We start from the raw sequence: 72089 nt of genomic DNA on the forward strand, positions 1-72089 counted from the left end.
CGGCCTCTTAAGGATCCCTGAGAAACTCCAGCCGGAGTGTTAATCAGCCCATTTATTTGTGGAGTCCAAATCTATTGTGGGGCCACACAGACTTTCTTGTGAAATTCCTCATGCTTAAAGTAGATAACAGTTTTTTCTCTGTCTTTCAGTGCAGACAGGGTAATTATGTTGCCAAACATCATTAACCCACCTTGCAGGAGCCACCTCCTCTCCCTTTACCTCAGGCTACGTACTCTGAAGTCAAACCTAAATAATATAATAATGAGTGCAATTACAATATCCATGTCAAAGCAGGCACCATTAATACTATATGTATGTGTGTCTGTATGCATTATATGGAATAATACAGCCTGCATTACCAAAAGTATCAAATAAAATAAACATAAACAAGTAGGAGCACGTTTGACCAAAGCTACCTGCATGACTGCGCTACAGTGCAACAGCCTCCACTTTTCCAGGGCGGCTTTCTACATGGAACCCGACCATGGCATCCTCACTGCCAATTCGTCCAATACCGACAATTGGTCTGATGCCAACCCACTGAGGCACCCTTTAGCGTCTGTATGAGACGCACCGGGCTATCAATCTCCAGCGAGAAAGTCTACAAAGGTAGGGTGGCAGGGGCGGATGGACAGGTCAAACAAACACAGGACTTTCACCCGGACGACCGCTAAAAAGCCAAGTAAATTGACCAAGTAAGTTTCTTTTGAAAAGAGACTATGCATGTCATGAGCGGAAACTGACGCCCTCCCTGAGTCCAAAACTGAGAGGGTTACCTAGAGCCTCACAGTTTGACGCGTAGGGCTTCTGACCAAGCGACAGTATTTGATGGATTGAGAGTGAGAATATGTTGACCCACCAGCGGGGATCTGCTCCCATTAAGCCACATGTGAGGTCAAGTAATAACGTTGGGCGATAAGGCCTGGCAGTCGGTGTTCCAGCTTGTCGCAAATATGTTGGATGGGGTTAAAATCAAGGTGTTGTGCAGGCTGGTCAAGTTCTTGCACACCAATATGGGAAAAGCAAAAGAGAATTGGAACTTCCCTAAACAGTCGCCTCAAAGTTAGAGGTACACTGTAGTCTAAAATAGTGGTTCCCAAAGATTTGTATCCAATACACCCCAACAGCCTTATCAGATACCCTGGTAGGTACCCTGCCATTAAACCCATCTCATAGATGGAATTATTCAACAATATACCACTGCAGAGAAAACATAGCGGCTTTGGTGGATCCGTGATTGCATACCTGAATCCATACACAACGTGTTGAATCGTGGGATCCATTTTTTAGCTCAGCTACCAACAATCTTTCCCTGATAAATGCAGAAGTACAGCGTGGGATACAAGTATCCCTATTTTGGAGTCCAGTGTCTAAAATATTATTGTAGGCTGTAGCATAAAGAATTTCTCTTAATTGGAATAAATTTGTCTGTATACAGTCAAATACAGTAATATTGTATTGCCTCTTACATGCTGGGATTGGCTCAGTCCCTCAACACCCTGCCTAGAAAATATAGGGATTGGTGGCATCATGTGATCAGATGGAATAATAATTCACCCATTGTGGCCATTTAAATTCATTGGAACAAATTGTTGAGTGTTAAAAACAGAGAGAGTTGACAGAATGCTCCAGAGGGATTCAATGATTGGCCAGTTGGGAATGTAAATTTACAAAATGTAATCGAATGCACTCAGATCATTTAATTCAAAGGTCCGATTCCAGTATCATTCCACTGTCATTGATTATTACTGTAATAAATCATACACCATAATGACAAACATTGAATGTATTATGTATTTTCTATAGCAACCAACATACAAGCAACGTCTGAATTGACAGTTGGTCATGATGAAAGCGGTTGTAGGTCATAGAATCACAACATCATGTCGCTTATTCATCTGAACCTGACTGAGTTACCATGACAACACCAGGAATATTCCTGGGTTAAATAGGTCACTTTCTAGGTTTGTTTATCCTTCTGAACAAAAAATTTCAATTTGGTAGTAATTGCCATGTCATTGGTATGATTGGTGTAAAAAACTCTATTTTAATAGGTCTTTCATGGCATTCAGTGCCGTACTGTCAGCAGGTCTCTCATTTGAGTGTTCACCTGAACACAAACAAAAATGAGTTTGTGCATATGCTGGGACTCTTCTCTTGTACAAGGACTGAATTAGTTATAGGAAAGATAGGGTTTTAATAGAAAATCATAATACAAGAGGCAGGGGCACAGGGAGTTAGCCGAGGTTAATTTCATTCCTTCCTCGCTCTCTGGCAGCAAAACGCTATCTCTGCTCGCACATTTAAAAGGAGGAGTAATTGAATCATTTGTGTAGTAAAGGCATTTGAAGGCCGCAAATTTCAAAACCAAAGAGCAGAAGGTAGGAACTTCTCCGCGACACAGGGTTTCAATAAGTTGCATTTTCAGGGGATGTCAGGAGTAACGATGACTTTTTTGTTTTGTTTTTAAGAGCATGCAGGTTTGCATGCAACGTACAAGCAACGTCTGAATTGACAGGTGGTCATGATGAAAGCGGTTGTAGGTCACAGAATCACAACATCATCAGATGATAAGAGAAAGTCTCTCTGAGGCCTTTTGCAGTCAGGACCAACCCGAGTGGCACCCCAGCAAAGATCAAAGCTGATCGTTCAAGTCTTGCTGCTCATCAACGGTTTTGAGAGACCCTGAATAACGGTTAACGGTTAAAAGGTAACAACTACTTAACTAATGAAATGGAAATGGACTTCAACTTGTATGGCACTTTTCTGGCCTTCCGACCGCGCTTTAACACTACATGTCATCATTCACCAGCCAAGGATAGAACCGCTGATCCTCTGATTGAAGGGCAACCCTGCTCTACCTCTAAGCAGCTTCTTTTCTTTGAGAAAATGACCTATACCTGTCAAATAAATGTTGTGGAGTAAAAGGTACAATATTTGCCTCTGAAATGTAGTGGGGACGAAGAACAAGGTAGCACTGAATGGAAGAATTGCACCTAAAGTGCCCCCCCCCCCCCCGCTATTTCACTGCTTGACAATAGTGCCGCAAAAAAGACAAAGCAGACAATAACAATTCAGTACGCTTTTTTTCTTTTTTCTTTCCTAAAGAGCACTTGTCCTAGACAGTGAACAAGTTTGTCTCAATGTCGGCAATATGAGACAACAGCAAAACAAGTGAAACTGCTGGAGTGCGATTCATCTGTAAAAGGAGGGAAAAGAAAGCGAAGTTAAGGAGACAGACTGCGGACCATTTGTTGCAGTTTATTTCTGTCAAGAAACAGTCCACCAAAAATCAGTGAGATCAGAGGAAAAGCTCAAGTTCTGAGAGTGAAAACAAAGAGGGCACTGCATAAAGTAATGATTCAAAAAATAAAAGAGTTTGGCTTCAACAAAACAAAAACGAGGCATGTGAAATACTACCTTCATACATTCATGTATTCTTCATTACACTTATCAAAGAGGAAATAGGGCCAGCCTCTCAGTGTGGGGTTGCTTGATACCTCCTTCCATGTGTGTGTGTGTGTGATAATAATTGGCATAGAATAATGAAAGAAAACATGTCAGAAAGCGTGAAAAGTAGTGATGAGAAAAAGAAAAAACACGTGTTCCAAAGAATCTGTGAAGTTGGATTGTAATTTATAGCTTCCAAATATGAAAAGTAATGTCATGACTGAGTTTGAGTGGGAGAGGAATAATGAGTCGCAGGAGTATATGATGAGGAGTGTCACAGATGCACTGTTAAGTTTTATTAATCATCTGCATTGTAAAAAAAAATAACAGTATAGATCTACAGTATCTGGGGTTGTGCTGGCTTTTTGCCTTTTTGATCGGAAGCAAACCTGATTGCTTACCTCAAACTGCGCTCTAAGGGGATTTTACAGAAAGGTTAGGACCCATTTTCAACATCACCTCGAGCAAGTAAACAAACCCACATCTCTGCCTGGCGTTCTTCTGCACATCTAAATTCGGTGGCTTTGGAGGGAAAGCTGACGAACATCTGTCACAATTGAATTATTATTTGTGTATCAAAAGAGCCGGCGCCTCCATTCCGAGCCGCGGCATCTTCCCGTCAGCCGTCGCCGCTCGCTCTGCTTTTTTTTCTCCACAAAATCTCCAACGTGTTTTGACAGTTCCGGAGAATGTGCCTACTGATAGCAGACGGTGGTGGTGTCACGCACTCAACGAGCCGACACTGAGGACTCATCAAAGGGTCATAGCTTCACTTGCGCGGTGTGACAAACCCAACGCGGGCTTGTGACAGTGTGTCAGACGTTTACGAAGCCGCTCTCCAAGAACGGGCCACGAGGCAGAAGGTGGTGCGACCCGACGACCCCTTTTTTTTAGATATCTGGGAACGTTTTCCGGACGATTGTGGTTTGAGGGTACGGAGCATTTTATTGCATCCTGTGCAGTTGTGCTAATGGCTAGTTTCATGTTCAGGCCCGAGGTTTTTTAAAGCGTGCTGCTTCCTGGGGGGTGGTATGGGAGAGCCATGAGGGTCAGATACTGAGTGAAAGTGAAATGGTCGTGTGCACACCATGGGTCATGGAGGTCATCACGATGTTTCAAAATCATTAAAGCGCCTGATGGCCGCAATTTGTGTTAAAAATTGTATTCCTTCTCTCAATCACGAATCTTTTTAGATTCAGTGATGTACACCTACGAGGTTATACTACCTGCAGTCTCAGTCGTGAAAAAAATGTAAAAACATAAATCTGCTTAGAAATCACTAAATAAATTGTGTTTCCTAGAACGCCAGACCTAACTTGAGAATCATTACTTTTTTAAGCTTTAAGCTATCCAGTGAAACATCCATGGGCACATCGCAAACACAAACTGCTAATAGCTAATTTGGCACATTTATAATGGTGCCAATTTTCCAAAATGTAAACAAATAAAGGCTGGAAACAAACAGGAATCAAGAAGCACAAAAGAAAAGTCCTCTCTTTGCATATGAAAAAGCCAAACAGCATTACTATAGCCCCGTTACCCGTGCAAAGGCGTTTTCCAGCCAGGTTTGAATTCGAGCGAGCTTAATGACAGTAGAACAGTAGATGGTGCGATCTTTGTGATATCGATACCATCTTGTGATATCATCTAAAGTGCTCTCGGGCGCCCAATGTGAATACATTACCCTGTAGACATATCAATTGTGGTGGGGTGGAATGAGAAAATGGTGGTTTTTTTGTCCGCATTGCTGCCAGCTATGTGCAGGCAAGCTCCCCTGAATTGGTTACCCTGGCCCATCTAAAAGGCAGATGTGAGAAAACACTGAACTCAACAAACTTGCTGCCACAGACTGACAAGCAATTAGGCATTCGAAAACCAACTTTTTTTTTTAAGGTGCACTTTTCAGTGAAAAGAAATGCACATTCAGATCAAAAACTGACATCACAGTGGGGTAAAAAATCCTAAAAAGTGACAAGCCTACAGAAATGTATATTTTTTCTGATGAGGATCAAATCCAACTGTTCTGCTGTGACATCACGCGCTTGGTTTGTTAGATACATCCAAATCCAGACATTCAGGGAAACATGCGGTTGTCTTGCGGCAAGCTAATTACCGCCTTGTGTTGAGGAAACGTAATCATTTAGTGATGTCTCGACACCGCTCTGCAACATGATGATGCCTTAAAAATTCATTGCTCACTGGGAAGGCTTGGGAGTGCCCGGGTCTCGGGTGGTAACTGGGAGAATGACAAATCCTGCATTTGAAGGAGGAGGCTGCATTCTGGCTACAGTTTGTGAGCGGCGCGGGACTGCCCTCCGATGGAGGGTTGGTGAACTGCTGCTAATATGCATCAGACAACGCTACCACAGAAAGTGTCACTTCAAAAGGCCAATATTATTTCCAGTAAAATACATTTAGCTGTAGAGTGGCTCCATTTTCCAGAGTCGCCATATTTTTTAAAAGATGAAAGCTATCTTATGAAGGCACATTACAAAGGGCTACATTGAAATGGACTATTTTGCCCTGGGCCCCGCCTCCCCATTGAGTTCTACCAATCAATTGCTTTAGGACATGCAAGGTTCAGGTTATGGATTACCTTCTACCATACACATAAAACAGTAGGCCTACATTTCCCTCTGAAACGTAGTGGAGCAGAATGATAAAAAGTACCATGAAATGGAAATACTCAAATAAAGTACAAGCAGGGATGGAAAGAGAACTAGAATGTCATACTCAAGTAAAAGTACTGTTACTTTCAATAATTACCAAGTATCAAAGGAAATCATGTTTATTTGTCACATACACAATCATACACAGTACAATGTGTAGTGAAATTATTTTCTGACTATCTCTAGAATGCAACTGACAAATAAAAAAAATAGAATAGAACACTATAGTATTTATAAAATATTTATAAAATAGTAACAATAAAACAATGTTTCAGAGAAATGTAACGATGACACGATGGTACAGTTGTAAAAAGGTGTATTCAGATAAAAGTAGTTCAGTTAAAATGTACTCTGAGTTTACACTGAAATGCATTAATGTCAAGGTATACACTAGTGGAACAACATCACACCACGGAGCCCTATGTATAACCAACAATAAGTTCATTTTCTGTAGACTGCACTTGCGTCATACAACGTATTATTAATTATAAATATACAACCGCCTTTTACAGTCAGTGTAGCCCCACTATAATTAACTAGAGAAGACACTCAGATAATCAAACAATAAAGGACAGACAGTAAATAAAAAGAGTTGGACACTGCAGCGGGTGAGACAAGCATTATTAAGAAATTAAATAGCCACAGACTTCTTATGGACTCAACACCAGAATAAAATAGCACAAAGGCAGAGAACACAGAAATGAATGTAATAACAATATAAATGCCACAGTGGCTGCAGCCACAATCACACATAAGCAAAGAAGAGACTGCACAGTTTTAACACAATGCTTGTCATGCACACACGACGTGGTTGCTATTCTCATCTGTGGAGCATTCAGTAAGTTAGTTATACTCACCTGCCTGAACGTCATCCTTCAGGCGAGTCTTGTGCGCCGTAAAGTCGTCCACCATCTGCTCCAGGTTCAGCATATCTGCTTGTTCTCAAAAAACGTAATATGGCTAGATCACTCAGCCTATGTATCCGACACGTTCTCACTCGCAACTCATCACGTACGTCAGGACCCCTCGGCGTCACTTTTTAAACACACCTGGTGACGATTTGGTAGTGAAAACACGCTGCACTGTCCAGCTCAACGTCTTAACGAGGTCACGTCAAGGATTATTGACGCAAAGGGCCACCAAACAGCAAAGAGACACAAAACGACCAAAAGGGGTCACAAGACAATCACAGAGACACAAAACAACAAAGATACAAAGAAAAAAACAGAGAGAGAGAGAAACCACCACAGAGAGACACAAAACAACTGCAAAGAGACAGAAAAACAACCGCAAAGAGACAGAAAAACAACCGCAAAGAGACACAAAAACAACCGCAAAGAGACAGAAAACAAACACAGAGAGACACAAAACAACTTCACCACGGAAGGTACACGTTTCTCAGTGATCGCAGACGTCACTGCTGGAGGATCCACCATAAGCATTTTAGCATGTTAGCTTAATCTGCTCATGTGACTAGTAATTAATCGAAGCAGATGCACCCTTTTTTTTTTTTTACTATGCCGAGGTATAATAATACTGAGCATAGCGAAACCCCATAATGACAACATCCTCATTTCATTGCATCATTGTACTTTTTTTTTGTACTGTTCACTCACTGCTTGTCCCGGCCTGGGATGCTGTTCCCCCTCACAGCCCCTTACGCTCGGCCAGTAAACATTTACAAACATGTATGTTTTCCAGGAGTGTGAGCTGTGTGCAGTGTCCCCGCTCTGTTGCTCTACCCTCCTGCAGTCTCGCAACACACCTGCAGCTTCTTCTCTGCACGGTGCAGCTGCTGATGTCTTTTGTTCCACTCTCACACGGCTTATCGGGACTTTTATATGTGTTTTACTCTGTTATGAATGCAGCTTCAAATGTAGCAAAGTGCAATACAAAGTACTGAAAGGTGATGTCAGAGAAATTATTGAGAAATTGTCCTCTGATCGGAAGAGTTGGCAGGTTCGATCAACGGCTCATCCAGTCAGCATGTCACCAACTGTCCTTGGGCAAGATACTGAAACCCAAATTGCTCTTGAAGGCTGTGTGAGTGTGTGACAATTTAGAACCGAATATTGGAACCTGTTGGGCAAGTGGCAGCCTCAGCCATCAGTGTATGTTTGTGTCACTGGGTGAATGTTGAGATGTAGTGTTTCCCAAAAATAGAAATTGAACTGGATGATGGATTAATTCCACCTGGAAGAGACTGCATCAATTCCTGCTTTGTTTGACAGTTTCAGTCACATCATCACCCAGGAGAAAATATATCCATTGATTGATTCAGACTGAGACACCGACGCTGTGTGCAACCAAATCTCTCATCTGTGGCGCAGTGACATGGCTGTAGCAGTGGCAGGTGGAGCACGGGACCTTTTTATCCGTCACATCCCATTTGTCTGCCGATTCATCTTTTTTTGTTGATACGATCATCCCGTCTCGTAATTCATTATTTGTCTCCACAGTATGACGTGATTACAATAAATAGGATTCTGATAAAACCCTATGAGGACTTTACTTTTGAATGAGCACCCTGAAGGACAATCCGAGCTTGTCACGCACACTGAAGTATTCCTCATTCCGCTCGCTAACTCAACACTCGGCTGGAGAAATTTTATTTCACGTGGAAAAGGTAATTAATCATTTGTTGGGTACTCTCGGAGACCTCCCTCTCAAAAAAAAAAAAACACCTTGACATTTTTGTACTTACACCTTTTCTCCCCAGTGCAAATGCACTCAGCAGCTATAGATAAACTGAGGGGTCACATTGCATCAGCACAGATATAACAAGGCTGTATGTTAACCCATTCAATCCCCACCAGTCACAACTATAGCAGGCAACAGATTTACTTTCTAAGTGAGCAGTGTCACCTGTTAGTTACATGACCACAGCTGTTGATTTATTATTTTGAAGAAAAAATATTCCCTGGAGAATAAAGAAAGATTGTCGGAAGTGGTGGAAAGTAACTTTTACATTATTTACAATGTTGTTCTTAAGCAAAATTTTGAACTTTGTACTTTCTGTTCGGGTTTCTTTATACTTCTACTTTATTACAATTCAGAAGGGAATTTTGTACTCTTTACTACATTTTTTGACAGCTATGAAAACCAGTTATATTTCAGATCAAGATGTTACTCAAGCGTAAACGAATGCAATGTATCGTTGAAGTTTTAAGCTTGAAAATATGAAAAAATATGGGTCCTTTGTCACATTTTAGGTGTTGGAGTTGTTAGCATTCAATGTTTGGGAACCCCGTTAGAAAATACTTTAATAAATAATAACAAATAATTTACAAATGAAATGACAAAATAACCATAATATTTGTTTCGGTGGAAGACTTGGTGTCAATATTACACAAACCTCTACACAATCCGTGTAAAACACAATGTGGAGCCGTGCTAGCATAGCTATGGGAGCCTGCACTGAGGGACAGCAGTGCTAACATCAGCATGCAAAAACTCCAAAAGTCAGAAGGAGTTATCCTCTGGGGACCATAAATGTCGGTTCAAACTTTTATGCCAATTCAGCTGTTAGATGTTGAGTCTGGACCAAAGTGGTGGACCGACCGAGTACTGACATCCATGGAGCCGCACATTTAATGTGGTTAAAAATGTTCATCTGGTCATTTCAATGGTCCTTATTTTGTTTTTTATTTAAAAAGGTATTTGAAACCAAGATTGTAATCTTTTTTTATATTATATATACACACATAAATCCTTCTGCAAAGGAGTATAATTTATGTATGTAAAAGTCTGATATTTAAATGGTTATGTGAATATTTGTGTTTCTTTAAAAGGCACTGACTTTGTTTTGTGAGGTCGGTGACTGCAGTTTGGAATGGATGAAGTCATTATTGATGATGCCGCCTTTTTACTGCAACTGTGGAGTTTTTGGCAACATGTGGCAGAATGTCAGAGCAGAAAATAATTCAGGACTCCTATTGGATCCAAGTAACATTGCTTATAGTTATTAGCATCAACAGGGTTAACCCAGAAGTCTGGATTACTGATCTTGTTTTTCCAGCTGTTCCACATCCCACAGCACCTCAAATAAAAAAAAGACACAAAAACCATCAATGCTGCTTATTGAATGTCAATACGTGACCCCCCCAGCCGCACTCTCCCCTAGGCACAGACAATTACCTGCCTGATTGTGAACACGGAGGCGGCGGCTACACAAAGGAAAAATCACATGTATTCAAACGGGGCCTGCTCGTTCAGCATGCAGAATTACGCGTGCCGTAATTAATTTGCCATTAAGACCGGATTGATGTCGTCGTCGCGATGCAGACAACCAAGCCATAATTGCCTCTGGCGTTGCGTTTCGCAGCTTTGTCTCATGACTGAAACAGATGCTAATTTAGCAGAGCGGCTTCAGGTTGACAGGTGTGTGAAGTAGCTGTGTGTGTGTGTGTGTGTGTGTGTGTGTGTGTGTATGGATCGTTCCGCCGAGTTGGGTTGCATGTACAGTAAAGTGTACCGCAGAAAGGGAATACATCATAATATACAACAGCATCTTCATGGGGGGGGGGGGGGTATTGTCCTTTTTGGTGGAGCATCTTGTAATCCTAATGAATGGAACAGGCAGTAATTGGTATGTGAGGAGAAAGGGACTTAATAGCTCTATGAAAACAAACCCATTCTGCTGAATTATTAAGCTGTTTGACAAAATGATTTGCTTTTGGACCACTTAGTTTTTCCTGTTCTCCAATTCATTAGGGCTAATTGTCACCCTCCTACATTTTCTGAAAAGCACTTCATAAAACTCAAACAGACAAAACTGATACTCTGAAAGATGTTTATTCTTTTAACAATAAACCCCGTTATGAATTCAACGGCAACGTCTTCAAGAGAAACTATACAAAAAAAATCTCACACACACACACACACACACACACACACACACACACACACACACACACACACACACACACACACACACACACACACACACACACACACACACACACACACACACACACACACACACACACACACACACACACACACACACACACACACACACCTTTGTCGTGATGTTCCAAACAGACGAGAGGTGTCCTGTCGTTCCGGTTCAAGTTCAGGTCATTCAAGACATTGATGTCATTTTATGCAGTGGCCGTTAATATCAACAGCTGCACAGCTGGTGTGATTCACCGCCAGATTTTGTCTGCTGCTGGTGAGTTCAGAGTCCACTTCTCAGGGCTCCCGCCATCCAGGAATACGTCCTCACATCTTCCTCGCCCGTTTCTTGGGCCTTTGATTGAAGACGGGCGAGGTGCCCATCAAGGAGTCTGGCGAATGCGACGCGTAGCTGGCGTCTGACGCCGCACCCCCGGGAGAGGGTGCCATGGCTCCTCCCGACTCGCTCATGGTGGACATGGGCCCCCCCTCCTCGAACACATCTCCGCCCAAGACGGCGTGGTGGTGGTGGTGGTGGTGGTGGTGGTGGTGGCCGGCGCCCTGGCCCTCCTCGACATCCTGCGGCTCCATTTTTACCTGTGGCCACAGTGGGGAGTTGTTGGTCCCACCTCCACCTTATCAGAGAGGAGCACCAATTTAGCAAAAAGATAAATAATCCAGTGCATTTAAAAAGAGTAGTTAATCAATTAATCAAATGTTAATCGGGCTCATAGAAAACTCCCCCGCACATCAAATCAAGCATAAGCATTCCATCATCGACTTTAACTTCAAGGTGTTGACCTGGCAATTGTTGGGGATGAGGTGCCATTTTTTAAAATTCCCAGTAGAATACCTTACTGCAGGCATGTCCAAAGTCCGGCCCGCGGGCCAATCACGGCCCGAGGTCAGATTTTATACGGCCCGCGCCTTCTGTCTTAAAATGCATTATTTATGGCCCGCCAGCACAGTCAAAACGGAATGAATAAATCATACAAATTCAACATGCAATTCCTCTTTTCACCTCATGGTGGCAGCACCACTCTGTAACTGTGGCTTTTTTTAATTGTCTCTGACCCTTCAACTGTCATGGCTACAGCAAGTAAAATAAGGAAAGTCGATACCGAGAGCCGCAGCTTTCATAATTTTTCACCGAAAACAGAAACAACTGTGTCTGCCTAATTTGTCATGAGACTGTTGCCTTGTTTAAGTGATATAATGTCTTTACATTATACACTTTATAAATAAAGACACTACGAGACAAAACATGCTAATGCTTCAACAAGCTATCAGAGAGCAACCGTGCTAGAAAAGCGAAGCAACTCCAAGATAACTTGGCCACACAGCAGCGGTCTTTTTCGCGGGCCCACGAGTCAAATGCATACCTGCAAACTTGTCGCTTTTCAGCGAAATTAGCCGTTTTGAATGAAAATATATCATCCACGTGATCCGTAGATGTTTTCTCTTTAGGGGGGGGTCATCTGGCCAGCCAGCGTTTCTCAGATTGGATTGAGACGAGGAAAAAAGGTGATGACGTGATCTTCGCAATAAAACATCTTTGATGTGTCGAGTCTTGGCCAATCAGCGTTAAGATGTCTACACCGTCTTTCCCTCCGTTACAGTTCAGACTTGCTCGGTTAAGGATAACGTCCACTGCATGCGGAACTTTGTTTGTTAACATTCGTCATTAAAGCGATTTAGGAGGAAAAAAACGTAACGCGATGAAACATTCCCGGTTCAGTTCACGCGGTCACTCGTTAACGTTAAACCGGAACACCGGCGGATCTGCTGGCAGGTTGTTTTTAACTCAAAGTAGAATGAGGATGATTTCGTGGTGACAATAACTTTTAAGACCACGATGATGAGGCCCAGATACTGATGAGATGATGAGGTCAAAGAGCTTCAGGGAGAGGAGGCTGTTTGTGTAGCGCACCTTGATGCAGGGCTGAGATGTGAAGGAGCTGGGCCTGGATAAAGGTGGAGCTGGGCCTGGATAAAGGTGGAGCTGGGCCTGGATAAAGGTGGAGGTCTACTCTAAACAGACGTGAGTACAGCTTCCTGCTGTCGCAGTGTTTTAGAAATATTGATAAGGCAGGGTATGCTAAATGCTGCCTCTGCTCCAAGGAGATGAACTACAGTAACAAGGGCTCACGTGCCCTCTCATCACACTGCCAGACACTGTTCACTGTGATGACCACAGCCAGGGTACTTCCGGTCCCAACAGGGCCCTGAAGTAATGATAGAGAGGGTTAAGGTGCCTGTATCTTCATTTCAGCAGGTTGCTAATGCAGAGGTGTGTATAGATCACAGCTATTACTTTACTCTTCATTTTAATTTAAATAATTGAACAGGATTGAATGCATATTAATTGCAAATAGAAGATAGGCCACAATTCTCACAGCTTTACAGTAACAGTAGAAGTTAATACAGTGACGGGGTTCAATGAAAACTAATCACTTTATTTGTACAGGCGATGGTTCTCGCTACTCTTGCTATCTTTGTTTTTAAATGACAAACTTTTGAAAATGAGACCTCGTTCTCAATGGATTTTGTCTACATAAAAGGTTAATAATAATAATATTGATTGAAAAAAACTATCCAGCTGTTCAACCAGAGAATATTAATAACTGAATAATAAATTAGTTTTTTGCTTAAAGTAAATGTCTTATCCCTTAATTTTCTTCTCAGAGTACACCAGAATGCTACATTTTAAAGATCATATTTAAAATAAAATTATCCCTGCTGTGTCATTGAAAATATAATTATTAAATAATAGTGTGTATGTATAGGCAACTTGTATTGTTTAAAATAATGTCAGCAGGGACTGTTGGCCCTTGGGCATCTTCACATTATCAAATCTGGCCCTCTTTGAAAAAAGTTTGGACACCCCTGGGTTACTGCATCAGTTACAAGGAAGAACAACATCAGAGAAATGGAAAGCATAAATCTCTGCTACAAGCGGATTTCCATTTATCGAGCATGTTTGAACTGCCACTATGGGATCATTCTCATACAGTGAACGGTCTGAATTGGTTTTTACTGCAGCAGAATTGGTTAAATCCAACGCATCAATGGTGACAGCATGTTTTTTATTTAACAGCCAATGATGCACGTAGCTAGAACTATACCGATGCATCGAGGCCACGAAGATAATGGAGATATCACAACGCACTGCAAGAACTATGTTAGGTCAGCATGGGCCGCCTGCGTTTTCTGTTCCAGATTGTTGAAAGTGAATACAACGTCCAGCATGATGCGCAAAGGCCCAGTCATTGTCTCCTTTATAGCATCACACATCTAGCAAACCATTTCCAGTACAAACCTTCCGCTCTCTGTCACGGTGAATGGAACATACATACATATGGCGAAAGAACAGGAGAGGTTCACATTCAACAATGAAACAAGGTTGACCTTCCCTCCCTCGCTGGATATGTCCTGATCACGGTACAATAGTCGTTAAGCACAGTGGGAGAAAATCCAACACTGAACTACAAAACATATCCCGTGGATATCTACAGCAAGACTCCCCGTGTCGACTATAAATCCAGCTTCAGACTACAGTTGGTAAATTAGCCAACTGCAGAATATCTGCATCTATAAAAACGATATAAGTACTGTTTAATCAGGACCATGTACACTCTACACATTTTTGTGAAATCAGCCTCATAATGTAAGCAGCCTTATTACAAGCAGTGCAAGACAGCTCATTAGGAAGCTGCCAAGTGGTATTAAGAAGGCTGGGGGCTCAGATAAAGGAAAATAAATGGACATCAACTATGGAAAACACACTTAACATTCTGAGCTGTAGCACAGATAGAGAATGATCATTTAAAATATTACACAGACTGCATTGTACACCACTGCTGAGGGGCAGGCTTGGCCTAGGTTCTCCTACATGTAGTAAATGTAACTCTGAAGTTGGTACTTCTATACACATCTTTTGGAAATGTGCAAAGATACAAACATTCTGGAGAGAAGTGAAGGACGAAGTGATTCTTTGATCGGATATGACCTGGAGCTTTCACCTCCTCAATGTATTTTGGCAGCTAAATAGAGCAGTGCAAGGAGCAGCAGCAACGCTAAACTGATTGGAATACTATTGTATATAGCACGAAAGACTATTCTTAAATTCTGGATTTCTAAAGATACCCCTTCCACGGACGATTGGTAGAAGGGGTAGAAGGTCAAGATATGGAAACCGGTCTTAGACATGGTGGAACCCTCCGGGCTGGACTTTGCCCTGCCAGACTAAAAAACACTTGTACCGATGCTGACTTGACCTGATGATATAACCAAGATGTACTTATGTCAGACTGGGGATGTGCGAATGTGTTATTATTTGCTGTGGTTGTCTTTTTTGTTGTTGTTTTCTCCCTTTTTCTTTCTCCTTTCCCTCTGTATTGTATCCTTAATGTTCTGGAGTTCTGTTTTGTTAAGCTGTAAAATCAAAATAAATATATATATATAAAAATAAAAAAAAGAAGGCTGGGGGCTCCTCCACATCAGTGCCAATCAGTACCTCCGGGGGCTGAGAAATGAAGCCACCATGAAAGTGCCAAAATACTGAAAAGTGAGTCAATCCTTATAGACCCCCTTGTCAAAACGTTTACAGCCTGGTACAACTGAATCTTTATACAAGTCACCCGTTGAAATTATATTACGGCTTAAAGTTATGCATAATTAAAGACGTGGCCCCTTTGAGTGACAGGTCTACAGTATGCACATTTTGATTAAAACCATTTTTTGTTCACCTTTTTAGTATCCCATTAAACTACAGCAGCACCTTGCCAACCAATCTAGCTAGCTGGTCGCTTAGCATTTGTTATGCTAGCGGTACTTGGGCCGTTGGGCCTCGCTCCTCCACGACTACACGCTCTTATCCAAATACGGTCACTGCTGGCTCCAAAAACCAAGATGGCGACAGCCAAAATGTCAATCTCGGGGCTTGGAAGCGGCAGTTTTCAAACCGACAGGTGACGTTTGTAAAGAATGTCTATGGTCTCACCTGAGGTGTGAGGAGAATGGTCACCATCCAGACCCGAAGCCAGCCTCTCACCGTGGGCCCCGAGGACCCCCATGGGCAGAGCTTGGTCCCCAGAGGCCAAGTCAGCCTCAGGCTCCTCGCTAACGGGGAAGGAGATGTCACTCATGGGCTCCTCCTTGATCCTTGGGGGCTTGGAGTCCTCCAGAGCCTTCTCTGGGTTCACCAGTCGTTCATATTCCTCCGACAGATCTTTGCTCACCTGGAGGAGGAAAATCTTTTATTATTCCAATTTCACTGGTGAAAGCTCGTACATAAAAGACATGCAAGAGCTGAGCCTACATTATCTAGTATTTTAATTCATCAATATGAGACATGATCCACCACGTTGTGAAAACTATATTCGGTGATTTGCCAAAAGTTAAAAGACACAAAGAATCAGCTCTACTTTCTGCTCTCAGAACTCATCAATTGTATATCTTTAGAAGTCATGTTGGCACCGGAGAAAGTGAATCTCTCAGTTTGTATTCTGTCTCACTTCCAAGCAGCTTGCACACAAGTGGTCCATTGTTCTCACTCGTACAAAGTTCTTTATGCTTTCTGAGATGACTCAGCATTGTTGTGGCGAAGCCCTGGCAGCTTACACCACCGTTACAAACGTCTTTTAAGCACTGTGCCAAACGGAATTATTTTCAATATTATTTCATCTGCTGACTGTTTCTCCAATTAATTGTTTAGTCTACAAAATGTCCATAGTTTTCCAGAGCCTATAATGACATTTCCTAGTGTTATCCCCCAGGACGTTGGTTAATGGTGGTGATCTATATTTCCGCTGAGGCGGGACATCCCCTCTATGAATTGCTGCCAAGAACCCTTTCTTCAAATGTCTTGTATGTGCATCCCAAAGTCCCAAATCCACCAGATATTCAATTTACAATCAAAATAAGTGAGAAAAATAGCAAATCCTCACATTGAAGAAGCTGGAACAAGAAAATGTTTTTTGCATGATAACAATTAATTATTAAACTTGCTGAGGATTCATTTTCTGTAAATGGAATATTTGTACCCTGCATAGTAATATGCTTTGTGATGCATTGCAACTTTCAGAAAATTGCAAAAAGAAATACCATAAATAAATGTGTGGGCACATAAAATCCTTTGTCGTGGTATATGTCATTTTATATCATATCTATATTTACTGACATATGACACATTTTCTGGAAGATCAAATGGCATAAATTAGCAGTTTTATTCAATCCAGTGGATTAAATACCTGAAACCTCGTCACATTTATGCATAAAAAACAGTGCTGCTCATTGGTTTGCAACATTGGCCACAATGACATAATACAACCACATATTAAAAATGATTAGCACTGTATAAAAAGTGAGGCAAGATCATGGATGGTTAACTCATTCATATCGTCTTACAGGGTAGATTGTCAAATGGCACAACCCCATTAACGGTTATGACCCATTCCCAACCTCACCTGCAGCATGTAGCTGTGATAGTCCTTGATCCGCACTTGCCAGAAGCGCTGCAGGGCCAGCACGCTGCCAATGCCAACCTCGTGGAACACTTGCTCCACCACGTCTGGGAAGGAACTCGCTGCTAGCCGAGCCTCGCGGTCCACCGCCACGCGCAGCATGCGGGAGAGGCGCAGGTAATGCTCATTAACCAGGTCGGTCAGGGTCTCCAGCACGCTCTCCTGGGCCGACTCAAAGCCAGCGTGGGCCAAGATGGTGGCCACAGACTGGTAGAGGAGCGGCCTGCAGGAGGGCCAACTCAGCTCCGTGACGGGCTCACCTTTACCCCTTATGATGGAAAGAGCCAGAAGAGATAAATGATGACTGGTTGATAAATTGTCTGAGATCATATGTGTGAAATGCAATATTTATCTTCGCTCAGCCACACAGTCGGTCAGATGAACTCACTTATAGAAGTCACTCTCAGGGTCACTGTGGCGGAGCAGGAAGGGCTGCCGCGGGGCTTTGCTGTCCACGGGTAGCAAGTCATCTGGCATAACAGGTGGGGTGGGAGGACGCAGGGGCAGATTGGCATCAGCCTCCTCCAGCTTGCTGCCAGCCTCAGAGGACGCCGAGCTCTGACCCTGAACCTGGGCCGCCGACAGGAGGCCACGGAGGCGACGGGCATGCTGACACAGCTGCACTGTGTGGATGGTGAGGCTGCAGGGCTCCGAGGGGATGTCCAACATGGTGGTGGGCCGCGGGCGCTGGGCCGAGGGCTGGTGCAGGGGAGGGTCCTGCATTTCCACCGAGCGGAACTCGCGCTGGAGCAAGTCAAAGGAGCTGCGACTGGGAGGAGCCCCCGCCGGCCCAGGGATCTCGCCCCAGTAACGCATCATGGTGGGTGATCAAAGCCGGAAAGACACGGGCCGGATTCAAACTCGGATTAAATCTGGGAATTGGAAAGGTGGAGAGGAAGTTGGAGTGACCATCACAATTAAGGATGAAGTTGGTAAAAACAACAGCACATTATTAATAAGAAAAAAAAGGAAAACTATACATTTGACACCACCTTCAATCAACTTAAAATAAGATTACATCTCTGTTTGGCTTTTCAAAATAGTTTAAATGCTGACGTTTTTGCTGATCCAGAGTGGCAACTAAGTTAAACTTTAACTGCCATGGGACGATCACGCCAAATATAATTCAAAAGCTGCGGAATGAATAACTGATTGTGTGGAGGCAAACGTGCACGACTCTGTTTTAAGTCCGGTTACAACAATGTACTTGTCTTCTGATTATATCGACACATCTAACCAATCACAAAAAAAAGACTAGCAATTATAGCCATGCCTTTATGATCAAAAAACACACTAGGAATAGCAAGTAACGGTGATGTAATGTTAAATACTGAAAAAAAGTATCGGAAAACGCAATAAAGTGGACTTAATGTATGCCGAATACAAAAGTAAATTGCATTAATTAACGCAAGCTCTGGAGTTGAGATTTAACACGTATGTTTCTTTGCCGAAAAGCAAGACAACAACTTATGGCAGGTGTCTGCCTGGAGTTTGGCACAGCATGAGCATCCAAAAGAGAAAACAACGAACAACTCATTCATGGAGGAGCAACGACGAAGCTACGAAACCGCTATTAGCTAAGTACGTACATGTTTGTTTAGTTAGTTAAATTATATAAAAACTAAAAACTCAACAACTACTCACATTGCACTGGGATGGACAAAGCGTCTGCTAACATTTGAAACCAATATCCCTTGTATGTTTGAAGGAAGTTGCACCGGAACTAAGCATTTTCGTCCTTCTTGCAAAACAACTCGGCTGAACACTAAACGAGGTATTTAGTTCCGCAACAAACCATTTATTTTGACTTGTATAAAATAAGAATGTCATTAAAATGACGCTTATCCGTGTTTTAAAATGATTTTTAGACTCACATCTTTTGGGGAACTAATTCTCAATTGGCGGATTTATAGAGGCTTAGAAAACCCGGGCAAAATTCACAGTCGCACCAAATAAACATGGACGCCTCCCCGCCGTCAGACCTGTGTGTGAATAATACGGACGGGAAAATAAACTCTGCAATGGAAAAGGACGAGCGCTCGGCCACAGAGAACGAAGGCGAACATGAAACGAGAACTGACCAAGAAACGAAGGATACTTTTAAAAAACCGGCCCCTTTCGCGGCGCCTTCCCTCGCCAGCAAACGCAGTAACATCGCTGCTCCGTCCAAATCAACAGCGGCCGAGGCAAAACGTGTGAAAGAAAGTAACAAAGCCGAAGCTGTAGACGCCATTAGTGAGGATTCTTCGGGTCTTGTAACTGAAAACAGAACCACAGAAACGGGCCAAGAAGAGGACGAGAACGGCGGTAACGTGAAAGACAAGAATGTGTCTCCTGTCAAAACCAAGCCCGAAGCTAAACCCATAGTGCTTCCTGCTATAGGGCCAGTTGGTAAGTTCCCCCCCATCCCATACACGGAGCCGTCCTGGGGCGGCAATGCTCCGGATGTCCCCTATGCTCTGGAAATCCTTAAAAACGGTACCATAGTAGACACGGTACCCCTCACGCAGAAAAGCTATTTCGTGGTTGGACGTTTACCGGTGTGTGACGTCTCTCTGGAGCATCCCTCCATCTCCAGGTACCATGCCATAGTTCAGTACCGCCGACAGGCCGGAGAGGGAGAGTCCGTCGGGGAGGAGAGAGGGTTTTACCTCCACGACCTGGGCAGCACGCACGGCACTGTGGTGAACAAGAACAAGGTTCCGCCAAAGACCTACATCCGGCTCCGCGTGGGACATGTCTTAAAGTTCGGTGGGAGCACGAGGCTTTTTATCCTGCAGGTAAATCCTGACGTGGACCTCCACTTATACACTGACATGAATAGACAACAGACAGCTTTGGGATGGGTCACTTAGTCTCCACTACAGTCAAGGGCCGGTTATCCAATTAGCTAACCCTGGAGCTCATATCATATTCACTAGTTCTATTTAGGACCGTGATCCATCATTTTATTTTATTTTTTATTATTTTACTACATACACAAACGGGAAAGAATAAACATACCAAAATAAGGGAATACAAAAACCCTCAGATCAAATATCTTTATTATTCAGCCCAGACTATTCTCATAATTGATTCTATTAACCCTAAACTAATCCTGCCGTAGCTTCTTACAGGTCTCAAACAACCGTTAAAGCCTTCAAAAAACATGTTGAATATATTTTTCATTAAGGAAGCTCACAGACAAATCTGAGAGACCCTGCATCTGCGACAGAAGCAGAAAGATTAGTTCAAACGCTGATGTCAATAAACAGAAAATCACTCCTCAACAAAACAATCATTTATCAAGCAAATGCTAAACATTTTTATACTTCCAGCTTCCCAATAATGGCTAATTGCTGATTGGCTCTCTTTATGTTTTAAACTGGATGTCTTTAGATTCGTACAAAACAAGCCATTTGAGGATATATGTTAGTGTAGATCTGTGAATCTTGTGACAAGCAGAAATTTAGCAACCACTGTTCAACAGCAAAACAATATATTTGAGAACTATTTTGATCATGCTTTTATATTAAGTAAAAATGACAGTCAATTGCTGGTTCCAGTTTTGTATCATTGTCGATTGAAAGTATTTCATTCTGGACAACAAATCTGTAGATGCTGCATTGTGGGGATTTTTGAAGGGCGTTTGTGATTTATGTATTTAATGGACTGCACCAGTGTTTGTTGTTGTTCTTAAATGGGAAGGTAGCCCCCCCTAGTGGAGAACAGAGCATTGCACAAGAAGGTGGAGTGAAACTAAAGTTGAAGAGACCTTTTTTGTAATGAATAACATTAATCATTAGCCACTACTAGCATAACACATTCAAATCCCAATGGACTCTCAGTGGTGCGTTGCACTGTGGGTAATGTAGGCGGTAGATTTTTGACAAGGAAGATGTGTTTTCCTCCTCCCACAGGGTCCAGAGTTTGATGAGGAAGAGGAGTCTGAGCTAACAGTGACGGAGCTGAGGGAGAAAGCCCAAAAACAGAAGGCAGAGCTGGAGAGGAGGATGATGGGAGACGGTTCTGATGATGATGACGACGGCGATGATGGTGGGGAGAAGGAGGAAGACGGGCAAGGCCAGAGCAGCAAGGGCCAGAGCAAACTATCAACCAAAGACTCCGGCTGCTCGTGGGGAATGGGTGAGCTTTTCCCGCCTGTCGTTGGATCATGCCACTGTATGCCACTTTCAGTGAGTAACTAAAGAAGCATGGTAATCCCTTTTTCTCCTTTCCTTTTTAATTCCATCCGTGTCCATTTACCAACCCCGCAGACGAGGAGGCCGTTCCGGAGGAGGACGAGAACGAGGAAAACCCTTTTTCAACAGAGTTCCAAGAGGACCAGGAAGCCGCCTACCTGAAAGACCCAAAGAAGGCTTTGCAGGGCTTCTACGACAGGGAAGGTGAGAAGACGTCCTGTTAATCCACAGGTGTGCGCTTTCCTCTTGTTTTTTTATAGTTCTTGAATTTGTCGACTTCGGCATCCTGTCATTTTAGGAGAGGAGCTTGAGTTTGAGTACGAAGACCAAAGCCACGGCACCTGGCTGTGCAGGATAAAGTGAGTGACGTGAAAACCCTCAAATCTACGATTGTGCAGTTTAAAAAGCTTTGCCGTCAGAATGCTTGTAAAGTGGGTGTAGTATCACACAGTTCACGTTTCTGTCAGGCTTCCGGTAGACGACGCCGTGGGCCGGCAGCTGGTCGCCGAGGCAACCCACACGGGGAAGAAGAAAGAGGCAGCCATCCAGTGCTGCCTGGAGGCATGTCGAATGCTGGAAGCCAGAGGGCTGCTCCGCCAGGAAGCAGGTACGAAGCAGAAGTATGGACCACCATCTGGAGCGGTTCTGGCTTGTACTTATTCCTGTTTAACTTCCTACGCCTAGTGTCCCGTAAGCGCAAGAAGAAGAACTGGGAAGACGAGGACTACTACGACAGCGATGACGACACCTTCCTGGATCGAACCGGCACCGTGGAGAAGAAGAGGCAGGAGAGAATGAAGAAGGCGGGAAAGGTCGAGGAGCGGCCCGAGACCTATGAGTCGCTGGTAAGAAAAATATCGATATATATATATATATATATATATTGGGAATATTACAATATTCTGCTGCATGTCGCTTGCTCACACTGACAATGCTGACATGCTGATATGGAGCAGGTGTAATGTTCCACCGTCGTAGTTTAGAGTGTTAGCAATAATAACATTTGCAAATTGGCACACAACACAAAATGCCCAAAACTGATGATAGAAAGAAAAAAAAAAAAGATTTTCTATAATGTAAGGTGTATACTGCATGACTACTGTGATGCTTAGCATGCTGTTTGTTTCCGTGGTAACACTCATGCATTTGATCTTCATGTAGGTGGCCAAACTATCAGAGGTGGAGACGGAGTTGGCAGAGACTCAGAAAAAGCTCAGCGGCGGTAGGGGAGGTGAGTCACGATGGGCTGGGTGGTCCACTGTTCACTGTGGACGGATGCCACGATACCAACAGCTGTGCGTTGTTTTAATCTTGTGTTCTCATCTCCTCCTCTTAAGACTCCTCCGGCTCCTCGGCCGAAGACCCGCTGGATGTCTTCATGACCGCAGTGCAAAGCGAGGCGGCGATGGACGCTGTGGAGCGCAGGAAGCTTCACGTGCACGTGGCCAACCTGCGCAAGGACGCGCAGAGGCTGCGCAAGCTGGTGGAGCTCACGCGGCCCGCCCGGATGCCTTCGCTGCTGCCGAGGTCAGACACACTCTCATACTGCTGAGAATATAATAGCAAATACAAGCACATTTTTTCCTTTCAGATTAAGGTAAGGACAAGCACGGGAATGTGTTTTACAGAGACGAAGCACAACTCTCCATACTCTGTAAGCCACGCCCACTGGAGGGGGAAAACCACCCAAGGGTTTAAACATCAGATGTCAGCATTGTTGGAGATTATTTCAGCACGCTACATCTACCTAAAAACAATGACGGGACAAGTTAGCTGTTAGCAAGCTACTGTAGTTAACAAACATAACACTACGTCGCTCTCCGAAAACAAGTTGCACACAGTCAAAATGCTCTAGATTAACTTCCAGAAATATGGAGTGTCAGTTCTCCCATTCTTCCTGCTGATGCCTCACATCTTATTGCCTGTGTCCTTAGTCCTTGAGGTTGGTCAGCTTATTAAAACCTAGTTGTTTTTAGCCTGTTGGTAGTGCCATCCCACCCTACAGCAGCTTTTAGCTATGACAAGGAGGCACCTTCTCACAACACAAAGTCAATGGAGAGCCACGTATTGTTTTTCCCCTCCACTGTGGGCGGGACTTAATTGAGCTCTGTCTCTGTAGCTTCTTTTAAGCATTCTCTGGAGTGTGAGAAATTCATGAAAAAGTATATGATTCCAATCTATACTAAGCAGCATTTAAATACACGAAAGCTTTGTTGATGTGTGTTGGTGTGACAGTGGTAGCTCAGAGGGAGAGAAGCCCAAAAAGACCTTACCGCTGTTTGGAGCCATGAAGGGGGGAAGCAAATTCAAACTGAAGACTGGTACCATCGGGGTAGGTGGTGTTCTTCATTTTTCATAACCCGGTCTAATCATCTGCCTCTCTTTTTCCTTCTTTTGCTCAGCCTCTTTCCTCCATTGATGTTTTTCCTCTCTCTTGTAGAAGTTGCCTCTGAAGCGGCCCAACTTGCCCGCAGAGCTCTTCAACATGAAAGAACTTCCACCCAGTGGAGAAGAGGGAGAAGAGGAGGAAGATGAGGAGGCAGCAGAGGAAAATGACAATGACGATAAAGAGTGTGCCACCATTACTGAGACCAACTCTGAGGAGTCCGGTGCGTCCATGTCTCTAGAGAGCACTCTGTCAGGGCAGCAGAGACGGCAACCAGCACGCTCACAAGAGCTAAAAGGTATAAAAGTGATAAGAATTGAAAAGATAAGTTTTACAATAAGTCTCTTTTACCACTGGGTGGCAGTAGATCTGTAATATACACACAACAGCATAGTGTTTATTTCTCATCCTTAGGCAGTTATATAAAGAAAAGTGATCAAATATCCAACAATGTGTAACCCATGCAACCGTATGAATGGAATGTTGTAGATTAATACATATCCTAATAATTACACTTTATCTTTGTTTGTGTGACTTCAAATCAGAGCAAAGCCACAAACGGAGGGGAGGCGAGGAGTCTGCAGCGGAGCAGGACGTGGCCTCGTCGAGTCCAGGTGGCTACTGCGCTTTTACCGTTTCCATTTTAATCTGTGCCAACTCCAGTGTTGGTTTCCGTGCGTCAGCGTGGTATCCACGCACCATCTCTAATGAGATATATACCCCTACGTCTCCACAGAGTCCAAAGCAGGAGGAGACGGAGGGTCAGTAGCACAGCCCAGCCCCAGAAAGAATGTGAAGAAGAAAGTGATGGGCCCCAGCAGGGTAGGCTCTCTCTCTCTCTCTCTCTCTCTCTCACTCACTCACTCACTCACTCACTCACTCTCACTCTCACTATTTTTTTGTGCAGAAAAGCGTGCCGTCAATTGAATTTTCCTCATGATTCGTCTCCACAGCCACCACAGCAGCCCCCGGGAGAGTATCCAGAGGACGACCCTGACTATTGCGTCTGGGTGCCTCCTACAGGTAAAACCATCCGACTGTTTGCACGAGACCTGTTGACCAATCGATAGGGTCAAAGACAATCGGCGTGACCGTAACCTCATTGCTCTTTGCAACGTAAGTTCACCAGTGAGTTTTTCAAACCTGGTGAATAAGAATTCAAGATATGCAGACACAGGCTTCTAGGTCTGTAACTTGACAAAACACTTGTTGACACTCACACGCTTGTGTTCCTCGTCCACTGTGGACAGGAATGAAGGACATGGTGAGAGGAAGTAGGATAGGCTTTCATGGTCCACTCGTGCAGCTGAAATTGCAGCGACGATTTTCATTGTTCGCCGAGGAATGGAGATCAGTCACTTAAAAAATGATAAGATCAGCTGGAATGAAAATAAACTTTGAAACAGCTGCCAAACTGAGCTTGGATTCAAGGTTCAGAGCTAATCGTGCTACGCAGTTTTATTTTTAGGGTTTGTGATCAGTTTTGGTGATTGCATACGAGTCAGCGGTAACTTTACTGGGTGAATTTGCTCTTGTGGGACATGTTTTACTTCAATCTGTATTTCCTTTCTTTGACCATGTTTCATGAATAGATATGTAAATCCTTTTGTATTTTCAACTATCTTTTTCATTCACTCACAGATCAGACTGGAGATGGACGTACACACCTGAACGACAAGTACGGCTACTGAGAGGAAACAGAGAGAGAGTTTGTGTCTCCACTCCACCAGCTTTTATACCGCGGATAATACCTGCATCACAACGCCTCCTTAGCTCTGACCATTAACCCTCTCTGCCCATCCCAGTCCCTATGTGTGGTTCAGCTTTGAGAAAAGCCTGCGACACAGACCACATATAATAGCGCTGCACCTTTCATTATCGTTTTTTTCGGGGGTGTACTTGCATTCTCAGACAGCGATAAACAAAAAGAACAGCATTCTAATTCACATTAAACTGGCAAGCTCGGGGAGCAGACACTGGGCAGTCAGCCCGCTGGCACTTTTCAACCATGACAACAATAATAGAGATGGGCTGCACTTGAATTTTTTGTCCCTTTTTTTTTTTTTTAAATAAAATCCAAGCATAAAATGGGAAAAGGACCGAGCAGGAGAGGTAACTGATCTGAATTCAGCTTTCTGGTCTCTGGCTGCTCCTCCTGCAGTTACATCCGTATCCCTCCCCTTGTTTGGCTTCAGTCGATCGCTGGCATAACCTTATTTTTCCTTCTTCAAAAGGAGTGTGTGTGTAGCAGGGAGGGGGAGAGAGAGAGAGCGTTGAAGCAGCTTTTCTGACCATCTGGACACTTGGATGGCTTACTGGATGAAACGCAAGCTGATAATGACTCAAGCTAAGTGGAGTGTGTGTCTACACACACACACACACACACACACACACACGTAGCCCAACCTTCTCAAAGTTCTCTTTTTAACAAGATTGTCTTCATGAGTGATTCAGCTATTGGGGCGTTTGCCTAGAGCAGGATTCCTCGCTCTGTGAAATCCCACTCAGTGCTGTTTGTTTGGTTTACCGCCACACTCTCCACCCTCTCTCCTGTCGGGAAGGTGAAGAAACTGTATTTTGTTATATAAGTGTAAAATAAAGAAATTGTCTGTACAAAACCTGAGTTACACTTTTGTGTATTCGCTCTCAGCTACATTTGCCAGCCAGCCATCCTCTCTTGGGGTTCCAGTTTTGACGCACGCACGCACGCACGCACGCACGCACGCACGCACGCACGCACGCACGCACGCACGCACGCACGCACGCACGCACGCACGCACGCACGCACGCACGCACGCACGCACGCACGCACGCACGCACGCACGCACGCACGCACGCACGCACGCACGCACGCACGCACGCACGCACGCACGCACGCACGCACGCACGCACGCACGCACGCACGCACGCACACCTTTGTCGTGACGTTCCAAACAGACGAGAGGTGTCCTGTCGTTTTCTGGCGGAGCCTTCTCATACGCACTGAAGATGCTAATTCAGAGTTGTGTTGACAGGTCTGCGGCTCAGTGTGTCCAGTCACTGATAAAAGGCTAGTGACATGCATACATACATGGTAAACTTAGCTTCAAGGAAAGTATTTTGAAAAAAAACAATAGAAACGGTCTTTGTGGGGTCAACCACGCCATTGGCATGGACAGGTGTTTTGATGACGGTGATGGAGAGTGCTATTTAAACATGTTTGTCCCTTCGTCATAATATGCACTGTATATTTATCGGAATCAAAAATCTCCTAAACAAGAGGCCACAGGGCATTTATTGATTCATTTTGTGCAACAATGGACCAGAACATGTCACAATGTTACATTCACTTCGGCGGAATCTTAGTTACAGTGGTGACATAGACCCGCTTTACACCGTGTGTTGAAATGCGTTTTGTATCTAGGTATGATTTAACTTTGACACGTGGACACGTGTCTGAAAGGGGGCTGAGAGGATCCGCGTGTTGCATAAGGGATGGGAGGATGTCTGGCTATCAGATCGGGCCAAAACGCATTTTTCACACAAGGCGTAAAGGGGGTCGTTACGTTTATCGTACTGGTCGGCTCATTTCAGGAGCAAAGAACTCAAGTTTCATTCGATACAACAGGAATGTGATTTCAAGGCATTAAGGGATCTTTAGAAAAACACTGGGATGTCTTGGATATACCAGTGTGGTCCTCTTCTACCTAGAATAGTAATGAGGTACAATATTGGAAAATAAATGGCACACTACAAGTAGGCTATGCGTAACAAAGCACCGGTTACACTTGCCAAATGTGCGGCGAACTATTCTCGTACGTCCTCGCCTCGCATACCTTCTCTTTCTGCACAAACAGTGGAATTAATGCAAGGAGAAGAGGATACAAGCAAGGAACTGACCTGGACTAAAAGTGACAAGTTCATTTAGAAAACTTGCATCGTCAAAAAGGTCAAAGGTCAGCTCCACACGTCGTACGTGTTTCATCGTAGCTCTTTGCGACCTGCATATTCAATAACACATCCAAAGAAGAAGCATTTTCAGACGTATGAATGTGACCACTGTCTGTTTGTCTCAACAATAACAAGATATCAGATGACTTGCGTCGCCATGTTTGTACATGAAGTTACTAAGAACCTTACAAGATGTCCAGTAATCACATCAAAGGAGGAAACCTCGGAACAGTTTGATTGTCTTACATGCATTATTTCCCTTGAATGCTGATTAACCCAGAACTACAGGTTTCAAAAGGCTTCACCTCGTCCCTTCGTACCGCCTTTTGACCCGCAGTCCATGTTTGTTTCTGGATCGTCCGATCATAAGATCTTTTTCAGAGACATACGCAATACCTGAAGCATCCTTAGAAATGTTGTGTTTAGGCCCATTTTTATTCTCCGAATGTTCCCGTTGATTTCACGGGGGAGAACGATGATCAAAAGTGACAGCTTTGTTTTACAGGGGGGATTACCTGAGTGTGCAATAGTTTGCCCGTCGAAAAAATGTATTTTCTGGCGGTCGGTTTCATAAACAGTCGCTCCTCGGTCTCGCCGCAGAAGCCTCCAACATTTTTTTTAATTAAAGAAATTAAAAAAAAGCAGCCGTCTGGGAATGGAGAGAGAGAAGTGGAGGGGAGAGGAGTATCTGGCAGTGGGTGAACTTCCTTACGAGCAGGGAGGATCCTCAGACGGGGGCACCGCGCTCAAGGAGCGGAAGGCGAAGATGGAGGGGTCGTAGGTGTACCTGGACGGAGGACGACTGCCTGTTAGACTCTGTGGACAGAGAGAGAGACGAGTGATCAAGGTAAGTAACAGACCAGTCAGAAGCAGGTGTTTGGAAATGGCGTGGATGACCTGCTGTCCTTCAGGTATGGTATTGTTAGTCCATTTCAGTCAGTTCATGTCAACAGTAGTGATGTAACGAACCACTGTCGATCCGTGATGCGTACAGATCCCCCCTCACGATTGGGCACGAATGTGAACCGCAGATTAACTACACAGTTTAACGTTAACCATCACAGTGTGAAATAAAGTTTGACTGACGATCATTATCCGCCAATGTTCAGTAAAATATGTGATCAGGACATCATTCGTTCTTTTCTAGTCTCTGATAATGTTACCCTGTAAACACCGCACCGCTAACACCCAACGAAGGTTCCTTTCAGTTACATTATGATGCATTCAGGTTCTGCTCAGTGAAAATGAGTATTGGGCGAAGGTAAATTATAACGTTATCATGATGTGTTCACATGTAATCTTGTAAAATGTAGTGTTGGTGAGAAACCTGAATAAATCCAGTTGTTTGAAGGAGATGTTTTCACGGCAACATCATTAAAGATGAATTATGAGCTGTTTACACTAGCTCTAAATAGATTATAATATATCATAAAAACTAATTACAAGATTTGTTTTAATCAAGACAATTGCAATCTTTAATTTCCTAATTTGAATTGTGTGTTTTTATGAGAAAAAAACCTCTGACTTAACTTTAACAAAGTAAAAGGATAACATTTTGATTTGTTAATGGTTCACACTTACTTCACAGTGGTTGAAAGGATGTTTGGGACGGTGGCAAAAAAGCCTGTATCCTTGTAGACCAGCTGCTTTAATCAAACAACAAAGAGATCTGTATCTGGCAATATGGATCATCAATGATCACCAATTACTTCCGACGGCAAAAAAACGTGATCAGGAATCTCTAAAAGTTATGTTTGCTCCCTTTTTTCTTTGTGCTGATCCGATCCGTGACTCTGATCCGTGATCCAATCCAAACAGGGACTTTTATTAGAGCTCCACTCCCGCGATCACATCACCCCCTCAAGAATCTCCACTGGCTCCCCGTCCCACAACGGATCCAATACAAAGTCCTTCTCACTCATAAAGCCCTCCATAATCAGGAGGAACTCTCTCCCCAAACACATCCGAGACGGCACCAATCTTTCCATGTTCAAATCACAAATCAAAACTCACCTTTTCAGAACTGCTTTTAATGTGTGATGGATGTTTTGTGTTCTATGATTTTAGTATATCGTTTTTTATGATGATTTTAATGTTTGTAAAGTGTCTTTGAGAATTTTGAAAAGCGCTCTATAAATAAAATGTATTATTATTTTATGATCTGTTGCACCACTAGTCAACAGTCTCATTCATTTTTCTTTTTCACAGCATAAACGTGTGCCCGTGTCGCCGACTTGTTTATATACATCCGCCCTGTGAATAACATAAATCGCTTTTCCACTCACAGAGCCAGCCCCCCTCCTCTGAGCAGAACCGTGCTTCTCGTGGCTCTACAAGTCCTCTGTCTAAAATTAGCCCCGGTCAGTTGTCTGTATTTTCCCTCCAGGAAACGCAGGAAATGACTTTGTTGGATTTGGCAGTGAGGCAGCACTTTCTCCAGTGTGCTGCCTGAAGTTTGTGAGAAGGTGGACGAAGGAAGATTGGGACCTTGGGACATATTCACTTTAATTAGGATCCCATGGGGGGGGTATATCCTCATTGTCAAACATTACCAAACACCTCTCTGAGAAGTGAGACATCTCTGGAGCTGACTGATTCTGTTCTGATGCCGAGTGAGTGCCCACTGCTACTGAAAAAGTACTCATAAGCATATGAAACGAGGCCCTGTGAGCGGTGCATGTGAGGATACAGGTGTTGCTATGACTTCAGCCGACATCTTGAGGGATTCAGCACTGACAACTGAGTAGCAGTAACACGGCAACAATTCCCAATACCACTTAGTGCTCTTTTATCCACCAACGTTAGTATAAACCTGCAAAAAGGGAGACGAGGAAAAAAACAAATCGTGGCCTAAGAACGAGGTTACAGTAAACTTGATAGATGTGACTATTCGCCATATGATAGAGTCGGTCCGACTGCAGGGTAGGGGGGGGGGGGGGGGGGGGGGGGGGGGGGGGGGGGGGGGGGGGGGGGTGTCGTACATCTGAACAAGAGCTTCGGTGTGAAGTGACTGGTATAAACATTTCCTGCTGGAAGGTCAACCTGATCACGCTTGTTGCGCCTGATCCCAGTGAGAGTCCTTTAAAAAGGTGCTGTATTAGATAATAAGAGCATTAATATAGCAGTCTTTGTCAAGATATAGTGGAGTGGTGTGTACCTGAGTAGAGAATGAAGTTGCTCTCTCTCCATGTGTGTGTTGTACTCGGAGCTTCTCTGTGCTTTGGGTACATAGCCAGGCCGGGCGCGCGTGCATGTGAGCGTGCCCCCGCTGGTTATCTCACAGCTGCCGCTCTGCACTGCGCTCGATACGGCGGTCACAGCTGATAGCCCATCCTCAGGTAACCACTGTTAGCTCTGTGAGCACTTTTGGCCGTAGTTTGCACTGTTAGCGCCGTTAGCACACAGCAGTCACCATGTTGAGAGCTGTGTGGAGGCAATAGATATGCTCCGAATCTCATATCCGGCACCTTTTAAAACTGTCCACCTGTCCAAACCGAGTCTGATCCAATATTTGTTAGTGTAGAAAATAAAACGCATGCTTCCGTTGATGGCTTGCTTTAATATTTCACAAGTGCCCTATGGTATTTTGTATGTTTGTGGTGAGGAGGATCGGTGTGGCTGTACCGCTAAGCTTGGTGAGAAGTTGCCTCTCAACATCTCCACCGTGAACAAAATGTCTGCTGGGTAGGAGAGTCCATCCACAGCTTATTCGCTTTTTTGCAAGGTCGTCTTTGGCTAAGCTAACCGACTGCTTGCTGTAGCTTCATATTTAACACACAGATGTATGAGAGTCGTATTAATCTTCTCAATCAAGTCAAAAAAGCAAATCACCCAAAATGTCAGGCTATTCAACATGTGTTTGTTAAGCTAAGGCCCCAAAAATGCCTTTACATCACATCCAAGCGGTTTACTTTAATCAAAAATCAAAGGCGTATGCGGCACATTTTCCTTCAATTTAGTTTTCCCCTCCGCACCATTTCCCTCACCTCAATCAATCTTCTCCTTCCCCTCCGCCCAGTCTTTACGGTGGCTGAAATCAGACGCCATCACTCTTGCCTGTTGCAGCATGGGAAGCTCTCATCACCCCACTCTGCCATTCACCTCCAACCCCTAGAGAGGGGGGGTGGAAGGCCTCGGCAGCAGCAGCAGCAGTGGCGGCCAATGCTGTGTTTTCCTACTGCTTCCCCGTAACCCCCCCCCCCCCCCTCCCCCCTCTCTCTCTTAAAACACACACACAACCACGACCATCGACCTCCTCAGCGCCTGTAACAACTCCCATGCTTGAGCGCTTGAATCCAGCCTTGAAGCCGGGGCCCCATCCAGATCCAGTGTCTCTTCTGGATGCTGGCCAGGAAACCCGGGGTTGACAGATAAAAGAAGGGACGAGAGAGAGGGAGGTACGGGAGAGAAGGCAGCGGAGGAAGAGATAGAGGGATGGGGTGGAATCACTGTGTGCTCGGTGGCACCAAGTGCAGAGAGAGTCAACAACACCAGCCTCTAAATGGCTCATTGATCCAAAAAACTCCCTGTGTACTCACTTCAAGAAAAAGTAAAAAAAGAAAAGAAAAAGAACTGGAACATACCCAGTGCCCACAGACGTCACTGACAGGGAAAACAACACTACCGACTACACCGAGCAAGAACTGGAGGATAATGAGCAATATCTCCATGTATCAGCGGAGCTAAACAGATAGCAGCCGGCCAGGCTATAAATGGAAAATGACTTCATCCCTGGAAATACACCACACAGGGAACCGACCACACTCCACCTCCTCCTCCTCCTCAGCTCCGTCTCTCAACGACACTCTCACAAAAGATCAGTTTTTACAATTTTTGTACCGCTCATCCGTACTTCGACGTGGAGGATTAGAGCAACCTAGATGCTTGCTACACATTGGTGTGTGTGTGTACATAAACAAGTGTGTGACAAGGCTCCATTGACACTAACCCACGCAACGTGATAATAACGTCACTTTTCTCACCACACTGCGCATCCTTCTGGAGTACCCAGCTCTGTGCCAAGATGCCCAGGCTCGTCTCCGTCGACTCCTCCAACATGCCTCCCTAAAACCCACTACAAACAAAATCAATCCAGTTACGGTTGCAGTGGAGGTTGTGTTTGGGGGGGGGGCAAAAATAAATAAATTACAGGAAGATCAGTCGGGACACAATCTTGGGTAAATACCTAGCTATTTAGGCGGGTAAATGTGCACTTCTCAGACCACTAATGGGAGAAGTGGAAAGATCTGCTATTTAAAGGGTCGTTGAGATAAAGAGATCAAACGAACCTGAAAAAGAAGAAAAACACACATTTTTCCTCTTGTTTCTTTGCCCTAGGTATCACTGCGGTAAACAGTGTTTAGCCCGGCACTGTTTGCAAAAGAAGGAATCTGACGGTGCTATCAGGTTTTTTTTTACAGACGTCTCAGGTTGTCGCTAGCGGGGCATGGGAACAAACGCTGTCGCCAGATGCCGTCCCAGTATGCCGTTGGATGGACAACAAGGTGCTGGCGACGAGACAGGCCGGGCTGTTCACGGGGGCCGGGCAAACCTTGCAACCTTATCACTGCTGTAATGGACACCCTGATCTGGACTGCCTATTATGGGTCTGCATAGAAGGGAAAAGGCTGTGTGTGTGTAGATTCATATTAATACCACTTGTATGAACAACTTTATGACAGCCATCTACCAACAACAGGATTTTGAAACATAAAATGACTTGCCTGAATTCATCATGCTAAAATACTACAAGATGGTTACTTTTTTTTTTTTTAACTGTGGGAAACTCACCCGAATCTTTATAGTCCGTGTTTTCCCTCCACAGTTCTTTTTCAGCAGCATTTTCTGTGGAGGACAAGAATGCACAATGACAGCCATGGAAGAAGCATACAACAACAACAAAACTTCAGCAGCAGCTTTTATGTACGTCTACGACAATCCAAAAACTGTAAAACCTGCACACGTGAACCCAAAAAAGGCACAACATGAGCACAACCGTCTGGATAAAGTTATGCTATGTGAATGCTGTTTCTCACCAAGCTTATTACTGGAATTCAACCATTTCACAACCGTCATTTGAAGAGAAATCTTTACTTTAAAACAGCAAGATCTGAGGCAAGACAAAACTGCATCGTCAATCAATTAACATTAAATCGGGATGATGGAGGATGTGAGGCAAATCCAGCTGTCTCACTAAACTAAACAGTCAGTCATTGGCGCTTATGTAATATCCTGTCTCCCACTCCCCTACGTGTCCACGCAGCTCCAATATTCTAAAAAAACAAAAAACAGACAGTGGGGGTGGAGGGACCACACAATCATTTGAATTGTCTGGAGTCGGGGAGGTAGCTTCTAAAGGGGGAAGGGAGCACAGGAAAGAATGGAAACACAAGATGATGTGATGTGGGAATGAGCTGGTGTGCACTTGCCCTCATGCTCACCTCCTGTCACCTCTTATCTTTTTATGTATCAATGAGACAACAGTCTGTGCAAGCTGGTTGAACAAGAATTAAAAAAGGAAATGTGTACTTTGTATTTAATTCACCCTCTCAAAAAAAGTGTTACAGATCTATAAGTTTGTTTGAGAAATAAAGCAAATGTTCCATAAACTGCAGTTCCTCGAATGGCCACTTGAGGCTGGCTCCAAAAGGGAGTCAATCCCCATAGACCGCCATGTTTAAAATGTCCAGCTTTGGAGCTAATAAGCACGTTTAGAGCCTTATACTGAATAATGGTTTTGTTCTCTAGAGTCAATATCCTCGTTCATGACAACCATACACGTTATCATGAACGAGGAGGTATGAAGACCGGTGGATTGGTCCAACAACTGGCGATCTGTCAGCCAGGAGACTGCTGTTGGTTCCCCTGTGTGAAACGAGAAGTCAATGTAGATTTATTTGTCACCTAACTTGCGTGACATTTTTAAATACGGCACTTCCGTGGTTATTTTAACTCAAACGACAATATTTTCCTAAACCTAACTCAGTAGTTATTTTTGCCTAAACTCAACTGAGTAGTGAATATGTGTAACGAACAGAAATTGACAGGTGTTGCTGGACTTTCGTAGGGAAACGCACGAAAGATGAGTGACTTTTAGTAATATATCATATGGACTGTTGTATGAGGATATGTTGCTTTAAAAAGGTGGAGAATATTTATACAACTCATCCATTTAAATCATATTAGGATTCAAATTAGACTAAATTAAGGGCGTGGCCATTTTGAGTGGGTGCCGTAGCAGGTCGCTAACCTGCTAGCTGTCTGTTCTGCTGCGTCACCAGGGCCCTCCTCAGCACCACCAATGATCTACCTCCTTGCCCATATTGGTTGTGTCGTAACTGCCAAGATGGTGACAGCCGCAGCCACCCACTCTGAGCTTCACAACTCAGAGCTCTTTTAAGCAATCTACGGGTGACGTGACAGAGACTACGTCCATATCTTAACGCAGTCTATGGTTTTGTTCAATCATTTAAAAAAAATGTATAATCACTTTAAAAAACGAACATACATTTGTATTTAAGTGTTTTAGCTGATTTACTACAAACAATGAACCTACACTATTTCACCCAATATCAAAATGATCATGTTATAATGTTGTCCTCGCTTTTCATCCTACATGTCCCCCACTCTGACGGCAGCACAATCATTCTGTCCACCCCACCCCACCCTCCTCTTACACACACACACACACACACACACACACACACACACACACACACACACACACACACACACACACACACACACACACACACACACACACACACACACACACACACACACACCTCTTTTTGGGTGGGTGTTGTGGTAATTCATCAAAAATACAAAGAGTAACTTATCTTTGTAATAGTTTGAGGGGGGTTGATTTCAAATATGTTGTCTCAGTGAGGGATGATCATGTTATTTCAAGGATTTATTTAAAGAATTTAAAATTGCCTTGTGTATGAATCCTGCTTCACAAATAAAGCTTTGGCTTACTTTATCTGGGCTAATCCCTGGTGAGAGCTATATAGCATAACCACTGTTTATGTTTCATATGTTGAAGCTTATCACTTTGCTTTGTTTTTTTAATCTACACTTCTAATTGCGTTACTACACAACTGTTATCTTAATCTAAAAACATGAAACTCAGCATGATGTTCAATATAAGAGACAACCCACTGCAAGAAAGTTCGAAGTGTCAGTCCGTTGATTCTCATGAACTGAAGTGAAATGAACAGAAACACATTTTTAGTCGGTATTTAAGAATGTACATACTGGCTGGAATTAAGGTAAACTAGCAAATTGGCCACCGCATGTACAAATTCCACTATGGTCCCTTGAGCAACAGGTGTGCATTTTTATTATATTTTGTAGAGTTGCACCATTTGTGCGCAGAGGCTAACAAACAATGGCACTGCCACATCTGAGCATTTGGGCGTGGATTAGCATGGGTGAGGGATTATCAGAGACCAAGAGGTAACAAGCAGCTGACCGTTTAACCCTGCTTTTAAGAGAATGATTAGATAAATAAATGTATGACTAAAGGCTGATTTATAGTTGTTAGAAGGCTAGTGTGAGCATTTATTTATTCATGTGAGATGGTGTTTCTGCTTTGCCTCCAAAAGGCAATGTGGCGGTGAGGTTTCTATGCCACTGTGTTGCTAATAAGCGGACCCATCACAGTTGCTGCGGTCTACATTTCTGGGGAGGTGCACGTCTGTCTGAGGCGAATGGTACGCTGATTCAACGCAGACGTATAAAGCGGCCTCGAGGCTCAAGCTAATGGTCACACCGAGGACTGGTAGGCTTTCTTGCCTTTCAATCACTGGCCTTAGATAGTCCTGGATCAGCACTGTGGGACAAAATTGCAGAATGGATTCAGCGGTAAAATGTGGCATACCATGGATTTGCCAAAATGTGGGGAGCAATTTCTGCAAGTGTTTTTTCACAGCACCTAAGCCGATTGAACAGAAAAAAATGTATGTTGCTATGTTTTGGTTTCATAGAAGGGCACGCTGCTGCTCTCCTCTGCGTCGATGCGTCAGGCGAAATATCTGGCCTGTTGAGGTCAAAAAAAATGTTGAGCACAATAGTTTAGAAAAGGAGAGAGTGTTATGTTTTATTATTGTACTGCAGCACTTCCACTATTGCAATGTTGTGTCGAAGTCTATTTCTATAATTTAATTCATCCACCACACGATTACACAGTTTTTTTTTATGACAGAATGTGCTTCAATTGTAAAATGCAGAATTCGGAAAAAGTTATACGAAACTTGTGTGTTTCGTATAGTGTGTGTAAGTGTTTACACGGAAGTTAGCCGACTAACAACGGTTGCAGTGGCAACGGTACACATACAAATGTCTATTTCTGTGGTTTAAACATTCTCCCAACAATATGGGGAACAGTTTAATCTAAAAACTCCTGATATGAGGTTTCAATAGGACATCATTTAACTAATGGAAGTCTGTGGTCTAAACAGATTTTTTTTTTATCCTAGATAATTATGCACTCCTCTATGTTCCATATTATACAGAATTCCCCTGGTTTTGACACCTTTACATTTTTTTTCCCCTAAGGAACCAGTTCAGTCAGCTCTGATTCTCAGGTTTTAAACTCCAGAACAGCATAAGTGAAAGAAATGACTTGGTCATCGTGTCCAAGTTGAGGCAGACTTCGTGGCTGGAAATTGTCCAGCTAAAGGGTTAATGGGAGACTGGAGCTGAGTCTGCTAGCTACCTCTGTAGGCCCCCTATTGTATTCCCTGCAGCACCTCCCATTCCACTTGACTGAGTGCGCACGCGCACGCGCACAGAGAGAGATAGAGCAACAAACTCTCAGACAGGAGGATGCACACAAGCAAACACAAAAAGACAGGATGATAGACACGTACCCCAGCCTTTCTCACACACACTTTTTTCTCTGCACCCCTCTCATTGCTGCCCGCTGTCTCTCATCATCTGTTCTTTCCCTCTAAAAACCCCATGGACATATGGACCCCTGAAACCTGCAGTTTCTATCTCTGCAAACACACACACACTCTTTCCCACCCATTGGTGTGGGCCAACAAGTCTATTGGATTTGAATGATTAGTGGACCAGCTTCTCCATGACTCATTAGTGGCCATCGTTTTTCTGTTGTGTATTTAATCCTCTCCTTCTGCCTCCACCCCTTCATCGTTTCCCTTCGCTTGCCAGCCTTTGTGAGAAACGAGGGCGGACATCTGCCGTCCGTGCCTCCCTCTCCTTCATCCCTCTCCAGCCAGACCACCGTGGCAGCGCGCGTCCAGCTATTGAAAGGGAAGACTTTGTTCTTGTGTGCACGTTTGTGTTTGTGTTTGTGTGTGTGTGTGTGTGTGTGTGTGTGTGTGTGTGTGTGTGTGTGTGTGTGTGTGTGTGTGTGTGTGTGTGTGTGTGTGTGTGTGTGTGTGTGTGTGTGTGTGTGTGTGTGTGTGTGTGTGTGTGTGACCAGTTAGTAGTAGTATTAGAAGTGCATCATTGTATTGTTGGGCCCAATCCTTGGCCCGACATTAACTGTTTGAGTTAGTAGGGGGATAGACATCTTGCTGCAGTGGCAAGTTAAATATCAAATCACATGTAGCAATTGGATTCATATTGCTAATAAATATACTTAAAATATTAGTGAAATAGTTTGGTTATTTTAGAAATGAAAGGGCATCCTGGGCATGCTTTCAAGTATTTGTGGGCAGAAAATAAATTTGGCTAAAAAGAGGACATCACCATACCACTGTGTCGGGTGGTGTATCATATCGCATAACAGACGAAAATACAAATTGAGCAACGCAACTTTATTTTGTAACCTGGTTATGGAGAATTAAGGTGATCTCCCAGCTAAACCTATCGATTCTGCCGACAAGGAATCATTTATTTAAAGACCTTCCCGAGCCGTACATTGAACACCACACGCTGCAGCCGAGCATCGACTGTCTCACAGACTGTATCACAGACTGGATGCAGCCTCGCGCTTTTTTGTGAGTGGTTCATGTTTGTACAGTGTCGGTGATGCGGAGAACATCGGGAAAGCCGCTGCATGCCGTGCTGTTCGGAAAGTTTATTTGGCGATTAAGAAACTTCTGGATGTGTTCATTACATCACCATGGCACATGTTGTATTGATCACCATTCTGAATAATGTTTGTGTGCTTAGTGTTTACTTGCTCCCGTGTCCTCTTGATGGCTGGGTTGTAAATACATGGGGTTGAAAGCACTCATAATTATATGACAGTATTATTAGTACACCATAGATATCATTGTTGTAGAAAATTATTAAGGTGGACTCATGATAAGAATAGAGAGAATCACACACAATTTATTTTCACTGCTTCAATTGATTGAATTTCTGATTATGAATAATACATACACACTGATCCGCCCATACACAGATTCGCACACACATATTCAAACTCCTAGTTCTATATGGTAATCTACACATATATGTATATACACATATATAGTACATGATACATAAGCGCATACAGTACATCCTCATAAGTAGGCTATCTATTAATTCGTATCAGTTAGATACTCTTTGGGCTTGTTTTTATCTACTTATTCTGAAAGAGTTGATATAATCATTTTCGCTATAGACCTCATTGGATGATGCGTTCCATTAAGCCTACTGCCAGCAGCACATTTAAAGAAATATAATCTGATTGATTGAGGTGATGAGGCACTTAAAATTAACCTATACATTTTCCCAACACTTACGAATTTAACTTGTCTGCGATATTTCACCATGCTTCTCGTCTAGCCCTCGCAGCGGTGGCGGTGTTAGATTTTGCCATGATTATGGTCTTGAATTCCTCATATGCGTTCATGATCATCTCCTGCTCGTCAGCGGAGAAAAAAGAGGCTCTTTCTTGAGTTGATTTGCCATCGTACTGTTAGAAAATCATGATTTCAGTGATCGACGCTTCCCCCTTTTGAAGTAGGACGGGCACGCGCAATTATCCTGGTTACTGCAGTCTGGTTCGAATTAACGAGATTGTTTGAGCGCGGATCAGCCTTGGAGGAACCGAGATAGCCTGATGTCAATCATCGGGTTAATTTAAGCTGGATAATAGGACATTTGATCGACTTAGTTGAACCACGTACGAGGAACGGGGCTCTGGTCTGAAGAGTTCGATGGAACAAACAACTTAGTGACTATTTGCTTGGAGCCTTCACAATAGTGCAGACAATCATTTAAAAAAAAATCTGTAATCTGCAAATTACATTGTAAGAAGGTTGAACAGTAATACAAAATTAAATAAAAGTCATGAGGTATTTAACCACAGCTTGGACTACTAACCTGTTGCATTTTCTCCAGATCCAGACTGGGCCTCCCCGGCTCCCCGCCATAACTGTGCAGATACTTCCTGTAAGGTGCTGACTGGTCAAAGTGGGTCAAAATGATGGGCCGAGCCACCGGCTGCACCACCTGCAGCTGAAAGCGCATGGGGGGTGGCTTGAGGCTACGCGGTGGACTGGAGCTGAAGAGTATGGGGCTCGGGGAGGCAGCCAGGCAGGCGCCCGGCTCCACTAGCGGCCTGGCGGAGGCGGCGGGTGACCCGCAGCCGCAGAGGTCCCGCACCTCCTCGTCGCTGGAGGCGCTGCTGTGGTGGTCGCCGTGGCGCTGGGGAAGCGCCGACACCCACTTCCTGTTGTCGCCGCGGCTGATCCGCTCGAGCTCCTCCTCTGAGGAGTGGCGATCCAGATTGGCGTCTAAGAGGAGGCGGAGGCGTCGTAACCGGGCTGGAGAGAGGGGGCCCTGGTTGTGCTGCTGGCTGGTTGCTAAGGGTGTGAGGGCACAGTTTCTCCGTCTCTCTGGAGGAGTTGACGAACAGGAAAATGTCAAAAGAGAAGGTGGAGACGTGGTTGCAAAAAATGGAAATACCATATTATCTGTTGACTTGAAACATCTAATTATAACGTGTACGAATCAATAAGCGATGGGGAGGATCATCGGCTCTTTACAACGAAAATGATTTGGTTGGCACCTACCTCTGTCAATCTGTGCAAGCTCCTGGTTCTCCCCTTCTGAATCGTCACTCTCCCCTCCCTCTCCACAGCCATGGTAAGAAATCTGAAATAAAAAAAGGATTGAATATGGTAACGCCTCAAAGACTGAACCCTTGTGGTGAGAGTTCATTCGGAAAAAAATATTTTCTCTTCAGTTCAAATTTGCGCTGACCAACTCTGAAGGATTTGAAATTTCAGCATCTAACAGACAACGTCAAAATAGTTAAAGAGTAAAACTTTAACCACTGCAACGATTTAATACAAAATAAGGCAAACCAAATCCTAATTCGGAGTTCTGTATCATTTTGCAATTTCTCACTAACCAGCAACACATACATAACCTATGATGGGCTTCTATATGACAACATTGTCTGCATTGTAGTCAGATCTTTTCTCAAACCAGTTGTTGCGTGGTACTTGCTCTACAGTTGCACTACACACCGTTTGGTTGAGTCACGGTCCAGGCTACTTTCTTTCCCCCACAACCTGAGCCAGCGTGTCTCTTTAAAATCAAGTTCTACACCAGAAGCAACAATACAGATACGCTGCAGACAGCAGCGCTAAGAGTTAAGTAATTACCACTCCGAGGCCTCGCTGAGCAGCTGCCATCTGTGCTTGTGCACGTGTGCTACACACATGCATCCACACAAACAGTGTCATCCACACACAGAGAGAGAGCGAGAGCGAGAGAGAGAGGGAGAGAGAGAGGGAGAGAGAGAGAGATTTTGATTTTTCAGAAACTTTTATTTCCAATTCAATGGTGTTTACAGTTTTACTGTTTATCAGAAATTATAACAAACTCAAATCATGCCAAACAAAAAAAAACAAAAGAAAAAGTTAAAGAAAACAAACACAAATCATAAGTTCAGAACCAGAGCGTCGTCTCTGACTGAACACAGAACGTCTCTCAGAGCCCAAATGTTCACAAAGAGTTCAGTTTTCTTGGTCAGTCGGTAGAAACCAAACTCCAGCTTGAGCCGAGCAGCCAGCAGCCCCGTCAGCATCAGAACCACGTCCTCTGACCCTCCACCCCTCACACGGTGTTTCCTGGTTTTCCAAATTGCCAGTTTGGCCAGTCCTGAAAGGAAATTCATCAGTGTGAGGACAGATTTGTTTTTAGCAGAGTAGTTCGGACCATAGATGAAGAGACAGAAAGAAAAGTGTTCTCCTAAGCCCTGAAACCACGCCTGCAGGCGGCTGAAGAGTCTCACCAGTCTGGAGCACTCAACGAACAGATGATGGATGGTCTCTGTCTGTGAGCAGAAAGGACAGCTGTCCCCTGAGCCCGGATCGAGGTGCACCAGATACCTGTTAGTAGCTATGGCCCCGTGTACAATCCTCCACTGGAGGTCCCCTGTCCGTTTGTCTGCAGGGGGTTTGTACAGGGACCGCCAACAGCCCCTTGGGGAGGATCCCCTGCCAAAAAAATCAGTCCACCTCGACACCCTCACTCCTGCCAGAGAGCGCAAGTTAGAGACCTTAACACTGATCTGATACGCTGCTTTCCTCTCCAAAGTCTCAAAGTCCCCCAACTGTGGTGTCTTCAGAGACAGCAGGATGTCCTCCTCATCCTCCCACTGTCCCACAGCAGGACTGACAGCCAGGGGTGGGAAGACATACTCACATTCATCGTCCCATTGCTCAGATATGGTACGGTCAACAACAAACGCTCTGAGGACTACTGGCAGGGAAGCGCAGACCTCCTCCACCAGCCTTAGCAGCAGCCTGCTGGACCGGATGCTGGTCAGCTCCGCCAGATGAGGGATGGAGGTCTTCATCAGATGACCCAGCTTCACACAGCCGGCCTCTCTCAGTCTGGATCTCAGGCTGACGGACGTCAGGACCTGGGATGTGACGTAGTTGCTTCCGAACAGTGGCTCCTCAAAGAGCCACATCCCTGGTGTCGTCACAGCTCTCCGCTGGACTGTAAAAACCTGCCACGCCTGTAGGACGGACTGGTAGAACGGTGTCAGACCTGTTAAATCCACTGACTGGGGCTGAAGCAGGAACAGGTGTTTGTCATAACCTAAGCGTCCAGCCCTCCTCAGCAGCACACAGGCAGCATCAGTCCATGGCAGGCCGAAGCTGTACAGCAGTCTCTGAGCCGTCTGCAGTCTGAAGGCTGTGATACGAGATGCAATGTCCACCAGACCCTGTCCTCCCTCCTGGACCGGCAGGTACAGCGCCGCAGATCTCAGCCAGTGAAGCCCTGACCAGAAGAAATCCACAACTGCCCTCTGGACTTCCTTAATCAGGCCCTGTGGTGGCGGTAGGACTACCAGTCTGTGCCAAAGGGTTGAGGCAACCAAGTTGTTGACAATCAGGACCCTCCCCCTGTAGGAGAGCTGAGGCAGCAGCCATTTCCATTTAGACAGTCTGGTACACACTCTCTCCATAGCACCCTCCCAGTTCTGTCTTTGAAACACCTCTGTTCCCAAAAAAACACCCAAAACCTTCAGGCCCTGCCTTCCCCATCTGATGCTTCCTGGTAGCTTTGGTGTCTCCTTGTCTGCCCACTGCCCAACCTGCAAAGCTTCACTTTTTTCCCAGTTGACCTTTGCTGAAGATGCCCTCTCAAACAGAACTAAACTGCTACTTAGGAACTGGACATCCCTCTGGTCGTTGACGAACACATGGATATCATCAGCATATGCCGAGACCACCAGCGAGGGTCGCTGAGGCAGCCCCGGTAACATGAGTCCTGACAGACGGGATCTCAACCTGTTCCGGAGAGGCTCAATGGCGATGGAATATATCTGTCCAGAGATAGGACATCCCTGTCTGATGCCTCTCTGGACCTGAACTGGACAGCTCAGCGCGCCCCCACCTTCACCAGACAAGCAGCTTCCTTGTACATCAAACTCACCAGTGACACAAACCCTTCACCAAAACCAAAAGCTCTGAAAGTGGAAAAAAGAAAACCATGATCAACCCTATCAAAAGCCTTCTCCTGGTCTAATGATATAACACCAACATCAATATTATGCACTATACAAAGGTCCAACAAGTCTCTTATGAGAAAAATGTTGTCCATGATGGATCTGTCTGGTACGCAGTAAGACTGGTCTCTGTGGATTATAGACTCCAGAAAGTTCTTAAGCCGGTTGGCGAGCACCTTGGAAAGAAGTTTATAGTCTGTGCATAACAACGCCACCGGTCTCCAGTTCTTTAGTGAGGACAAATCTCCTTTTTTGGGCAACAGTGACAGTACTGCATGCCGACATGTCGTCGGTAGCAGGCCTGTCAGTGAACACTCCTGCAGCACCTCCCATAGGTCGGCTCCCAAACACTTCCAGAAGTGTTTATAGAAGTCCGCAGGCAGTCCGTCCAGTCCGGGAGCTCTCCCAGCAGCCATCTGACCCACAGCAGCGGTCAGCTCCTCCAGGGAGATGTTGGCGTCCAGGACAGCTCTGTCCTCGGGGCCCAGCTGAGGAAGGTCCTGAAGCAGCTCGTCAACACTCTCTCTGTGGTTGTCCTCCTTCCTGAAGAGGGCGCTGTAGAAACTTACAGCATGTTGCCTCATTTCGATCGGGTCAGTCGTCACCTCACCATCAGGGAGGCGGAGACACACCATCTGTTTGGTCCGAGAGACGGACTTCTCCAGATTAAAGAAGTAGGAGGTAGGAGCATCCATGTCCCTAACACTGGTGAACCTTGACCTGACCAAAGCTCCTTTAGCTCGCTCCCGTAGAAATGAGCCTAGCTGCTGCTTCTTCTGCTGAAGCCTGTGAGTGTCTGTGCTGGTGTGAGTGAGTAGACTGTGCTCTAAATCCCTGATTTCAGTTTCTAGATCCTCAATGACCCTCTTGACCTTTACTGTGGAGTGACTCGTATACTGTTGAACAAAGACACGTATATGTGCCTTTCCTACCTCCCACCACTGACTCAGGGACTCAAAGCCGCTCTTCTTTTCTCTCCAGATCCCCCAGAAAACCTCAAACTTTCTACAGAAATCACTGTCCTGAAGCAGCTTAGTGTTAAAGTGCCAGTAAGAGCTGCCTTTGGTGGTTGGTGAGGTGTGAACATCGACAGTGACGAGGTGATGGTCGGTGAATCCTACTGGGTAGATGTGACTGTTCAATAAGCGGTTACTAAAACTATCAGATACATAAACCCTGTCCAGCCTGGCTGCTCTAATGTTCCCATCCTAGACCTTCACCCATGTGTACTGCCTAGCCCGGGGATGTTTGACCCTCCATGCATCCACCACACCTGACTCTGCAATCACCTGTGACAAGGTGGCAGATGACTGTGGGTGAGGTTCCTCTCCTGTTCTGTCTAATAAGGGATTGATGGTGCAATTCCAGTCCCCCCCCATCACCACACAGTCGTTGTGATCACACTGCTGCAGGACATCTCTGAGTTTCAGGAAGATGTCCGTCCTGTGTGAGCCCTGGTTTGGAGCATAGATGTTAATAAAAACAAAAGTAATGTTCTGTATTGATGCTCTGACCACTAAAGCCCTGCCTGTCACTACCTCTGTGGAGGAGAGGATGTTAACATCCAGCCCAGGAGAGAACAGAACGGCTACACCTGCAGACAGGTTGGTCCCATGAGACAGGACGTACTGGCCTTTCCACCACAAACCCCAGTCCACCTCGTTGTGTGGGTCGCTGTGCGTTTCTTGCAGGAAAACAACATTTAGTCGTTTCTGAGCGATCATGTCTGCAGTGACCGCTCTCTTCTGCCGGTCCCTTCCACCGTTCATATTTAAAGAGCCAACCCTCACCGTGTGCATTGAGAAATGAAAAAGAGTTGTGATGTAGACAGTTAGAATAAACAGTGACAGAAAGATGAAGTGAAACACATCCATGACCGGCTCACTTAGAGGTTTTTAACCTCTTAGGACCTTTCCCTTTATCTCCCCTCTTGAGCTTCCTGAGGATCGTCATGTGTTTCTTTAGACGGAAACATTTCCTTTCCTCTAAAGCATCCTCACCATACATCTTCTTCATGGCTATAACACTTCTCATAAATTTGTCTGTGTCCGGAAAATAGTCTGAAACTTCTACAGATTGTCCAAAAGTTACCTCCAGGAAGTTATCAGTCTCCTCCAGTCTGTAGAGATCTCCACTGAGAGACTGTGAGTCTGTGACAGAGAGACCGTCAGAGTCAGAGTCAGTCTCCATCACCTCCACAGCAGCCCCCCCACTCTCCTCTGGACCAGCAGCAGCTTCAGCTGTCGGCCCGTTACTGCTGCCTCCTCCACTCTCCCTCATAGCGTCCTCTGCTCCTGCTGTCAGTGCTTCCTCCACTACTTTCCTTCCCTCTGCTTCCTTCCTACCCTCTGCTACTTTCCTTCCCTCTGCTTCCTTCCTACCCTCTGCTACTTTCCTTTCCTCCGCTTCTTTCCTTCCCTCTGCTACTTTCCTTCCCTCTGTTGTGAGACTCAGAGCAGCTGAGTCCTCATCAATAATTGTGTCTCCGCCTGAATCAGCTCTCTGTTCCCCGTCCTGACTGTCTGTCTGCCCACTAAGCCCCTCCCCAGCCTCGGTCGGCGGGTCGTCGCCCCCCCGCGGAGCAGCGACCTCCGCCGGCTCGTCATTTAGCGGAGCTCCGGTGTATTCTCGCTCCTCCGCCGGTACGGCCCCCGGCTGTACCTTCACCCTGAAGGAGACCTCGAGCATCTGTGAGGGACAGGTGAGGAACATGAACACCTGTCTCCTGAAGGACTGGACATGCTTCAGTTTATCGTTTTTACAGCCCAGACCCACAGTCCTGAAGCTGCTCGCCAGCTTACCGAAGCGCTGCAGCTCTCGCTCCAACACCTGGTTGGGGATGAACGGGGGAACACCGGAGACTGTGACCCGGGTGGAGGGCACTGCGAGCGGGGAGACCTGCAGATACACGCCGTTCAGCGTGACGCCGCTCGATATCAACTCCGCCACAAAACGCTCCTCTTTTAAAAACACAAGCACACCTTTGTTCATCCGGGAGGCAAAGGACAGGTTAGCGTGTCCCACACGGTCCCCCACAGCCAGGAGAACCGCCTCTACCGGGACACTCGGGTCAGGCTGAACACGGACGCCATGCCTCAAAGACATGGACGGCGTCTCAGAGGACGCCATCCCCGACAAGAAAACACGGTTCTCTGTCCACCACCAACACAGAAATTCACCGAAAACACACCACACCACCACAACTCAATCACACAGTGAACTATGGAGAAAGATTTTAGAAAAGTTTGAGAAAAATCACCAAACATTTAGCAAAACTCACCACGCTGTCCACCACCACTCTCTCACACAGAGAGACAGAGACAGAGACAGAGAGAGAGAGAGAGAGAGAGAGAGAGAGAGAGAGAGAGAGAGAGAGAGAGACTCCACTTCACTCAGAAATGTAGTTTCCTAATATTCCTACAAAATGGATGCATTTTTCCCCATCATAAATATGTAGTTTAAGGTAGATAGTCAGCATAGAATGTAGGATTTATGATATGATATTTTTCACATCAGAATAGATACCAAAGAAGGTTAAGCAAAAGTAAAACACTCCAAAAGGTCCCAGTTCCCATACAGTCTTGTGGTCCAGTACACGTACTGTTTTCTAAATGTTTAAGGTATCAAATAGCAAGTAAGTATATACATGTAGCCTACATCTTCAGGGTAAGATGTTGAAGATATTTGGATAAGGCCTGAGTGTAGCCTTCTTGCTTTTTGAGGGTACAAGAGCTGTGGGACAGATTCTCAATGAATAGTTCCAGAGCCAGCATTCAAGACACACACAAAAACAATCAAAAAAACGTTGGCTCTCGAGGAGTCTCAAGCTAGCGTCACTTCATGAAATCCATCGAAAAATTACACGAGGAATAACTGTGGAAAGGAAATGTATTTTGGCAAGCGGCTGGCTCAGGGCTTCAGCTTCACCGTGCACTCCAGTGAATCACCGTTGGGCAGCATCCATGGAGCGGCTGAAATCCTGTTAAGAGTTACTGCTGTGGGACACTAAGAATGAAGTGACGCGGGTGGTTCATAAAGCTCATGTCCCGTTCACGAGTTTAGTCTGAGACATTTTCCCTCCATGTTTTACCTTTTAAATGCTAGAATAAGCAGCTTTGATTTCTGTGCTTCTTTTGACCTGTGGAGTCTCCTTCCTCTCCCCTTAGGGACCGTCTCAGGGGTTGTTGATGGATCAGAGAAAAGAAATGTAGCACTCGTGTCCCCCACTTGTACGAGACTTTTATTGAGTTTCAAGCTCCGTCACAATATGACCCAATCATTGTGTGTCTGTTATAGGCCTGCATATTGAACCGCGACTCACAACTTGCAGTGGCTTCCTTACTAAAGCAGGTCGGTGTCAAGTAACGGAACAAAAAACATTAAACCATGCAAATCTCATGTGGGAGTGGACTGCAAAGAGTGGGCACATGAACAAGTATTAGACCATCTCTCACTCCCAACCATAGACTGTATACAAGAAGTGGACATAGTCGGTGTGTTGCCACTCATTGGTTTGTGGACTGCCGTTTTGAAGCCTCGAGTTTGGCGTTTTGTCCGTCGCAGTCTTGGATTACGGTCGTCACCATCTTGGATTTTTGCAACCAGTGAACGGAGGTGACTATAATTGGAATGCGGTGAGTGACGTAGAGACGCTGTATACGGCTCTGGTAGCAGTAATCATTAGGTAGTCTATTTGACTCTAAATGGACCATCATTTACTAAATGAACATCATGCTGTATTGAAGAAGACTTGAAACTAGAGATTGAGACCATAAACTCATGTTTACAATGTTTACTGAGGTAATAAATCAAGAGAGAAGTAGAGTCATAGACTTCTATACAATCAAACTTATTTTTGCAACCAGAGGAGTCGCCCCCTGATGGCCATTTGAAAGAATGCAAGTTCAAGACACTTCCACATTGGCTTCACTCTTCAGAACCGGAGGTTGCCGCCTGCTCCCAATACTGTTTAAGACCCTTTGGGGAGAGACAGCGAGAGTGACTACTGACAGTGGCAAGCATGTAGCTAGTCTGTGGCAAGCGTCAGTCAGGTGTCACAACAGTGGCAAGCGAGCAGCACTCGTTCCGGCACCCGTCAAGAAGCTGCCGAGCTGAGCGGGCGGAGCCACATTTCCTGAAAACACCCATTGATTTTCGGCACACACAAAAATAACTTTGATTAAACTATATTACGAACTGTATTACATCAAACAATCCACAAATTAATTCTTGCTGTGTACATGGGTAAATTCATATTATATTGCATGTAATCAACTATTGTTGCTAACATACTCCCATCGGCTCACGTTTATTTATTTATATTTATTTATTTTTCTTCTAATGTTACCCTGGTATGTGCTTGCATCATAGACTAACAATTGTCTTGCATACGGTTGACTTTTATTTTGACATTTTCTTACTTCCGGACTACCTGTCTTGCTTTGCGTCACTCTTCAAAAGAAAAAACAAATAAACCATAAAACAGACACGGATCAAAACGTACACGGACCAGGGGGGCACACTACTCTGACTAGTGGTGGCACTGGCAGCTTGTGGCACCTACTGACACCTACATACAAGCAGAGGAAGAGTGAACATATTTTCAGACATATTTTTGGATTGGACATTTTATGGGTTTTAATTTTAAAACGTTTTTATATTTATATATATATATATATATATATATATATATACACACACTTTTAAATGATAATAAAATGGATGATTTATTTTCATTATTTTAGCTGATGGTTGTAAATGACTATAAAAGTAATAATTTGGAAAGAGTGTATTATGTTCCCCTTCATTTCAAAACCAACAAAATCATACTTAAATAAAATGAATGAGAAACAAAAAAGTACAACGTGAACGTGGTTACTCTAAGGATATATACAGAGAATGGGTGGCTCAGGTGACTCAACTAAAATCCATACTATGATGATAAAACTGATTTATGGCAGCTGACCAATCGTAACAACAATGGGTATTCTAAGAAAACGTGGCTCCGCCCACTCAGCTCGGCAGCTTCTTGAACGGGTGCCTCTCGCTTGCCGCTGTTGTGACACCTGAATGGCGCTTGCCACAGACTAGCCACTGTGGTGCCAGTGCCACAAGGAGGATCTCGGCCTTGCTGCCTTTGGGGTTATTTTGACAGTGAAAACTTGGGTATGGTCCTAACATTTGATTCCTCATCATCGGATTTCAGAATGTGAGGAATTGTTCTTACGAATAGCATCTTTACTGCAATGTGAAAAACTCTGCATGTGTTTACTGGATTCTGAGTTTATTGTTAGACAGTGCGCTACCAAAAGAAAAGGAATGTCACCATTACATCAGCTACTGTATCACCATCATTCTAGCACCAAAATATGGTGTAAATGGATGTTTTAAAATACACTATTATTAAAAAGTCAATACAACCTAGACCTGCACCTAGCAGCTACACTGACTCACAAACAGGTTTAGCAGCTGGATGTAAAATAGCTTTATGTATTTGATGACAATGTACATAAATAACTTCTTAATAGGACAACGATTTTTTTAATTAGGTTTCTTGTCGCCTCCAGTTGTTCATTTTTACAGCTCCTGTGTTACACTGTGGTTAAGCCTAAATTGCAACACTCCAACCTGGATAGGCTGCCTCACTATAATCCCCGCTGCTAAGCATCGATACCACCTTAACAGAAGTTTTCCCACAGCACTCACTGTTGTAAGCTGGCTCCTCACCCGACTGATGGCACTTCTGCAAAAAGCACAACATAATGCAACAAACCCACGCGATGAGGAAGCGCATGCAAAGGAGGGAGCACACGACTTAAAGCGCACAAACTTATCCCGATTGAACATCAAAACCAAAGGTTCAATCGGGACCACTCACAGTCGCACCCTTCCCCACACGCTTATTAGTCATTAACGTCACATTCACAATGTCAACAAACCGTGGAGCCGGAGACACATAAAGCTGAACACAAGTGGGAAAATTACATTTGAAAAGCTAAATGAGCCTCTCTGCTGCTTCCACATTAGTGTGCTAGAAAACTTTGCATGACAAATATTTAATGTGTGTACAAGGTGACGATTTGGACCGCTATTATTCATGAGAGCAACATGGGCCTGAGTGACAAAAAAAACCACACCTAACGAGCTTTGAGCTTTTTTCATTCCACTTGTCCACAATGTTTTACAGTACTGAAGAACTCCATTAAGAGGTCTGGGAGCTGACCAAAGAGTTCATATTCTTTAAAAATATTAATGATGCAATGCAACACCCAGGCCAATCCTTAACATAATTGCAAACCCGATGCATCATAAGAGCAAATCGACTGTGATACGATTTGCTGTGCCCAACTCTTTTAAGAGAAAATGGATAAATATATAGCCTATTAGTGAGAGCGATGTGCAACATCAAGACTGCACTGATACGTAAAAAAATGTTTTATGAAAAAAATGCACAACCAAATAATCAGATCGTCAAAAATCGAATTTTGATGCACATTTTGTGATCCATACTACAGTCCTACACCAGTGTCTATTAAGGCGGTAATTACAGACTGCTATCATTCACAGAGCTGAGGCACATGAGATGAAGTGAGACTGCTTTTGTGCATGCATGGGAAGGCAGACAAAGAGTTTGTGTGTCAAGAACATCTTAATGAAATCCTTGTCAGTCCCTTGCATCGCTGAGCAGCTTGCTAAGCTGGATCAATAGCAATGTCACAGTGTACGCACACATATCAGCTTTGCACTGTCCTTCCGCACCGTCATGGACACTGTCACACTCCAGTCCCCACAGTCTCATGAAAACACGGCACAGGGTCCGACGTGGTTCATTTGCCATTTCCCTCACACTCCAAGGGGATCTTCCTCATAGTAGAGTATAAGTAGTCTTGATTAGCGTAAGCTCCTAGGATAGGTACTGCAACAGGGCCTATGGGACGTTTAGCCTCTTTTCAACTATCCCAAAATGGTCATTAAGCCATCAATCAGCCGGTGTGCACTGCAGCAGACTTCAAAATCGGTACGGTGCACGCAGCCACATGCAGAATACGCGCGATGTAGATTAATGCACGTAAATGCGCAAACCAAAGTTCTGCCAGGAAACTATATCAACTATAGCCATGTGTGTTAGCAACATTTACTGAGGTTAGCGGAACAAGACGACGGGTGTGCAAGTCAGTCACACTAAAGCAAGCGCCAATGAAACGGCAGAGCCGGCCGACGACCCGGTCACCTACAGCAGCGGTGGAGAGAGAGAGCTGTGTAGAAGACAAGGATGCTGTGTGTTGGCGTTGCTCCATCGCTGCAGGGCATGTGAACGGAAAAACATTGAGCATGCTAACGCATCACCCAGATGTGCTGATCTCTGGAAAGAGGAAAAGGTAGAGCGTGTATTTTCAAGTTCATAGCATAAAAGACGCTTTTCAGTTTTACAGCGTATCGTGACCTTTTGGGAGAGTGTTTGCTCTGTGACTCCTAAACCCGAGCATGTGAGCTCTGTGTACCGTTACACCCCTAGTAACTTGAGTAAAAAGATGGCAGTATAGAAATGAATTTTTCTACTTCAAAAAATCTTCAAACTACATCCACCAGGAGTAGAATTCTGCTTCACGGAAATGTGGAGTGAAACAGGGTTCCCATCTGGACCATCAATGTGTTCTGAGGGCAGACACCAACCCAACCTTAGTTCACTGATGCTTACAAGCAGAGCAAACCTGGTAAATAATCAAGCAGATGACAAACTACACCTTTCATTTTTTTGCTTATTTGAGTCTTTTATCCAGATAACAACGCTGGTGGTTCATTTTTAAAAGGGACACGCTACAAACCCCTTTACCCGTCATGAGGAGTATTATTCAGCCACTAAAAACAGTTGCAAAATGACTAGGGATAGTGCAACGGATCCCTAAACTCACCGTTTGGATCATCTCACGATTTCAAGTTCATTTTTCCGCCGATACAGATTGTCTATCATCGACAAGCCACATTTGCCAATACAGATCGTTTTTGTTCTCATTTTGTTAAAGCAGCTAGTTCACAAGGCTCCAGAGAATATTTTTTCACCAACGTAGTTGGTTCAAATAAGTGGATTTATTCAAGTTTCTATCATGATGACTTTGATCCCGAGTTGAGTTGAGTTTCCTTCGCTCAAAAGGTGAGGTGCTGGCTGACTCAATCCATTATACTGTGTAAATGCAGCTTCAGGAGCCTCCCAACCCAGTTTTCTTTTAAAGCGGGCACAGCGGCTACTCACAAAGAAAGTCAACTGGCAAAAAAATCATTCATCAGAATCATTGCTGTTTCCAGAGGTAATTCCTTATAAATAGTCCGAGTATCAGTCTCGAAGTAACGAGGATCCGCATGCACTAGACTGTAAGCAACAGGACCCAGTCACTACTCACAATCCACTCTCACTAACCACTTTCAGCAGACAGAACCTTTTCACTGAGTAGAGCAGCACACAAACAAAAGCAGACAACGGGGATGGCACACTTTCCCCCGTATCCTCCAGCCGAGGCCTTTGAACCGGTGCACTTTTGCACAAAATGGCTGCCATGCGACTATACAGTCAGTTGACACACGCACACACGACATTGTTGCAGACGGAGCAAGTTGGTGACCCATGTGGGATACAATTCAACCCCTCTACTCACCAAAAAGAGGCATTATGCAAATCGAGTGGGCAATAACAATTGCGGCGCACTTACACGGATTCTGTTGAAGGGAAATTGGAGGATAAAGAAGTAGACAATTATAGCCCTCAACAATGAGTTTTTTTACTGACATTTTTCTAGTCTTTGCAGGCCTACTCATCTAAATAAGCTTACCTTGCTACCTGCTTGCCCACCACACACAGAGCTATTTCCAGCTTTCTCTTTGTAGATGAAGAACTAGTACTACTAGGACCGAGTCAGTGTTGGACTAGTTTCCCCAGGTATCCACACACACACACACACACACACACACACACACACACACACACACACACACACACACACACACACACACACACACACACACACACACACACACACACACAGTGAATTACTCCCTGCAAATGACACTACAGTGTCAATGTCAGAGTCAATGATCTGTGAGTGGCATAGTTTGTTGACACGCCACATGTTTGCTGGCGTGTTTGGTAGCAGCGTGGATCTCCAGGTGTTTTTTTTTTTTGGTCAAGTAAAACATCTGGCTTGGTCCTGTATGCCATTCCCTCTAGCATGGTAATGAATGGGGCGAGGTACTTGGAAGCAGGGGAAAAAAAGAAAACTCCAAACAACACATGCTTTAAATATCAGGACACAGGCTGGCTATTTCCAACAGAGAAGCTGTACAGTCTGTTTTCTGTCTCATGGTGTGTGTGTGTGTGTGTGTGTGTGTGTATGCGTGCGTGCGTGTGCGTGTGTGTGTGTGTGTGTGTGTGTGTGAGAAAGAGAAAGAGAAAGAGTGGTAATGAACTCACTATAACCCCCCGTTCGGGCAAGGGTTACCCAAGCTGTGAGCTCATTTAAGCTGCGTAGTGAAGTGGCCCACAAGTGAACGGAGTCACAAGACAAAAAGCAGAGCCACGCTGTTCACAAACAAGCTCGTTTCTGTCATTGTAGCTGTACTACTGTCTAGGCCCCGCTGTGTAACTCACTGACAGCTACAGACTATGCGTTTAAAGGACGCTACACTACAGTAGACAGTATTCCAGTAGTAAGTGACTCAAGTCAAACTTACCTTCAGTTGGAAAGGATGTATCTCGTTGAGCGAGTGTCTTCTTAGCTTCTTCGTCAGCGTCTTTAGCATTTTTTTCTTCCTCCGAGTAGCTTATGGCTTATCCCCTACAATAACGTTTTATTACTGTTACCGTGACGGCTACTACGACTTCATTAGCTAACATGAACGACGTGACACGTTTAAAAAAGAAGGCACACGGGACTATTACTTGACTGCAAACTGCCAACCTCAAAAAAACAACAAAAAACAACAACAGCACGAGCAGCTGCAACACTCTAGCTCCAAGTTAGCTAGTGTCGAAAGAATGATACGCCGAAATTAGTTACACTGCGTAGATGTGGCTTGTTTTCAAAGGCTGCGCGAAGCAAACTTGTTATTTTCGAGTTCATTAGAGTCGCCGTTGTTGTGGAAAGTCTTTTTTTTCGCCAGTTCCTCGGGCGGCTCTGAAAGATGCCTCACTCACCGTGGCCCCGGCTTACTTCCGGAGCTTAATTCAAAGATGTTTGGGGAGAAATAAAAAAATTTAAATAACATCAACTTGTTGGCATTCAGACACGCACGCACACACACTCTCACACACATTCACACAACCAATGGCACGCCACCTGCACGAACAACGCGGAGCTGCTCCTCCAGCTTGAGCGAGCCGCCCGCTGATTGGCTGCGCTGCCGAGTGACGACACATTTCTCCCCGGAGGAGGAGGGCTGAGAGTTAAAGCCACATTATCTTGTCTGTTTGCTTCTTCTTTTCGTATCGGGATAATACCAAAAAGGCAATAAAAGCATGTCCGTCTTCAGCAGACAAAAATGTGTTTCCATAATTCCATACCTGGACACTTTAATGGAATGGAGCCATTGTTAATTAATTTATTAGTTACACCTGTGCCTTTTCTCGAAGTCAAAAGACTTTCCACAGCATGAACTATTAGACTATATGCAATAAAAGCACATAGTCTATTGGTACTGTCTTTCTTTAGAAGGAAGTACTTGTCACACCATGCTTTTGACAAGGTGAAATGAGGTCATGTTATTGTATCTATTTACTTCCTTCTGGGATAAAGATATCAAACTATAATTTGTCCAGCAGTGGAAAAAGTATTCAGATCCACACGACATAAAATATCCAATCACAGGAAAAAAAATACTGCATTGAAAATAAAACAGCATGTGTTATTGATAAATGCACTTAAAGTAACAAACATAACAGTGCTCGTACATATACATACAAGTGTATGTGTGAAATAAGCATTTTACTTTTAGATATGGTTGAGGTGGGGAAAATGTTTTCATCAACGTATCACATTTTATCAACTCCTAATTGTTAACTGTAGCTGTCAATTAAACCGTGGAGTCAAAAGTAAAATACTCCCAAAATTATAGTACAACTGTCAATTTTCATGGAATGGAAATACTCAAGTAAAGTATAAGTACTTTATATTTACACATGGTTACTTTCCACAGCTTCAATCCATCATGACAAGCTTGTAAACTGAACATTAAAAACATTAAAAAGTCAAAATAATTGGACTGATCTTGTAGACTGATCAGAGGGACTTTTCTTATTCAAAACAAATAGTGTTGATTGACACTATTGTCTGACATGATTTATATTAGAGACATATTTAACTTTTCAAGCTAACTCTTTGAAGTGTATCATCACCATACTGTAATTCAAAGTTATTACACCAGTAAACGAATACATAAAGATTATTATTATACCTCAATGTTTAATTCTTTTTTTTTTTATAAGAATTAATATATTGGGGGGGGAGGGTCATTATCACATGTGTACATTTTAGGACCATCATGTCCATTCATCCTTGCCATTCCGATGGCCAGCAACAACCAGACCCTCATGAAACTAGAGAGACACACAGAGAGAGATAGAGAGACAGAGGGGGATGTGAAGGAGAGCATGTCAGGTATAATTGGTGTAAGTGGGGCATCCAGTTTCAATGATGTCATTTTTTGCAGCCACTGTCTGGCTACTCTAAGATGTTGTATGCATGTCCTGCGCTGTAGGTGCATTTGGTTGTCTCGGTTTTGATTTGGTTAAAAAAAAAAAACTAAATTCTGCATTTCACTCCTCCGCAAATCGCCACGTGGTGGAGTTTGAGTGGCTCAGTGATCCTGGGAGCTATGTTGTCCGGGGCAGTAGCCCCTGGTAGGGTCTCCCAAGGCAAACAGGTTTCATGGGAGAGCACAGACTAAGAGCGGTTCAAAATAGCCCTGATGATAAGCAGCTCACGGTCTTCAGCCACCTCGCCTGGACCAGGGAAACCGGGGCACCCTCCCAGAGCCAGACCCAGGAGGGGAGCTCGTCGGCGAGCATCTGGTGGCCGGGCCTTCGCCCATGGGGCCCGGTCGGGCTCAGCCCGAAGAAACAACATGGAGCAGCCACCCTGTGGACCCACCACCCTGTGGACAAGCATCGGGGTCGGGTGCAATGCAGACCGGGCGGGCGGGTCAGGCCAGAGGCCTGGGCGAGCCGATCGCCGGCAGCATAGACTAGCTCTAGGGACGTGGAATGTCACCTCGCTAGCAGGGAAAGAGCCGAAGCTGGTGCAGGAGGTGGAGCGATACCAGCTAGATATAGTTGGACTCACCTCTGCCCTGAGATGCTGAAGGCGCTGGACACTGTTGGGCTGTCTTGGCTGACACGCCTCTTCAGTGTCTCATGGGGGTCGGGATCAGTGCCCATGTACTGGCAGACCGAAGTGGTGGTTCCCATTTTCAAAAAAGGGGACTGGAGAGTGTGCTCGAATTATCGGGGTATCACACTACTCAGCCTCCCGGGGAAGGCTTATGCCAGGGTGCTGGTAAGGCTCCGACCGTTTGTCGAACCTCGGATTCAAGAGGAGCAGTGCGGATTCCGTCCCAGCCGTGGAACAGTGGACCAGCTCTTTACCCTCGCAAGACAACTGGAGGGGTTCTGGGAGTTTGCCCAACCAGTCTACATGTGCTTTGTGGACTTGGAGAAGGCTTTCGACCAGGTCCCTCTGGGGTTCTTGTGGGGTGCTGTGGGAGTATGGGGTGCCAGACCCCTTACAACGGGCAATCTGGTCTCTGTACGACTGCAGTAGGAGCTGTGTCTGCATTATCGGCAATAAGTCAGACATGTTCCCGGTGGGTGTTGGCCTCTGCCAGGGCTGCCCTTTGTTACCGGTCCTGTTAGTGACTTTCATGGACAGGATATCTAGGCGCAGCCGGGGGGTGGAAAACGTCAGGTTCGGGGGTCTCGGTATCGCCTCTCTGCTGTTTGCAGATGATGTGGTCCTGTTTGCCTCCTCGGATCGTGACCTCCAGCATTCACTGGGGCGGTTTGCAGCCGAGTGTGAAGTGGCGGGGATGAGAGTTAGCACCTCCAAATCTGAGGCCATGGTGCTCTGCCGGAAACCGGTGGATTGCTCCTACCAGGTGGGGACGGAGTGCCTACCTCAAGCGAAGGAGTTCAAGTATCTCTGGGTCTTGTAGGAGTGAGGGTAAGATGGAGCGGGAGATCGACAGGCGGATCGGTGCGGCTGCAGCAGTAAAGCAGGCACTGCACCGGACCGTCTTGGTGAAGAGAGAGCTGAGTCGGAAGGCAAAGCTCTCAATTTACTGGTCGGTCTACGTTCCTACCCTCACCTATGGTCACAAACTCTGGGCCGTGACCGAAAGGACAAGGTCGCGGCTACAAGTGGCAAAAATGAGTTTCCTCCATAGGGTGGCCGGGCTCAGCCTTAGAGATAGGGTAAGGAGCTCGGACATCAGGAGGGAACTTGGAGTCGAGCCGCTACTCCTTTGCGTTGAAAGGAGTCAGCTGAAGTGGTTCGGACATCTCATTAGGATGCCTCCTGGACGCCTCCCACTGGAGGTTTTCCAGGCACGTCCAACTGGAAGGAGACCCCGGGGAAGACCCAGAACACCTGGAGGGATTATATCTCCCAGCTGGCCTGGCAACGCCTCGGGATCCCCGAGTATGAGCTGGAAAATGTTGCGGGCGAGAGGGAAGTCTGGGTCAGCCTGCTTGGCCTGCTGCCACCGCGACCCGACCCAGGATAAGCGGAGTAAAATGGATGGATGGATGGATAGATGCATTTCAGAATCAGAATCAGAACTTATTTATTGCCAAGTGCGTTACACAAATATAAATTTGGCTTAGTGATTTGGTGCGTAACAGTAAAACAGTATACCACACAATAAAATATGTTAAACAAAGAAACAAACAAATAAACAAATAAAAGTACAATAAAACAAGTATATTATTAAAGTGTCATGTGTATATTAAAAGAGAAAAGATGTGCAAAAGCAAGAAATTTCTTCAACAACAATAATATTTCTTAATCGTTCAACTTATTGCTGTTGTATACGCAAGCCAGAATGCTATGCCTTTAAGAAGCTTCTGGCTCACTAGTTTGTGTGTGAGAGGCTTTCTCACTTAACACCTTTGGTCAATGACCTGGTTAACTTTCCAGGGAACCTGTGGCTTAACTCTAGGTCGAGCTCAATACAAATCCAATTTGCAGCTGAATATAGCAAAAATATAAACAACAAGTGTATTCTAATATCGTTCAAAATAACCACAAAAAGTGCATCATGGTTATTATCATGTGTGGTTCTTGACAAATTATAAAAGAGACTAAGGCTCCTTGACTCATTCTGTGAGTTCTTGTCTTGATATATTTGCCCACAGGAGGGCAGCATTCTTTTTGTTCTTGTAGAGGGGAGGAATAAATGGATTACATTGGATGAAAAGATCCTAGACCTAGATGGAGTCACAAATGAACAGCATTGTGTGGGTATTGTGGAGGTGGGTGGTTTAGTTGGAGTTCCTGTTACAATTATGGACCCCTGGACTTTGAGTGATGGTCACGCTGAAGTAAACACTTTTAAGCATTAGAGTTTATTCTTTTTGAAATACTCCATGATTCAGAAAAATAAAATAAACTTTTTGTTGATACACTCCTCTTAAGCTTGTCACACTCTCAACAACTACATGCTGTTCGTTAATTTGACATTTTGTAATTATTTGCCTAACAACTATTTAATTTAGAAATATGCAGCATTCTTTTGCGTAATATCTCCTGATACATTTCAGGCAGTAAAACCTGATCTTGAGATAGAGCCTTAAGTTTAGACATCCGGGGGCCTTTTATATTCTAGCTCAGAGGTCTTCAACAGGGGGTCCACAAAAGTTTTGGTTGATTAGACAATTTTTTTAATTTTCTTTATTTAAATTTTTTCCCAAACATGAATCTGTCCATTATTTTAATAGTTCAGTATTATATGCAAGATGACAGGTATGATATTGCATGGCCCTTTATCACCGGTCCTCTTCGTGACTTTCAAGGACAGGATATCTAGGTGCAGCCGGGGGGGTGGAGAACATCAGGTTCGGGGGTCTCGGGATCGCCTCTCTGCTGTTTGCAGGTGATGTGGTCCTGTTTGCCTCCTCAGATCGTGACCTCCAGCATTCACTGGGGCGGTTTGCAGCCGAGTGTGAAGCGAAGGGGATGAGAGTTAGCACCTCCAAATCTGTGGCCATGGTGCTCTGCCGGAAACTGGTGGATTGCTCCCTCCAGGTGGGGACGGAGTGCCTACCTCAAGCGAAGGTGTTCAAGTATCTCGGGGTCTTGTTCACGAGTGAGGGTAAGATGGAGCGGGAGATCGACAGGCGGATCGTTGCGGCTGCAGCAGTAAAGCAGGCACTGCACCGGACCGTCTTGGTGAAGAGAGAGCTGAGTCGGAAGGCAAAGCTCTCAATTTACTGGTCGGTCTACGTACATTTTTTCCCAAACATGAATCTGTCCATTATTTTAATAGTTCAGTATTGTATGCAAGATAACAGGTATGTTTATGCATGGCAGTGGCACTAATAGGCCATCACTCATTGTTAGTTTCCACATTTATGTTTAAAATGAAAACGTCAATTTGAATAGCTTGTAATCATGATTATCATGCAATTGACAGACAATGATGATATTGGCATTGATATCAGCTGAAGGTATGTTTCTAAATGTCAGTGGCACGGCCCCTCTACTCACTGTACCTTCACATGTTTAAAATAACAACATGAATATATCAACCTGTGTATTATTTGAATAGCTTAGTATTGAATGCACAATACAGAGGTATGTTTATACATGGCACTAGGCCCAGTTTAATATAAAACACAATTTTATACAATCTATATAGTCGGGGGTCCCTGCTCCATCTCTCTATCAGTTTGGGGGTCCTGGGCCTGAAACACGTTGGAGACCCCTGTTCTAGATCATATTGGGCTGTAATGGTAGGCAAGCCAAAACACACAACACATCACAGCAAATAGCAACAATGTATTGGGATCTCTGTAGATTTTTCACTTGACATATCTTCATGTTTCCCACTCCCTGCCACAGCAAACACAGCTACAGCGCAAGCAGCAGTCTGGTTTGCGCTCTGCTGGCAACTCCAAGATACTGCACGGACCATGTGGAGTGTAGGTTTGAGCAGGTCCTACGTGTTAAGAAGCGTTTGTAGAGAGGAGGGGTGTGATAGGTGTTTGTTCATTTTTCTGTGACATTTGAAAGAAAAAAATAATTTGTTAAACACTGGCACTGCATTACAGGGTGCTACGATCATTTCCTGTCAAAGGTCATAGGTCAGAAATGTTTCTCTCATAAGAGGGGTAAGAGTTCATCACAAAAGTTCTTCATCGGCTTGTCAGGGTTACTCATCATCTAATTCTGAGATTTGAATGGACAGTGTGTTATGACTCAGAGGGGAACAGTTCCACATTCACAGGTCAGACAGAGCAGAGGAGAGAAGAGCTTGGGGGTCAAACTCTGATCAGCAGCAGGGACCAGACACCACCTAAAGGTGATGCTGTGAGACAAGCATCCAGCCACTAGACTCAATATATTGTCCTGCTTACCAAATATGGCCCAACCTTAAATCCGGGAAACAGCGTTGGAGTCCTCTTGCCTTGATGATTGCACAATCGGAAGAATGCGGGGGCAAGAAAGTGATGTGAGCATGCACCAGTGATGTCAACACTTCTGCCTCTCCCTCGTCAGCCGTTGTTAACAATGCCGAAATAGCTGATGACAAATCAGCCGGCTGACCTCTGAGCGTCATTGCGTCTGTTTTTAGCAGTGCGCGCTACAAAAACGCGGCCCACTTGGCCTTGGAAGTCCTTGTCTTTCTCTTTCCTGCTGCCCGTGTCGCCCACACTCTCCCCTGGATAGCGGCATACGGCCACATGCCTCTCCACTCGCCTCCACTCCCCTCCACTCTTCCCTCACCCACTGACCCACTGGCGGAAAGCGTGGGGGCCATCTGTGGTGGAGAGGTTACTTTTGGTCTCCCAGGCTGCTATTTTCTCCTCGCAGATTTTTTAATTTATTTTTAAAACACAAAGCACAGGCTTACTTACTTCTCTCTCTCTCTCTCTCTCTCTCTCTCGCTCTCTCTCTCTCTTTCTCTCTCTGGTTCCTCTTTTATTGCTTCAAAGGTCTTGTTTACACAACAGCGCACTTGGCCTGTTACAACAGGCCTTTACAGAAAAGAATGGCGAATGGCAAATTTGGACATGGGATGAATAAAAATTGCAGTCTCTCCACTGCGGATTTATATTTATATTCATATTTGGTGTATAGCTGCTCATATCAAGAAATTAATAAATCAAATGATTATTATGAATGCCACATGTAAAACAGTTTGTTTCCCACTGCATTTGCATAAATGTTCTCTAATTGTTGGACAACCCTGTGCAATATTGTACATTGTATGTGCAGCAATACAAAACTAGTGGATGTCAACTTTAAGCCTAAAGGCACATGATATTCAGAACGGTGTAGAAATTCAGTCTTTGCCACGATTGACTATTATCTAAGCCCTGACCCCCGCTGCTATACTTCGCTGACGTGGAGCCCACAGTGTCACTAACTGCACTTGCTGAAGAAATATGATCACATTTTTGGGAAAATTAAAAAGCATTTTTGGAGAAAAGCAGACAGAGGGGTCTTCAATATTTGTTTGAAGAATATATCCAAAATGTCAACCTGATTCAGCAGCGAAAACAGGTTAAAAACCTAAAAATACAGTTAATATGACCCACCACATCACCTTGCGATCGACACAGAAGACAAAGAAATTAAGGAACAAAATTGTTAGGGACTCTGTGAGGCACAGAGGTACTCTAAAGGAACAGTATGTCGCATTTAGGAGGATATGTTGGCAGAAATGTTTGTATAATCTCCTGAAAGATTCAATGTTTTCGTTACCTTAAAATGAGCCGTTTATATCTTCGTACATACCGAGCGAGTCCTCTTCATGGAGCCGGCCGCCATGTTTTCTACAGAAGCCCAGAACAGACAAACCATACCCTGGCTCTCGCTGGGACCGTTCACATTTTCGTGTCGGCCACCGTAGTTCTCCTACTCGTCTGACTAACGGGAGAAGTTTCAGTTGGTTGCAATGAGCAATCTCACCACTAGATGCTGCCAAATCCTACAAACTGGCCGTCTAAGCTAAATGCTAATGCTGGCATGCTAACATGATGATGTTTAGCAGGTATAATGTTTGGCATCTTCACCATCTTATCTTAACAAGTTAGCATGCTAATATTCACTAATTAGCACAGACAAAGTACAACTAAGCCTGATGGGAATGCCATTAGTGATTTAAGGTCTTCTGCAAATACATTTAAATATTTTAATCGAAATATCTTTTTTGATGTTGGCGCTAGATGAACAGTGCAGATGAAAAGGCACCATGGATATCTTTGCCAAATTCATAGAAATCCATTAAAAAAACTAAAAATTCAACCTTATGGTGACACTAGTCAAGGGATCATCAAAACTAATGAGATTCATCTTCTGGGCCTCAAATGTGTTTTCTAAATTGTATAGCAATCCATCTCCCAGATGCAAAAATATTTCATTCTGGATTAAAGTGGTGGAACAAGCGACAGACCAACCGTCAGGTTATCCTGAGAGAAACATTTGAAGAATCTTTGTGGGAAAATACAGTACAGTTTTCCATCAATTTATACAATACAGCATACAGTATAATCTATGTCAGGGAATGCACATAAATTCCCTCAAGATATTTGAAAGAGACACAACAAATGCATAGTGTACTGTTAAAAGGTTAATATATGGACTTAGCCACTCTGTATGTGTATGAGAAATACTGCTCTGTAAACTGAAGCTTTTAAAGGGTCGCTTTACAGACTAAAGCATACACATTTATGTAGACTGCTTCCATTCTATGATAGTGTTATGCATGTGCTCATTTAACTCTCCGCAAGAAACCGAATGAGCATATTTTCCAAATATGTCGAGCCACTCCATCAAACAATTTTGCATTTCTGTTTTGGGATAAATCAAAATTCAGATATTTTAAACAACATATGATAATGACTAACTACTGATAATACATTAAAACACAACATATGTCATATCAAGAAGCAACACCATGTGTTGACCCAAAACAGACTCACAGATGTCATAATAGCAACGATATAAAATACTGTATAACATCCCATGTCAGGGATGAGAAAATGCATAAATATATCATTGGAAAATATGATGTAATACTTTTAGGCACTGAATGGCTCAACATTTTTGATGACTACAGAGGGGGAAACAAGAGAAATGATATAAGTTGCAGAAGTTAAACAGCTGATACAGACACAGTTGCTAAATATACTTTCTTGGTCTTGTGCCCTAAACCACACATGAGGAACAAAATATTAAAATGTTTTCCTTACCTATCTGAACAGTAACATTTTACACATTACAATCTGTTACGTCAGTTTATTTGACTCTGTTTTAACTCAAGAAGTGAATGTTTACCTCGCTAGAAATCTCTCTCCAGGGGTGATAATTTAAGTATACATGTGCAACCTTTTCCATAAGATGTTAGCCACACCATGCTGGCCTTTGAAAGCACATTTTCCTCCGCAGCATGTTTCTATTTGAGTATTATTCCGGTCATGTTCATTCTTGTGGAACAGTGTGGGGACACTGAATGGAAGTTACAGCATCTTTCTCAGCCTTGATTTATGTCCTGCACTCTGTTTGAAGTCAAATTAATGTGAAATTGCTGTCTGACTGCGTCAACACAGTGGATCATTGTGTGTGTGTGTGTGTGTCTATGTATCAGCCACCAGATCATGATGACCTGAAAGAGTGCCAACTGATTTTTGATTGTTGGTAGAAGCCTTGTTTTGTCAAAAAGCCCCTGGATGTTAAATTATATCGTAGGGTACAAAGTCTTTATTGGGTTAAAGATTATTATCTCTATGATAACGATGTGTTGTAAACACATTAGTAAGAAGATTTTCTATGAACTGTTTGCAATGGGCAAAAGGAAAATTTGCAAAAAAATATATAAAGACGATGAAAGACAAAAGAACTACATCGAATTTAGTGCAACATATAAAAAAAATCTCGACTACAAAACAATGGCTACCATAGAATGTAAAACAAAACCACTTTTTTATTTCATTCATCGGCAGTGAGTAGCTTTAAGGTGTTTAGAACATAAAGTTGATGCAAATATTTAACTTTTCTGATGCTAATTTGAAATGAGTATAAAATATGTTACCTGAAAACACACAACTTTTTCGAATATGATGCACAGTATGTGAAGTTAGAAAAAAACCCACTCCCTCCTGTACTGATGCTGCTGACATTTGAATGCCTAAATAACAATTTTCCAATAATATTGTAATATAACACAAAGAGGAGCCATGCTTTTGCATAATGGGTTGTTTAAAATGAAGATTATTATTAATAATGAAACTTTTCAGTTCAACAACTCAGTTATTCATTATTGAACCGTAAAGAACAACAGGGGGCAGCAGAGTGTTTTGGTGCAATCACTGAGTCCCTCATAGACGTCCTCACCAGACAAATGCATCTCTATAACACAGGAAAGAGAGTTGATTTAATGAGAGCAGTAGGAAACGCAGCATGCAACAGCATGCCCTCGTCACTGGCTTGGTATGGAAGCACTGCACTTATAGATGAGGGATGAAGCCTGAGCGACCGCGGCCAAGATTAATGGAGGCAGGGGGCCTCGAGGTGCAACTTCCTCCATTCCCTCTCTTGGCAGTGGCATAATTGCTGAGGTTGCCTAGCGACCGGAAGCATGGAAACAGAAGGTGTCACTTGTTACCTCAGAGCTGGATTTAGCCAAATTGTAAAAGAGCCACCGATGGACCACGAGGGGGATCGAGTTACTAAACATAAGCAGCAGAAGGCGGGAGGAGAGGGAGGGATCTGGAAATAGACGAAGGTCACTATGAGGGCCACTCATTCATGATTATATATTGTTTTACAGGACACTTTTACATTGTAGCATGAAAAAGGCAACTGTAGATTGGAAAATAATCAGATTAAGAAAACACCTTAATTACTTAATTTTATATATAAAGTAGTACATGGCTTACATAGCTTTGCTCATCTTTCAAGACTGTTCGTGAACAAACCAGTGGTATGTTGCACTAGACACTGATGAACCAACTTGCCGCAGTTAGAAACTACGCTGGTGAACATAGTGCAGAGTCTAGCTAAATAGCTGATATTTTCTTTGGGGATGGATACCAAAACAGAGTTGAGCGAAGAGTGAATACTGACTTACATTAATCAGGTGGCCAGAAACACAACTCCAAATGGAGGTTATAGTTGCTCTGATTCGGTAACAAGCTTAAATATGGAACCGTTTGCTAATTTGTTCTCTCTATCAACTTTAACTTATTAAAGTCACATTGAAGGATTGTTGTGTTTACAGCTACAAATAACAATAATGATTCAGATTTGATTATTTAAAGGGATTGTTTAGGTGGATTTTACTTTACTTCCTCTTACCTGGAAAGGATCTCACTGACCTTTTAATTTTTCGGTTTGTTACATTTGAGCAGATACTATTATTTACACTTTTGTTTGCTTGAACTGGTGAACACTTTATTAACAATTGTTCAAGTTTGGCTAGCAAGCAGAAATAAATGAAGTCTTGATTTTGGAGACTGTATTTTTCTACATTTTAGCTAATATCCTATCTAGAGATAAGCTATGTTAACCTGTACCCTCACTGCTCAGGGGTACAGTAATTTAAAAAAAGCTTGCCTATCCTTTCAAATGAAAACCGTAGCAGACCATAGTTAATCTATTTTATTATGGTTACTTCAGGAAAATAATACGGATCACATATGAACCAGATAATTAACTTAAATCAAGTGCTTTTTTCTATGGCCAGAAATTTATCTCAAAGGGCTTTATGCTAAGAGGCTTGAAATGAGGACTGGATGAGAGAAAAGATGCTAAGGTTTTAATTCAACTAATCATGTAATCAACTGAATTACACTATTTTGAGTACTGGCAACATTTGCATTGTGTTGTGATGTGCAATTTAATGATACCATTGACTGGACACCCCAGCCTTGGCACCAATTTGAAATGCATTTGTTCTCAGAATCATCATTCTGGTTCTTGATATTTTTTTTCTTTTCAACGAGTCCTTTCCTGTCTGTCTTCCGCTTGCTTCCGCTCTTCTATCCTTATCTCCCCATTATTAGCCTCTCATCCCCTCATCTCCGCCTCCCGACCCCACCCCTTCTCCTTCTCTCTGCAGTTCCTCACTCCTCCACATCTCCCTCCAATAAACCCATCTGACAATCTGCACTATCACTCACTCTCTCCTTTCCTGTTCCCCATTCATCCCTATTATTTACTTTGTTGTATCAATCATTATCACCTTCTCTGAGGCTTCCACACAGTGTTGTTTAAATTTCTCCCTATCCATCTCTGCCTCCATCTCTGGTGCGCACAGAGCGGATGGCGGCAGCCCACTCAGTCCTCTCAGGGAGCAGAAGGTTTGTCCACTCCCACTCAGGCTTTGCGTCATGGAACACAGAGAAATAGAGACAGAGGAGAGAGAACAGATGGGAGGAGGACACACTGGCTGCCTGTTTTATAACATTACTCCTAACAACGCTGTGGTCATCAGTATGACTATGTAAAGAAGCAGGCTATTGTAGACTCATCAAGCAGGCCTATTTATAGGACTGAGCTCAATATAGAGGAGTAGGAGCTTACAGTTTTGGTGTGAGCAAAACATTTTGTCCCACACTTTTGGAACAGGTTTGAAGGTTTACGCAATGTTCTAAAAAGATACAGTCAAGGTGGTATGGTGCTTTTTTTTTAATTCTAACCCTGTGGCTTATTTCATGCACATTGTGATTTTAACAGTTAAGTTGATTAAGTTATTTATTTCTTGTTGACTGGATACAGATTCTCAGACCACAAGCTTACCCCCACAGACCCGTTTCCTGTGGAAATCCAACCTGACGGCTTCACTATCACAACATTGGTGTAACCATAGCAACCTGATGCACATCATGACATCGTTCCCATTTACGCAAGTGGAGAGACAATTAAAATTCAGACCATCCTGCTATTATTGTTTTTGTCTGGTTCATCTCCTACCTATTCAAGCTTCAAACAAGCATTGCATAAGATTCTGGTTGCCAATGGTAATAAAAAACATCTTATAAACGGAACCGAGGATACTGGTATCAAAGCATGTTCAAATGCAAATGCTGTTCACTGGATTTACACAAGAACAAAACACAAATTTGATTTGTGGCACCGTGTAAACAAGAGATTAGATCTCCTCATTCCAAGCCGAACATCAACAGTCAAATCTGGTTCACGTTGAAAGCAAAAATCAACCCTGGAGAAAATTCCAAAAGATCTTGGACAGCTGGATTACAGGAAAAAATATGGACACAAGTTGCTTTAAAAGCTCAGGAAAAAGCAGAGACTGGTGTGTGATGTAATCAAGGAGCATTTTCTGGAACAGCTTCACTGATAATGACTTACAGACAGAATGTGAAGACAGTAACCGTGGTGGTTTAGATCAGAAGATTGAGAGTTCGAGTCCCTTCATGCTTGATAGGTCCAGGCTGATTATAGTTGTTGAATGAACAAGTGCTTGTGGAAATTCAATTTATATCAGATGTCAGCAGTCTTCCCTTTTACCTAACCAAGCAAGCAAAGCTGATTGGAACTCATACCCGAATGGTCATTAAAAAACGCCTACATTTTGCATGTTCTGTCCTGGTTTAGTTCTGGAAGTAATTGAGTGGAATAAACAAGTGAAAAAGGGATGGTTAGCTCAGATGGTCAGAGCATGGTGCTGATAACGCCAAGGTCATGGGTTCAATTACCATACTGGCCATGAACTTGATTTTGGAAATTCAATTTATGTCAGATGTCAGCAGTCTTCTCTTTTACCTAACCAAGCAAGCAAAGCTGAAAGGGTCTCACACCCGAATGGTCATTAAAAACGCCTACATTTTGCAAGTTCTGTCCTGGTATAATTCTGGAAGTAATGGAGATGAATAAATGTGTGGAAAAGGGCCAGTTATCTCAGATGGTCAGAGTGTGGTGCTAATAATGCCAAGGTAATGGGTTCAATCCCCATACTGGCTAGCAATGGTTATTTGACAATAAAATGTTTCTACAATTGCTATTCTACTTATGATACAGTATTGATACAAATACATATCATGGAAGAAGACAGCTGATTTTGAATACTTTCAAGGTTAAAAGCTCTAGCCTCATTCGAAGACACTTTGTGGAAGCCCGTTTGCTGCACACGTGAGCACAGTGTAAATGATCTTTATTTCTACAATAGTTTAAGTTTCAAGCTGTAATTTTAAGTTTGAAATAGAAAGCGTTTTTCTCTGCAGAAGGATTTTGTTGGATGAGGTGGGCAATAAACCCAATGACTTTCACATGTGAAGTCAGCAGTGTACCATTTAAGCTATCTTTTCTCTACCAACGCCGAGTTGGTAGTTAATAACACCTGATTGACGATCAAAAACTGGTTACATTTTTAAGTTCTTTCCCGGTTTAATTCTGCAAATTTTTAATAGAAAATAATAAAAGCCAGGACAGTCAGCTCAGATGGTCAGAGCATGGTGCTAATACTGCACAGTCATGGATGAAATCCCCAAACTGCCCGGCAATAATCATTCAACGAATCAATATGTCTACAGCTGCAGTTGATGTTTCAATCAATGATCCAGTATATTTGTGATGATAGAAGGTATTATGCCCTGCAAAAGTAGATATCAAGTATATTGGCATTAATTCCACTGACCCTCACATGCGAAGCCAGCTGCCTACCATTTAAGCTAACTACTCTCTCGAAAAGCCAACTGGCCAGCTTTGCAGTATGTCTTTGGACAAAGGATAGCTCCCTCTGACTCAGCATCTAAACCTTTGCACTTCTGAAGTTTAACAATGCTGCATTTTGCGACCATGTGGCCTAATGGACAAGGCGTCTGACTTCGGATCAGAAGATTGACGGTTCAAGTCCCTTCATGGTTGATTGCTCCTGGCTGATTATAGTTGTTGAATTAACAAGTGAAAAAGGGCCGGTTAGCTCAGAGCGTGGTGCTAATAACGCCAAGGTCATGGGTTCAATCGCCATACTGGCTATGAAGTTGACTGTGGAGATTCCATTTATGTCAGCAGTCTTACCTTTAACCTAACCAAGCAAGCAAAGCTGATAGGAACTCACACCCGAATGGTCATTAAAAACACTTACATTTTGCAAGTTCTGTCCTGGTATAATTCTGGAAGTAATGGAGATGAGTGAAAAAGGGCCAGTTAGCTCAGAAGGTCAGAGTGTGGTGCTAATAATGCTAAGGTCATGGGTTCAATCCCCATACTGGCCATCAGTTTCCTTGTGGAGATTCCATTTATATGAGAAGTCAGCGGTCTTCCCTTTTACCTAACCAAGCAAGCAAAGCTGATTGGAACTCACACCCGAATGGTCATTAAAAACGCCTACATTTTGCAAGTTCTGTCCTGGTTTAGTTCTGGAAGTAATTGAGTTGAATAAACAAGTGTAAAAGGGCCGGTTAGCTCAGATGGTCAGAGCGTGGTGCTAATAACGCCAAGGTCCTGGGTTCAATCCCCATACTGGCTAGCAATGGTTATTTGACATTAAAATGTTTCTACAATTGCTATTCTACTTATGATACAGTATTGATACAAATACATATCATGGAAGAAGACAGCTGATTTTGAATACTTTCAAGGTTAAAAGCTCTAGCCTCATTCGAAGACACTTTGTGGAAGCCCGTTTGCTGCACACGTGAGCACAGTGTAAATGATCTTTATTTCTACAATAGTTTAAGTTTCAAGCTGTAATTGTAAGTTTGAAATAGAAAGCGTTTTTCTCTGCAGAAGGATTTTGTTGGATGAGGTGGGCACTAAACCCAATGACTTTCACATGTGAAGTCAGCAGTGTACCATTTAAGCTATCTTTTCTCTACCAACGCCGAGTTGGTAGTTAATAACACCTGATTGACGATCAAAAACTGGTTACATTTTTAAGTTCTTTCCCGGTTTAATTCTGCAAATTTTTAATAGAAAATAATAAAAGCCAGGACAGTCAGCTCAGATGGTCAGAGCATGGTGCTAATACTGCACAGTCATGGATGAAATCCCCAAACTGCCCGGCAATAATCATTCAACGAATCAATATGTCTACAGCTGCAGTTGATGTTTCAATCAATGATCCAGTATATTTGTGATGATAGAAGGTATTATGCCCTGCAAAAGTAGATATCAAGTATATTGGCATTAATTCCACTGACCCTCACATGCGAAGCCAGCTGCCTACCATTGAAGCTAACTACTCTCTCGAAAAGCCAACTGGCCAGCTTTGCAGTATGTCTTTGGACAAAGGATAGCTCCCTCTGACTCAGCATCTAAACCTTTGCACTTCTGAAGTTTAACAATGCTGCATTTTGCGACCATGTGGCCTAATGGACAAGGCGTCTGACTTCGGATCAGAAGATTGAGGGTTCAAGTCCCTTCGTGGTTGATAGCTCCCTGCTGATTATAGTTGTTGAATTAACAAGTGAAAAAGGGCAGGTTAGCTCAGATGGTCAGAGCGTGGTGCTAATAACGCCAAGGTCATGGGTTCAATCCCCATACTGGCTATGAAGTTGATTGTGGAGATTCCATTTATATCAGCAGTCTTACCTTTAACCTAACCAAGCAAGCAAAGCTGATAGGAACTCACACCCGAATGGTCATTAAAAACACTTACATTTTGCAAGTTCTGTCCTGGTATAATTCTGGAAGTAATGGAGATGAGTGAAAAAGGGCCAGTTAGCTCAGAAGGTCAGAGTGTGGTGCTAATAATGCTAAGGTCATGGGTTCAATCCCCATACTGGGCATCAGTTTCCTTGTGGAGATTCCATTTATATGAGAAGTCAGCGGTCTTCCCTTTTACCTAACCAAGCAAGCAAAGCTGATTGGAACTCACACCCGAATGGTCATTAAAAACGCCTACATTTTGCAAGTTCTGTCCTGGTTTAGTTCTGGAAGTAATTGAGTT

At 43.9% G+C, this 72089-nt stretch overlaps 3 protein-coding genes across 4 annotated transcripts; 1 reads left to right on the top strand and 2 right to left on the bottom strand.

Moving 5' to 3' along the window:
* Positions 1 to 11037: 11037 nt before the first annotated feature.
* supt7l (SPT7 like, STAGA complex subunit gamma) lies at positions 11038 to 19254 on the bottom strand. Its single transcript, XM_079174210.1, has 5 exons — positions 19184 to 19254; positions 17928 to 18411; positions 17478 to 17807; positions 16018 to 16250; positions 11038 to 11650 (listed from the first exon to the last, which is right to left on the bottom strand). Exons 2-5 carry the CDS (start codon positions 18356 to 18358, stop codon positions 11343 to 11345), a joined length of 1302 nt encoding a protein of 433 aa, XP_079030336.1. The 5' UTR covers positions 18359 to 18411; positions 19184 to 19254; the 3' UTR covers positions 11038 to 11342.
* A 243-nt stretch (positions 19255 to 19497) lies between these two features.
* On the top strand, positions 19498 to 26658 carry slc4a1ap (solute carrier family 4 member 1 adaptor protein; the record flags this gene model as incomplete). Of its 2 annotated transcripts, none has more annotated exons than XR_013767409.1 (14): positions 19498 to 20319; positions 21439 to 21664; positions 21796 to 21924; positions 22019 to 22079; positions 22188 to 22327; positions 22405 to 22565; positions 22882 to 22951; positions 23058 to 23247; positions 23956 to 24052; positions 24161 to 24404; positions 24652 to 24720; positions 24843 to 24928; positions 25014 to 25129; positions 25748 to 26658. XR_013767409.1 is itself a non-coding variant. In XM_079174064.1 (14 exons), 14 exons carry the CDS (start codon positions 19498 to 19500, stop codon positions 25795 to 25797), a joined length of 2415 nt encoding a protein of 804 aa, XP_079030190.1. In that variant the 3' UTR covers positions 25798 to 26658. The 2 variants fall into 2 exon arrangements, 1 of the variants encoding a protein (XP_079030190.1); XM_079174064.1 differs by having other exon boundaries at positions 25060 to 25129.
* A 733-nt stretch (positions 26659 to 27391) lies between these two features.
* Positions 27392 to 55250, bottom strand: LOC306707688 (uncharacterized protein). The gene is made up of 5 exons (XM_079175252.1): positions 54696 to 55250; positions 41017 to 41098; positions 40325 to 40839; positions 33827 to 33880; positions 27392 to 28852 (listed from the first exon to the last, which is right to left on the bottom strand). The coding sequence occupies exons 1-5, from the start codon at positions 54762 to 54764 to the stop codon at positions 28745 to 28747; spliced, it is 828 nt and encodes a 275-aa protein (XP_079031378.1). The 5' UTR covers positions 54765 to 55250; the 3' UTR covers positions 27392 to 28744.
* Between the last annotated feature and the right edge of the window lie 16839 nt (positions 55251 to 72089).

This window comes from Pholis gunnellus, assembly GCF_910591455.1.
Source record: "Pholis gunnellus genome assembly, chromosome: 15".
Lineage (NCBI taxonomy): Eukaryota > Metazoa > Chordata > Actinopteri > Perciformes > Pholidae > Pholis > Pholis gunnellus.

Excerpts from the sequence above, each read along its gene's own strand:
- LOC306707688 (XM_079175252.1), bottom strand. The coding sequence starts at position 54,764 with ATGCTAAAGACGCTGACGAAGAAGCTAAGAAGACACTCGCTCAACGAG. Across the intron at positions 41,099-54,695 it reads TACATCCTTTCCAACTGAAG|ATTTCTTACCATGGCTGTGG; the intron begins GTAAGTTTGACT and ends TTTTTATTTCAG. Across the intron at positions 33,881-40,324 it reads ATCTGGAGAAAATGCAACAG|AAAATGCTGCTGAAAAAGAA; the intron begins GTTAGTAGTCCA and ends TGTCCTCCACAG.
- supt7l (XM_079174210.1), bottom strand. The coding sequence starts at position 18,358 with ATGATGCGTTACTGGGGCGAGATCCCTGGGCCGGCGGGGGCTCCTCCC. Across the intron at positions 17,808-17,927 it reads CCTGAGAGTGACTTCTATAA|GGGTAAAGGTGAGCCCGTCA; the intron begins GTGAGTTCATCT and ends TTCCATCATAAG. Across the intron at positions 11,651-16,017 it reads CCATTCTCCTCACACCTCAG|GTGGAGGTGGGACCAACAAC; the intron begins GTGAGACCATAG and ends CTCTCTGATAAG.